This window comes from Coptis chinensis, chromosome 6, assembly GCF_015680905.1.
Source record: "Coptis chinensis isolate HL-2020 chromosome 6, ASM1568090v1, whole genome shotgun sequence".
Classification (NCBI taxonomy): domain Eukaryota; kingdom Viridiplantae; phylum Streptophyta; class Magnoliopsida; order Ranunculales; family Ranunculaceae; genus Coptis; species Coptis chinensis.
The window spans coordinates 22,176,287-22,248,375 of record NC_141461.1 but is presented as its reverse complement, the minus strand read 5'-3'; the positions used below and the strand labels follow the sequence as shown (position 1 = coordinate 22,248,375).

Genomic DNA, 72,089 nt, shown 5'->3' with positions numbered 1-72,089 from the left:
ATAAGAGATGATGATGATTATGATTATGATGTAACTAAAAGCACACACCTGTGGAAAGCAAATCAAAATTCCACCACGAATAGCTTTAGGAGGCATGAAATTAGCCTAGACATAGCATTCACGAAGCTTTTCAAAAAATACACCACATTTTCTTAACCACAAGTGCACTTCAAGAAACTGCTCAAAAGAAGTATAGGGTGCTAACATTTTCTTAACCACAAGTGCACTTCAAGAAACTATTCAAAAGAAGTATAGGGTGCTAGTCACTTAACTACCATAACATTTCCATAGCACAAAGTTTGGAAGTTGTTCTAAAATAGGACCAATTCATAGTGAAAAATGTAATCATTTTGTTGATCTTATTGCAAGTTAGCCAAGAGCTAAAGAAAAATAAAAAGAAAACGTCATTGCTAAACTAACCGAAGCACCCAAATTTTAAAAATAGGAAACGTTGTTATGAGTTATGACAACTTAAGCTTTTAAATGTTGTTACGTGCTAACCAAGTTGGGCATACATGCATATAGCAGCTTGAGATACCAAGAACCAATATTGTATCTACTGACTTTTAATAGCATGAAAAATAAGGTAGACTAACACCACATCACATAAATTTATAAAGGAAGAAAAAGGAAATGTACCTGGCTAGAGTAAGGTCCTCGTGGTTTAATATTTTTCCTCATCCTCAGCAAATCTAATTAAGGTAAAAACATTGAGTTCCTAGCAAGACTTTTGTGTAATTTCTTTCAAGCTCGTGCTTGTTAATTGCTTTTCTATCTTGTTCCATTTAACTGTGCCTTCCTAATCCCAATAGCTCAAGTCTTCAGAACTATCATACATTAGGCAAAATACTAAGCATACTAAGAACACCAATTTCCCTGATAAATTGAATAGACACCACAAAAATAAGATGTTTGTAAGGATTTCTAAATCATAACAAAACAAATTTATCCAAAAAAATAAACATTTGAAATTGCAAACATCAATTTGATTGCATTTTTTTTTACCTAAATCTGCTGGATTGGAAGAGGAACCTTGATGTCAGAAATTGGGATAGAGAGTTTTATACAGGGAGTTGATAGAAGCTAAGTTAGTAACCGATCAGATACCTTACTTAGTCATGCTCTAGTTTAACTCCATTGAGTAATTGCATGGTAGTGGAGCAACGTAAAGTAACACTCACTGGTGCTCTAATGGTTGTACTAATAGTGCCTTGATTAATCCAATCAATTTTTTGGTGAAGAAAAAGGAAACTTCGGAGGTAGTAATTGGGGAGAGGATATACTATTGGATGCAAGTCCACTTGAGTCTATTAGAGACCCAAGCCCATAAACATAACCTTGAATAATGTTTTAATGTGTTAACGCACAAATTTTTAACTCACAACCGATTACATTTAATCAATTAAACCCAATAGTTAAGAATTATTTTCTGTTTTTATTCCAACTTTAATGAATTCAAAATTTGTTAAACCATGAACAGTTCACTTGAATTAATAACTATGCAATCTATTAGGCCAATAAAAAAATATAGGTATGTATGTATATATGGATCTGACGGCATGGACATTTGCAACTTCGAAGTAGCAAGAAATAATAGAAAAGAGGTTTGTTATTGATCTAGTCTAGAAACATATACATACCTGATGACTTGAGCAAAATAGTTCAAGTGTAATTGATCTCAACAGCAACATAGTTCAAACTAGTGTGAAATTTTGTGCATAGTAACATATTTGTCTTTCAAGCTTCCTGATTGAAATCATGGAACTGGTAAAACATAACAAGATGAATTGCATAAGCTACTAAAACCTAACCATTAAGAATAGAAACTTGGAGCAAAACCAATTCAAAACATCTTTGGTAGGAAAATTAATGTAAAACGTTAAATAAGAGCAATATAAAATTTAAACCATTATAGTAAAATCCAACGCAAGAACTGGTAAAATATAACAAGATGAATTGCATAAGCTACTAAAACCTAACCATTAAGAATAGAAACTTGGAGTATAACCAATTCAAAACATCTTTGGTAGGAAAATTAATGTAAAACATTAAATAAGAGCAATATAAAATTTAAACCATTATAGTAAAATCCAACGCAGGAAGTGGAAACCATGTTTAATCCCAAAATTAAATTAGTCGAATACTTGAGATCAAACACAGTACCTACCATCGAAGGTGTGGAGTGAAGTATTAAGATGAATCAAGAAGTCGATTCTATCAATTGTAGGAGATGGTGCATAATTTTTTGAGGTGGGTTTTGATAGGGGTATGCTATCAAGAGAGAGAGAGGGTTTTGATAGTCGTACACTTGGGTTGTCTTCGGGATCAAGCCCACTTTTAAAGCTCAACTATTTAAAATGACAATTAATACAACACACAAAAACCGTTTTTCATTTTCCATAGGGAAGCCAACCCTTCACAACCAAGCTGGTCCACTGGATTGGCATTTATTTTTATTTTTTTGGTAATCCTTGCATTTATTTAACAACGCTTTGGATGCTAAATGGGTTTTCTATTTTAATTTTGGTAACCGAAGCTAAAATGATTTAATGTCTGATTAAATATGGGCTATTAGGAAGGTCATGGGTGGTTTCAAAATTAAATGCATTCATTTATGGCCCCACTTCAAAGTTTTCCTCAAAGCAATCTCCACCGCACATCTGCCCCAATCTAACTTAGATCCCTAGACGATCCCAACCACTCTTTGTCTTGCCATTGTGTTTTATTATAAAAGACTAGGTATCACCCATGCCTACGACACGATTTGTTATGGGGTGCTTATTATGTTGTTTGTGGCATTAATCTTGATACACTCAAGTATTTTTAAATGTGTGGGATGTGTGGGACTTTGTAGACATTTTATTTTGAAGTGGTTGTTTATTTTGTGGATTGCCAATAGGTACTATGGTAGTGTCTCAGACCGAAAAATTGTGCCCTTCGGTAGTTGGAGCCTTAAAGTTTATCTAGTTATACAATTTCACTTTTTTCTAAATGCATCTACTCCTTCACTTTTGGTTATTTAACCAGAATGTGAAATCATCCTCTTCCTTCTCATCCTACAACCAATAGTACTACATACAAAAAGTTATTCACAAAAATTGTTTGAAGTGAATAACTAAGAGAAATTGAGTTGAAAAACAACCTTGTAAATGAAACTTTCAGAGTCTAAACTTTTGATGCAAACTGATAAGTGCTCAAAAAGTATAATTTAACCCTCGATTATGCCTCTTGTTTAGTTATCTTAGTGGACTAATAGTGTTTATAAATTATATTTTATGATTCTACAGGTGAAAGAGAGAGTTTTGTGGAATATTAGAGAAAAAGGGGTAAAACGGAGCAATTCAGAGCATTAAGGATCACATGGGAAGCCCGTGGACAATCATGGAGAAAGCCAAGGAATTAAAGCTATTAAAGATGCGATTTGGACCTATTTTAAAGCCTATTTGGAAGCCCAAGGCTAAAGGATTCGTTGCTTGGACCAAAGCCCGCAAAAGAGGATAGAAGGATAGAGCAGAAGAGACAAAATAGACTTCCATGTCTGGGACGCATGGATCACGCGTCCAGACACATTGCTCGTGGTTCCGGGACGATGGATCGCGGCCCAGACGATTGCTCAGCGTCCTGAGGCGCATGGATCGATGCATCCGGCATTAAACGACAATGTAGCCAATTCCTTCTCAGTTTTGGAGACAAAGTTGGACTCTGAAAGAAGTCTATTTGTATTAGGAAACAAATGGTGGTTTGGAATGCTTCTAGAACTCATTGTAACCCCTATAAATAGAGGGCCTAAGTGCCTCATGTAATTTGCCAATTCACTTATATTCTTGTCTCCAGAACTTTAGGCAGAGAGAGATTAATAATAAAAGATTCGGTTTTAACTAGCCTAGTCTTAATAAATTAGTCTTTTCTAGTCTTATGTTCTTCGACTCTTCTTCTTCTCGTTCTTCATGTTCTTCCTTCTTTATGGAAGGCTAATCTTCTCCTTCAAGAGAGGAGATGAAGCCGATGCTTAAGGTTTAATGATTCTTCTGGTTCATGGTGTTCTTCAATCAGGTTAGTTCTTTATGTTTTTAGTTATTAGTTTCATTGCCTACACCAGGGGATGGAAGTATAGAATAGGGTTTATGTTTTGCAATATTAATATCATGCTAGTGTTCTTTACTTTTCTTCTAGTAGTATAGTTATTTAGAGTTAGGAAAGTATTCTTTGTGTTGCCTTAGAAGGGGTAGCTCAGGGAGTGGCTGCCTAGGGGAAATATTCTTTGTGTTTGCCTTAAGTGGTGATTCATTGAATGGCCGCCCTATTAGGAAGTACTCCTTGATGTTGTTCTCAGTAATACATTGAATGGCTGCCCGAGCTTACATAAAAGAAAAGAAGATATTAATAGCATAAACATAGGAATAACCTTAAGTAGAGTTAATTGTTAACGATGTTTCATCCAAGAGGGCATCGACACTCGCTCGATTGCCTAATTATAGTCTACTTGTAAGAACAACCATGAAGCAAAAGGTCATAGATTAAAAGTATTGGTGGATTCTAATATCTTAAATTCCCTCTCTTATAAATTCCCAATAGTTTAGTTAATTTAGTTTAGTTTAGCATTAGAATCTAAAATCTCTACAATCATAATTTTTAATCCCTTAAACCCCCTTTCCAGTCATGTCCTTCACATAACATACACTTAAAAGTGGAATGATACCCTACTCATCCTTTACTTATTGAGAGATAATTAGGTTTTGATACGCTTCTATTTTATTCAACGACCATCATCCATCTATATCATCTATCTATATCATTCACATCCCATATACCATCTACACACACAAAAAAAGGCAAGGTCACAAACGCTATCACTATTTTCTCTTTTCTATTTCAAATTCAACTGTCTATATTTAGTGCAAACAACAACTTTCAGCATCTTTGTTACTTCGATCAATCACCTAAACACATAAACAATGAATCTTCATTATTCATTATTTACTATTTAGCGAATTTAATAGTAATGATATAAAAAGTTGTACTAATTAGTTCTCCATTTTTCATGTTTTTCACAACTTAGAAATTACAACCTAGATCTCCAATGTCCAATCTTCTAGGTATTACCCGATGGAATGTTCATCAAGTTTCTTTATTTGCATCATGTTAGAAAGATAAAAACAAAAATGATGTAAAGTTCATTTGTTTACTTGTATTTGCTCATTTGCTCATGTTCCCCGATTCAATATTCAGACATGAAATTGAAAGATAGGGTGAAAATTAACACTTCCACAAATGGACACCAAACCAAATTGATACATACATATAACTTTGGCCAATGGCCATACACTTGCGCTTTCAAAGCATAGTCTGTTACACTAATTTGTGGGGTATCCTCAAAACAATACATATCCTAGCGGCATCTATACCTTATTAGTGGTGGTATAGCCCATAAAGCTTAATTACACCACTTTGGAGATACGTCTATAATATTGCACCACAATTAAATATCATATGATGAAAGTGGAGTCTTCTTATGTCCATAGAGCTTGTTGGCCATGGCCATATGCATCCTAAGTCACCGTAACTAATATTCTAAGTCCTGAAATTAGAGCAGCTTCAAAATGAGCCAACACACGACGCAAGGAAATAGTTTGATCTCCAAAGCAAGGTGTGATAGTCCTAGGCCATTATGTGCTAAACATGGTCCAGCCCAAAACCCAATGTGGTGTCCGAAGGCACACGCTCAAGACTTATGTTGCTTGTGCTTGTGCTTGTGCATTGGATAAGAATTGCCAATGCTTGCACATTGCTAAAGTAATAAATTTTGATCCCTGATATCAAAAGGAAAAGTAAGCCTAAAACGCATTATTAGAAACAAAAATTGAAGTATGAAACTACAAAGCTACTAATCACAATTCACACCCATATTGCCGCATTGGATAAGAACTGCTAATGCTTACACATTGCTAAAGTTAGCAATTTTGATCCCTGATATCAAAAGGAAAAGTAAGCAAGCTAAAACACATTATTATAAACAAAAATTGAAGCATGAAACTACAAAGCTACTAATCACAATTCACACCCATATTGCCGCATTGGATAAGAACTACTAATGCTTACACATTGCTAAAGTAAGCAATTTTGATCCCTAATATCAAAAGGAAAAGTAAGCAAGCTAAAACGCATTATTAGAAACAAAAATTGAAGTATGAAGCTACAAAGCTACTATCTTCACAATTCACACCCATATTGCCGCATTGGATAAGAACTGTTAATGTTTACACATTGCTAAAGTAAGCAATTTTGATCCTTGATATCAAAAGGAAAAGTAACCAAGCTAAAGCGAATTATTAGAAACAAATTTTGGAGCATGAAACTACAGAGCTACTAATCACAATTCTCAACCATATTGCTTTGAGCGTGTTATTAGTTCAAAGATATGTACATGCACCCTCAAACAAATGACATTAAAGTAACACACCTTAAGCATATCATCTTTCAAGAAGAATAGCGTACTGACATAGAAAAAAGACAAAGCTTATGCGGTAAGTAGAATAACACCGTTGAAAAAAACATATCAATTAACAAGTGTTAATCTAAAATCTAATTCCACTTAATTACTTTGTTTTAACACGACAATAATTAAAATGTGAACAATAACACTACCATCTCACATTAATACAAAGATGTAGTCGATACAATTAATTGATGTATCTATTTCCATTCAAATGGCCTACTAATTTGTGATGCAAACCATAACCAACCAAACCCAGTGCTTTAAACACATTATGTTCAAACATGGCACTATGGTCTATGGCAGTTTAATACTTGAAAGTTTCTAATTCTACTGGCAATTTTCAAAAAATAGGAAAAAAAAATCAATACCCAAAAAATCAAAAAGATGAACTATATGACTATACTTGAATCGTAATTATTTTGATTCTCATATTTGTAGAAAGAAATAGTTCTTCGATTAGATTTTGGGTTATGCTCGCGGTGATAGTTAGGTGAAAAATGTTTAACTATACTTGAATTATAAGCCAATAAGATTTTATGGGCTGTGACAGAAAGATTTGAAGAGTAAAATGATATAAGCGAAAGTGAATGAAAATGAAGGAAGAGAAGAGGTTTGATGATCAGAAGAGTGAGATGGTGCATTTAGGGAGAGAGAGAGTGATAGAGGGCGTTGTTAAATTAAGAGGGCAGAAGAATACAAGAGTTTCAAATATTTATTGTGACATTGATCACACCCTTTAATTTCAAGTGAAACCCTAAAATCACTAAGTGTGTTAGTAAAAGAACATTTAATTCATTATCTAATTCATTCAAAACGATCCAGAGTGTACACGTGTCACTATTCTAACTCTTGTTGCTGATGCTAACAGGAAACGCGCTTTGTGAGTTGCATACAACCTCACTTAAAAATAGTTAATGTCCTGACATTCCAAAAGAACACTTGAAAGTTAGAGCTAGCCCAGACGAAAAGGGGGTCTAGTACGTAGCCAGGTGGCTCATATGCAACTCAGAAGTGATTGTAATTAAGGACTATAACTTGTGTTCCAACAGAGGTTTGATTTATACATGTACAGTTAATGATCTGCAATAGTTGGCAACCACTAATGAAACCATATATAGCAAATCATGAAATTTACATGAAACTAACAAAATTATGAAAAGCCATTGAGGTGGATAAGAAGTAGGTACTTAAGTATGCATGTAATAAAGCTCATCTCTTCAGGCCCGAATTCGATGCCTGATTTGCGCTTGGCAATTCCACAGTTCAAACACTTGAATTTCAGTCAAGCCCTTGACATTCCTAAACACTAAGAGTAAAACAAATTACAAATACAATTTCTAAGTTTTTCAAGTTTGTAGATAAAATGACTGAAAATGGTTACAATAATGCAATATTTCGAAGTGAGAATTTGTCTGAAGGTGGAGAAGTCGAATGATCAGAAATGTGCCACTCAAATAGTTCAAACATGTAAAAAATGCGTGTCAATAAATCGCCAAATCTCGACATGTAAAGAATCTTAGTTGTAGTTCTTCCAATTGGTTCTACTTTAGCTAATCTCTTAACATAAAACTTAAAGAGATTGCAATATACAATTTACATAAGCAATCAAAAACTGAAAAAAACATAAAAATTAAAAGTAAAAAATCACAAATACCGATTTGTTATCCATCAAGTTTTGCTTCACATCTCTCACCAACATCGGGTAGCCATTTTATTTTCAGATGTACCTTAAAAAGAATAACAACCATGTCAAGGCCATCGTCATCTTACTCAAACATCAAGTACGTCAAAATAATATGCTTACCAGTAGTGCTCATAAACATGTTTTTTAACGTCTTTATTAGGTAACCCATTGCTAGAGAGTTCGAGAGCTTGAGAACCTCCATCCATGCTTTCACAAAACTTTCAGTGGCTCCATCTCGCATAGAATCTATTCTTCCTATATGAATCTTACAGGTAGCCACCCTATCACTTGTTACCTAGAAAAGAAAGAAAACTTCGGATCATTTTGATGGGGGTAATAAAAAATTGTATGGTAGGGATGTAGTAGGCACACCAGTAATGTTTTCAACTTCATACACAAAATGAAAGATCAGTTTAGCGATTATAGCACCTAACCTCACAAACCGCTACCTGTACGTGATTACTTGAGAAGGAGTAGACAGAGTAGAACAACCTGCACTCCAACTAATTTCTACGGAGCTTTTCTGCTTTAATTTGATTGAGAAAGAAAAAAGACAATATAATCAAATTAGGGAAAATTTGAAACATAAGCATAAGAAACATACTATATTTATAATTGCTAGTAAGCTCTATTCATATATATTGACTGACATCAATAGCATAGGCAAAAAAAGGCCTTATCAAAACTAATGGAGCCATTATATAAGACAACTTCTCAAACTCAATATTAAAACTACCCTTGGAGATGTGGTCTGTCAAGTAAAACTACTTGGTCGAGGTTGGTGTTGGACCTATGAGGGAGATGAGCTTCCTAATTGAAGTCATGGACGACTGAAGAGAATTGTGACAAATACTTTGAACAAACACCATGCAAGAACAATTAGTAAAAAAAAAAAGCAAGCAAATAAAATTCCTATGTAGTTCACGAAGAATTAAACTACCAGTTTTCCACAAATAAGGTTGTATAATTCACCATTGACTGGAAAAAAAAATAATTTAAGATGTGGCATGTTAGTTCGTAGCACCTCCTTACGTGACTGCTGAAGCACTTCCCATGAGATGTCTTTTGGTGATAACCCTCTATGTTTTTTTTTCCATTGTACTATGGCACTTGCGTTATTAGGTAAAAAAGAACATGCATTGAACTATTTTGATAAGACCTGAGGACAGACGACCATTGAAACAAAGAAACATATTCAGATAGACATTCAGAAAAGGACTCAATCCACAAAAGTTCTTCAAATGAGTATTTGAGGTTCTTATATATATAAAGTCACTTGGTAGAGTATGAGTATAGAAAATTTTAACAATAAAAACAGAGTAGAAATATTAACGATAAACAAATCATTTATTAAAACGTAACAGATACTTACAGGAAGTAAACCTCGTTGACGATATACAGGAAGTAAACCTCATTGACAATATTGAGCACATGCCGGCAAATCTAAAAAACTCGGCGATTAGGCTTCTGCTTATAGTGAAAGATCAGTTCAAGAAACAATTTAAACACAAAATGCCAATATGGGAAACCATTAAAAATCTATTGCTACCCTTACAGATGAATGAAAATTTTGAACCCATTATGACTACTATGCAAAAAGTCATGATCAAAGAAGTAAGATTATTACTTCATTGATATGCAACAGAGAACAAATGGAATTGAATCTCACCAAATTTGTACCAATGTACCTTGATTGATATTGCTCCCTTCTTAATGAGTGGTTACTGTCAATAAATTTTCCAGCAATAACAAATAATTTGTTGAATTGCACCCGCTTATATCTGAGAGGAAACAAAGTTAAAGACGGTGGAAAAATAAAAACTAATAGGGATAGATGATATATAGGTAGCTAAAACAATTTATACTACATTAACTGACTCTGAAAACAATGAGAGTCTGGGGAAGTGTGGCATATTTTACAGAGAGAGAGAGAGAGTTTATTTTACAAAGAGTTTAATTGCCATGGAACACATTTGAATCAGGTCATCAAAATTTAAAATTTAAAAAGTAAAAAAAAAAAAATAATAATAATAACAAAAATCAATCAATCATAATCCACAATATAATCATATATACAACGCGGCTTGATAATGATGTACAACCCCAACATCATTTTAATAAGGACTCGTACCTTATTTCCGTTTCAGATTGTGAAAGGCCATTAGAATTTGGCAAACAACTTTGTCCTTAAATAAACTAACAAAGGTAATGTCATCTTATGCTTGAAACTGACAATCCAAGGGCAATGAAAATGCCTATATTCGAATTCGTTCAGAGTTTCAAAAAAATAAATGTTCAATGAATGAAAGGAGAAAAAACGAACAATCAAAAGAGAACCTACCTGAGAGAATAGGAGTGGTGCATCATGGCAGTCGCAATCCATCTCAAGGATCATAAATTGTTGGGAGAGGATATGAGAGACTGGAGTCAGAGATGTTGAGTTAAGTTGTTGAGCAGCCAACTTTGTTTTAAGCGGCACTTGATAGTGGAGTTAATTCACGGGTCTATTAGAAGTTCAGAAGTTTGATGTTTTGGTTTCTTCCTTTATGATTTGTTTAGTCTAATAGAAATAAAGCCCAATCCAAAAGCCCACAACTGATTGGGGAGAGAAGCCGTTATAAAAGTTTTGTTAATTGTTATAATAGAAACAAAGTTAAAGTTAGCACATTAAGTTTGTATTAATTAAAATATTAATTAAATTAAAAAGGCATCCAAAGTGTATGAATTGAACACAAATTATGTGGTTCAAATGCTTAGGTTTAGCTTATTAAATTATTATTAATTGAAATATTGATTACATTATGCATCCAATGTACAATCAATTAGCATGCATTGCCAATCAAAAAAAATTAGCATGCATTGAATTTGTATTACAAAACATTTAGTTCATTAAGTAATACCTTTAAATGGCATTGAAAAGGAGTTTCAAAATGCTCTAGATCGTACATCTTTCCCAATCTAACTCAGATCCCCATACGATCCCGACCACCCTTTGTCTTGCCATTGTGTTTTATTATAATAGACTAGATATAACCTGTGCATGTGCCTACGGCACAGTTTGTTATGAGGTGTTTATTATGTTATCTGTGGGCATTAATCTTGGTACACCCTAGTATTTCAAAACTGTGGTCTATATGGAAATTTGTAGACACTTTATTTTGAAGTGGTATTACACATTAGATAACATACTTCCTTGTCGTGGTTTATTTGGTGGATGCCAGTATGGGTTAATGAACTCAATTTTTGAAATAGTGTAGATCTTTACTTATAAGCATATTTATAAAACCCAATTTGAAGTCATGAATTGAAGGCAATTTTATCCATTATACTCTCACCAGTGGATAGCAGTTTATATTTTATCTATTTTTTAATAACAATATAAAGACAATAAGATTAATGTCAATCATTAGTGTGTAACATCACGTTAGTACTTGTCCACAACACCTTTTATTATTGTCTTACTAATTTTTGAAATTCAAATAGTACTTAATCGATGCTTTCTATGCATTGTGAATTGGTAGAAGACTCAAATTGGTTTGGTTGGCCAAAACCACACAAGCATTCTGGTTCTTTTGAGACCTTTTCTTCATTTTTTTTCCCAATCATGACAATGTCTTTAAATTATATATATCTGAGTCCGTTTATCAAAAAAAAAAAAAAGACAGTCATCTTTAAGTGAGCTTTGTAAATGTTGTCTTATAAACATTTCTAAGTCTTTGTGTTCTATTTGCAAAAGTTTAGTATGCATATTGGTCTACCAATGATATGATGTTCCACTGCCTATTACTCTCAAACAAATATTTTTGTAGAACTATTATGGTTCTATACCCATGGCTCCTGACACTGTTTTTCTCAGCTTCTAGACAATTATAACTTATAAGTTTACATTGGATCCTACCCAAAAAATCATATAATCATCCCGTAATTATTGAGCTCACAATGCCTTACAAAACTTTTGATGTTCATACAAATGAGGCAGAGAAGAATTGGTTGTTGTTGACATAAATAACATACTCCCAACCTTGCGTTTAAACATTCTTAAGTATTGACTTTGTCGTACAACCATTACATAGAGCATCTTAAGGTAAATGGCATCACACTCGTGATAGTTCCATTTTGTAATGGCAAATTCAACCGCAACCATAATAGTCAGGAGTCGAGATAGACGTACTAAAAAAGTATGCTTAAGGTTTGTTCCTCACCACTTTCTCCCAAACAAATTCAATGTAGCATGCACTCGTACAAATCCAGAGGTCAGTTAAAGTCTTTTGCAGTGTAGGCTGTATTAGCACTGCATTTGAACTTCCATCCTATGCTTTCAAAGCAAGTGCAAATCAGCAATGCCAATCCAATCAAATATCTGCATAAAATGGAATGCAAAGTCCTGAATAACACAAACATATATTTTTAGAGAAATTTGTGAGAAATTATATTCGTATACAAACTGAAAATTCATACAACCTGTAACTTGAAAGAGTTGACCGTATTTTTCACCATGTGACTGAGGCGATAGTACATTGCAATAAGTGAACACAACCAATCTAAGGGCATCTCCAATGGGGGGTGTAAACCGTAAAGAGTGGAAATTTTACACTTCAAGTATCAAAAAAACTCTTTCCAATGGGAGTGTTATACCGTAGGTAATAGACTATTAGTTGATAGAGGAGGTGGGGTATTTTCCATCTCGCTATTAGTTGATAAATATCTCAGGCGACACTCAAACACATGTCTGAACTTAAGTTCATCTCACACGTCACATTAACTCACGTCTATTTTATTTTTTCTAAGATTTTTTATCGTTTGCAATGGCCAAAGACAGTCATTTATAGGTTGTCTATTTTAATCAACCACAAACGTTACTCGAAGTGACGTACCTTTTATTTTCTTTTTAGTTAAATCTATTTAAGACGGACTTTGACCGTCGTTGTTTACCAGCTTTTTCAATTTTACAAACTCATCCACTTTCCTGCATTGGATACCATTTTGGATGTGGAAACTATTAGTGTGTAATATGGGTCATACAATCCTAATGGCACCTGTTTGGTGCTTATGTGGAGATGTATATTCCACTCTCCATTGGAGATGCCCTAACTAAACATCACAATCATGCCATTACTAATATGCCCCGACAGTGAGGTCATCGCTTCCTTCCTCTCCGGATTTCGATATGTGGATTACCCATCCCTTCTCGATTGATAAAAAAGATTTAGGTTCTAGTTTCCTTGCGACGGTCCGGGATGCGGCAATCTCTCACTTTCTTAACAGGCGGACGATCCGGATCTGTCGCTCCTAACCATGAATTCCTGAGTCAAATAATGTTGTCCATGCTATTGCAAATATAAGCTAAGAAGAGTAAGAAAATCCCAAACATAAAAAGAGTTATTGCCCTACATGACAATTATATGTAAGCAGAAACCCTGAGGTACACAAATCAAGTCTCATGTAATCGGTACTTGTGTGCATCTACTCCTTTAATTGTTTAATCTCATCATTGCTACTTACATGTAACGCGTACGTGTCAATGAAATATACACACACGTTTTAACATCATTTGTTATGGTAAAAACAACAATCTCCAAAACATTCATGACACCGAAAAGATCAAATAACCAATCCCAAGAAAAATCTCCAAACATCTATGACAAGCAAATACCTTGAGTAAAAAATATTACATCAAAATACGGCTAACAGTACGGTACTTAAAAGAAAATAAATAAATATTGTAGTGAATATAAAGAATAGATGTCATTCACACTCAACACATTAATCTACTATCAAGAATTTGTATAAATGGCTTATGTTTCAATTCTTTTCTTTCACCTCTTCCAAACAGCTGAAGAGCTTGGAGTTAGTCCAATCCACCTCTTCCAAAATCCGATCTCCTTTCTTTTTCACCTTAACCTTTTTTTTTTTTTTTTTTTTTTTTTTGCATTGGCCTAAATTTCCCACCACTCCTCAATGGTTAAGCACTATAATATGGATATAGAAAAACAACTTAATTCTTACAATTGGACATGTCATGGACATGAAAGGCAACTCACCAAACTGTTTTGCAAAATTTAGTTGAGCTTTTGCTCTAGCCTGTCTCCAAACACCTGAAAATGCAAAAAACGGAAATAATAATAATAATAATGACTAAAACAATAATTAAATTTAGAATCAAAACATTAACACCCAAACCAGGGATAAAAGCAAAGAAAGTTGTAATAAAAAGAGAGGGATAAGAGCCAAAATGAAGTGGGCTAATACAGTAATACCAAGCTTACCAGAGAATGGCGAGAGTAACGAACCAAGCTAAGAGTAGGAACCTAGTCACTTGAGAGACCCAATGAAATCAACCAACTTTAATAAAAAGTGTATCACTGACCAATAGGCTTGCATGACAACACGCGTTGGCTAAGTTTTGATCGAAATCTACGGCTAAGAAGTGCAAATTCACATTGACCAAAGAGGAGATGAGAAAAGTTAAGTTGGAAATCAAACAATGTCCAATTGAACTAAGAAATAGATTAGTTCTATTGATGTTGTTCGTTGAAAGTTCCCTATGTGGAAGGATGTGTGATGAGAACTTGCAAGTTATAATTTTCATCTATTGGGGAAATATCAAACAAACATGCATTTTCTAGATGAAATGGTGGATAGACCAAAATATGGTGAATATATGCATCCTCTCCATGAATTAGTATATCACAGCCAACCATGCATATATTGGTATTCTTTGAGTATGGGTCAAGCTCTGAGCTGCTCTTTTTTTGGGATACGCCACCTGGTGAAGAAGTTTGTGTCGCATGCAGAGGGAATGTATCTTACCAATTCCACTAACAGTGCAAATAAGATATCAGTCACCAAATCAATAATAATTTCCAGTTTCTAAATAATAATGTCCTAAGTGCCAACAAAGTCGATAGTTAAGATCAAGAAAAGCGTTACAGAAACAAAAAGCATGCAAATACTCATGCCTAACCGTTTCCAATCTACCATAATGAATAACAACGAATGGAGTATTGGAGTTCGACAAGAAATTATGGTTAGTGGATCAAAGCTGCACGGAAAGAAAACAATTTGACACCGATATCAACTATCAAACTCAACGGACAACAAAACAAATGTATACATAAAGCAGATGAAAGAGAAGGGTGGTCTGCGGCCTACTCATCACAACTCAGTTGTGAGCAAAATTACTATTGGTTTTCGCATGAAAAAACCAAAATCTTGAATCTTCATCGACAAAGTTAAAAATTCGGCACCAAAATATTAGTAAGACCAGCTCAACCAAAAACCAATGTCCATACTCTAACACCAAACAATAATCCAACAAATATAGTTATTCTAAAATTAGGAAAAGTTCGTACCTTCTAAAGACCATCCCGAAGATGATTAGAAATCAAGAACAACTGAGTGGAGAGAGAAAGAGAGAGGTATAGCTTAATAATAGGAGAGTTAATAGAGGAGAACAGAAATATTAAATGCTCATTTAGTTGATATAGGCGTTTTAAGCAAGTAAATAAGAAGTAGAAGGTTTAGGGTTTAGAAAGAGAAGGATCGGTTTTCTTTAGCTATTGTATAATATACAATTTAATTATTACAGTGAATTGGAAATTAGAAATGAGAAGCACTGAAACGCAAACGCCAATTAGAAACGGATTTAAGAATTTAAGAGGCAACAAATTATTTATTATCTGAAGTTGGCGAGGCTTGGGGATTAAGCACCAGACAACCTGACAACGTCTGGAGCCCAACTATTTAAACTATTTATTACATCCTTCTGGAAATTAAATTGTATGAAAAGTTTGCAATTAAACCAGCATATAGATTATAGAAACGTCTTTACATTTTCTACTATATTAAAAGTTTTATTATGTTTTATTTAAGAACATAACAATTCTCAATAATGTTGGATCAATTTGTTTAAAATTGCACATGTATAGAGAAAGGGGAGAACGGGATGGGTCATGACTCAAGAAGGCTTAATTATTATTTTTTTGTAACTGATTTTTTTTTAATAAAACCCATTTATGGGAGTAATAATTCATTTACAAAACATTTTAATTCTCTAAGTAAACCTTTTAAATGTCATTGAGAATTAGTCTCAAAGGGGTTTCAAAATGATCACAACCGCACACATGTCCCTCTTCTAACGCAGATCCTAAGAAAATTTGGACCACCCTTTGTCTTTCCATTTTGTTTTATTATAATAGATAGTGGTCACTTTACTTTCATAGTTCTAAGCGGCAAAAGGTAAATAACTCAAGCTTCCAAACATGAAATTCACCATGTCATGTCATGATGCTTTAGCATGGGATTCACTCTATATGCTTTAGCTGCAATGATATAGGCATATTGAATGAACTAATAGCTAGTATAGGTGTGATCTTCAACAAAATTCTAAATGAGCTTTTGTTCACCTGGATTCAACTCCCACTTAACCTCCAAAGTCTTGTAACTTAAGTAATCAATGTAAGTCAAACTTTCGTAAAACTTCCAAAAATAAGAGACAGAAATATGATAATTACATAACTAAAATGCAACATCAAAATTTTGAGAAGATAAATTAGATAAAATAAGCTGATGATTAAGAGCGACTTATTAATTACATGTGCACACATTAGAATCAAACATCTCAAACAGGCAATCTCCATGACACTATGCATTCACTGCTAAAAGTCAACCCATTCTTTCCTTCTATGCACCTATATCAAAACAAACTTAAAAATCAATCAACTAATAAAAAATAAATGAAAATTCAACAAACAAAACAAAGGGAGTGATGTACCCAAAGGAGACATGATAATGACTGCATATAGATGAAATATTCTTTTGATATTCGATAAGATCACTAACTGCGAATAGTGACTATTACCAATCATGGCTCTCCAGGCTTCCTCGAGGCATGCAATCATACACTAACATCCGCCGATCACCTTCAATACAGTAACCGATCAATTTAACCAAATTAGGATGGAGGACCAAATAACAATGGACTACTCAAGTCCTTTGCACCAGGAATGTCGTTATAGCTCTAGTATAAGCCACTTATATTCCAAAAGACCCCACCTTGTTTCCAACCAAAGGGAAGTGTTTAGTGTGAAAAATCTTACATGTTCACAGTGTTATCAACACCATCTCCTTCTTGTGGCAAGCGAAAGAGCTGAAATAAAAAAAAGTAGAGAAAGTTGTTTAGACACTTTTAATCTAGAACTATTCAGTCATATATATAGTAACAATATAAACGAAACCAACCTCCTGCGCATCAATGCATCATGACTTCATGTGTATTCCTATTTTAAAGATTTTCACACTTTATCTTCACAAACTTTGCCCTCCTAGGCTTTACAAAGTTTTTTTGGTCAGAATTACATCTATTTATTGCAGCTGGCAATAGAAGAAAATCATCATCACTTATCTAGCTCAACCACATAATTCTAATTCTATACATAATTTTTAACATGACACTTTTGCTAAAACTCAAATCTAATGCAAAACTCATAATTTTAATTCTATGCTTAATTTTAAAATTTGACTCATCTTACCATGTACTTTAGCTTCTTTTCATCAACATGACCGACTGCAAATGGGAAAGCCAATGATCAAGACCAACCAATCACAAGCAAAGAGGAAGCAGTAGAAAATAAGTTGATCACATGAAAAAATAAACAATTCAAGTAAATTGAGTAGGTAGGACAGTTGAATTGGATATTGGCGCTGAATAGCATTACTTGTCTTTTTCGAATGGCTTCCATGAAAGGTTCGGGAGCCTTTTTGTCACAGCCCGAATTTCTAAACAATAAAAAAAAATGAATATTTGAAATATAAATATATCAAACATCACTATATTCAATTGTCTAAAAACCCAGGCTATGACGGGGTGGATACAACACGTGTCAAAACCTAAAACCCACATCATAAAAAAATCTTAACAACACAAATCTCCAAAATTCCTCAACCATCACTTTATTAAAAGACTTTCTTCCATCCCAATAAAATATCAAACCACTCTAAGAATAACATGTCTTCAACATTGGATTCTCATGTCATATGAAAAAAAAACTACGTTATTACATAGTTCCAAAAGATCAGACCTAATAAACTAAACTCCCAGACTGCTCCAGGCAGGATCCAAATCACATGCCGCGGTTCCACTGCCTTCCACCTGTGTTCCCAAGAACACACCCACGTTGCCAAAACAAAGCAAACATGGGTCAGCAAAATGGAATTTGCTGGTATGAGTAGACTAACCATATATAAATATTATCATACTTTAATTATTCAAACAATCACTTTATATTATCCCATAACTTAATCATTCACAGCTTGGAAGACAGGTAGTTCCATCATTTTAACCGGCATAATTTCTTCCCAAACAAGACTTCCATTATATAACTCATTATAATAACTCGTTTTAATATCTAAACCATTGAATTAAAACTTACCAATATCCACTGTTGTATAAGGGTAGGACCGCGTCCCTGCACAAAATGTTATTAAGTCCTACCCTCCTGCAAAAGAAAGTTAGAACTTCTATATAACCTTTGTAGATATTATATTAGGCATTCAAAAGTAAACCCAAACACTCGCATAATCAAAGAATACAACTAACCCGCAAGGCGAATACCTTAGTTCCTCTCTAGGGTAGTCCAAACAATCTGGTCATTCATGACACATTCAATGGATACCCGGGTCATTCATGGCACATTCATTGAATACCCATATATAACGCTAACGGGCCATTTATGGCACATTCAATAAATGCCCACCTAACCTATGACATCAACAGTCATAAAATTCAATTCCAAAACTTGAGACGTGAAAAGTTCTAAAAGAGTGCGGTAAATTTGTTTACGCATTATTGAACTTTATTTCATATATTATTTCAGAGAACAAAAGAGTATCTTGATTCATGTATTTTTGGTTTACGCGTTATTAATTTCATGGATGTATAAGTGTCATAACGTTGCATATCATAAAAGATTGAAATATCACATAATAGTTAATACACGCATTACACGATATATATACGTGTCTTAGCCTAAAGTCAAGCACCTATCCCAATAGACTTAATCATAGCCAAGTCAAAGGTCTTTATGGCTATGTCTCTTAAAATATAAATCTTGTCACGTGTCTAAAATACGCCATATCAACGTCAAAGTCAACATATCATGGTCAAAGTCAAACTGTCATTTCCATGTTCGACAGGTTCAGGGTCATAGCCATGGTTCATGGCTAAGGTCAATGTGCATGGCTCATGGGCTCATGACCAAGGTAATGGTTTGGACCCAACTGGCCAAGCCCAAACCTTAGAACCCGAAAGTCTAAAACCAACTTATTTATTATACCCAATTGGGATCTATATTAAGTCCTATGGACTGGCCCTAAGCAATATTAGAAATTGGCCCAAAACCTTTAAACTGAACTGGCCCAAAACACAACTGAGTTCGGCCCGAAAATTTTACCTAAACCGCCCAATCAAAACAAATGAAATGGGCCCATAGACTAATATTAGAACTGGCCCATACAAAACAAACAAAATCGGGCCCAAAACTAAAACAAAAGAAATATAAAATGGCCCAAAGAACTTAAACATTTCGGCCCAGCCCAACAGCCATCTAAGCCCAAACCCTAGGCCCAAGAGATGGAACAGTGCCATCTTCTCCAACAGATCCTCCACCACCAGCCACCAAAACGCCGGCCACCACTAATCCCTTCTCCCTCATATCGGTTTGACTCATATGCACAAAACCATACAACTTTAATAAAGACAATAACTCTAATATCAGTGATTCAATACTCTTCTTCAACTAGATCTAAGGTTTCGACCTCCATTAAAGCTTGTTTCAAGCTCCACTTGACAACCCTCATCACTCAACCAATACCCCAACACTCAATCCTAAACAGTTCAAACACGAAAATAACTACAAATCTCAAAACCTTCAGTAACACAGTAATGGCAGTAACGCCATTAACGATTTCTCCAAGCTCCCGCAGCACCTTCAAGTGTTAACCACCTCGCCCAAACAACAACATCCTAACCATCCCAACAACAAGTTCCAAGCAAACCATGGGGGCGTTTTCTCTGTTTCGTTTTGGCGACGCCATTAGCGTCTGTCGAAAACTTCGACAGAGCTTCGAAAGCCTGACATCAACCAACGACCCCAAACAAGATTTAATGTATCAACAAGTGTTAAAACTACAAACACCGAACAATCATTGGTTGTGGCTCACCGCCATTAACGAGCTCGGTTCCAAATAGTTCAAATAAAACTTGGTAATTAAGAACAACAACCAATATACAACGTGGTTTTAACAATACTCCCAGCTTTTAACCCTACGGCAAATACGCATAATAACAACCGGAATGAGAAGGAAACAAGAGCGGAAATCTTAGACCATACAGTTATCTCTGTATAGACGTAAAATAATAGAAAAGCTAAACTACTCACCTTTAGTGCGCTCCGACTATCAACCAGCTACCAGGAAAAACTTCCTTTCCTTCCTTCAGTAAAACTCCCATTTTTTTTCTAAAACCCTCGCTGTGTTTTTTTTCCCAAAAACTCTACGTGAGAAAACTCCCGAAAAACAAGGACAACCCTTATCTATTACTTACAGGCTTTTATCCGTAAGCTGATAGTTATCCTATATTATTTTATCTATTATCTATTATTATTATCTTTATTATTATTATTATTATTAGGAAAATATAAGAAATAAAACACGGGGTGTTATACTTTTAGCGGCTCCCCTATAAAACCAATGAAATCAAGGAATACTGATTTAACTTATCATAGGTGTAAATGTGATTTTTCAATGAATATCATAGGTGTAAATATGACTTTGGTAGAAATAAAAATCTTATGATGAATATTTGATTTGTCGAAAGCGCGTGCATCCACCAGGGAATGTATCACCAACTACAACCCACTGAGGTAGTGCTCCAAAGCTAGGATGAAGAAGAACCTTTCCTAAATCTAAAACATGGAACAACAAAAATTACTAGCATAAACAAAACAGCCAATAAAATCGTTTAAAATTAGTATTATGCAATATCCTACATTATGAATGTAGAATAGGTGATGCACATACTATGCATGGATAATGTAGGGGAGTGATATCCTCATAAAATTATCAGGCACGCGTGGAGCATAAGCGAATTCAGGACATCGACCTCCAAGACCGACCTGTGAGCAGCTCTTTTGTGAACACACATGCGCGCAGCATAAGCGAACTCAAGACATCGACCTATAAAACCGATCTATGAGCAGCTCCTTTCAGGTAGGTGGTACGAACAAAGATGTCACGGTACGAACGTATGACCAGAGACAGAACGCCTCGGATAGGATCACCACCTGGGGTAATCATTACCAAAATCTTACTTGTACTTCCCACCACCGGGAAATAGGGGCAACCGCGCTAACCCCCAATCAGCACATGACTAATAATATAACCAGCCCAACACTCATTCACGATCTCCACCTTACACGTGCGTAAGAGACACACGTGTCCCCCGGATTGACATTTCCTTAAGCCTATAAATACCACCTATTTGAACTACATCGGACCTGATTCCTCTCTCCCGGAAAGGAGAAAATACCAAAAAAGATGATATGTAGGCAGCTCGCTCACAAGCGAACTCGGTCCACCCAGAAAATCTCAACCCTCTTCCCTCTCCCATCGCAAACACTAAGGAAAACCAAAACGCTCCTTTACATTGGCGTCATCTGTGGTTTCGATTACTTGAGAAATCACGTTACCCTAACTACAAATTCTCCAATTCTCAACCCACAAAGCATGGTCAGCCTCGAAGCTCAGGTTCAACACCTTGCAGAACAACTGGGTGTCACAAATGAAAGCATTTCCTTGCTCAGGCAAGAAAATGCTACTTTAAGGGCCCAAGTCGACGCTTATCAACAGCAACCAGTCGGTAATGTTGCTGAAAATGGCATCAACGAGGTTAATCAGCAGATTAACAAATTGTCACATAGGATAGGTCAAAGTGTAGTCAGAAAAGACGCAACCCAAATTGTTCAAAAAATGCTCAAGACATACCGCTGGCCTCGCTTCATCGCCGACGTTCTCGAAAAATCATCTCCTCAAGATTTTATCCAGCCACGTTTCCCCATGTATGATGGCAGCACCTATCCCGGTCAACACGTGGCTCGATACATTCAGAGTTTGGCCCTCTACAGTTCTTCTGAGTATGATTATCTTCACCGCCGATTATTTCCGCCCGGTCTCAAGATGGCGACTTGATTGGTTTTTCTCTCGAACCCGATTCTATTAAAACTTTTGAGCAGCTTACTGACCTATTTGCTAGCCAATACGTGCATAACAGACGTAAGAAGGCAGATCTCAATTAGCTGTTCCAGTTATCATTCGAAGATGAAACCATTCGCCAATTCTTAGGACGGTTCAAGGTCAATCTTGTTGGTATGGAAAGCGGATCGAAAGAGTCTTTTGCCACTCGCATTTTCTAATGCTTGTCAAGTGCGTAATACCGACCTCTCCAGATCGCTCATGAAGGAACGCCCGGAAACGCTATCCGAACTGTACGCCCGTGTTGACAAGTATATCAAGTTGCAAGAAACTTTGAAGTCCAGTGGTTTAGCCGAGAACCAGGAGGTAGCAGCGATCTCTAATCATACTACAGACTAAAACAAATGACCAGTGTCAGCTGGCACCTAAGGCGGGGACCCGCCAAGATAACAACAGAGAATTTGCTGTCTTGACTCGCTCTCCTAGTTACATCCTTGACAAGATCTGACGAACCTCGTGACCAGCCCGACGCGGAAGCGACCGGCCAGATCGACCTGACAAACCATATTGCGCCTTCCACAGAGCCAAATGTCATGACACGAATGCGTGCTGGGGGCTTAAGCACTATCTTCAAGACCTTGTCGAAGCTGGTCACATTAAATAGTACACCAACATTCCTGACGGTGATTTGCGTCATAAGCTCATGGCTCGCCGTGTGCACAGCCGATCTCCACCTCGCCGAGTGCGCAGTCGCTCTCCCCCTTCCCGTCATCATCAAGACTTCCAAGTTTGTCCCCACCGTAGAGGACGTCCCCAAGAGCGTTCTCGTCACGAGCGCAGACAACACTCCTCAGATTGGGACAATACTCGCACAATTAACATGATTACTTTCCCTGATGATTCAGTTACCTCATCAAGAGAGAAAAGACGTCATGTTGGCGCTCTTCACGAAGTATATCACTTTACTTCCCAAGCAGAACATGCTCCGTGTCGCTCAGGCCGCCATTCAGGAGATATCATTTTTACAGAGGCCGACCTCAACAAGGTCTGCCTTCCTCACAATGATGCACTAGTCGTCCACGTCAAGATTAGCAACTGGACAGTGAAGCGTGTCTTGATCGACCCGGGGAGTTCCTGCGATATTTTATTTTATCACACTCTTCAAGAAATGAGGTTACCCAAGTCAGTTCTGATAGACCCGATTGCCCCTCTTTATGGTTTCAATGGTTCCAGAGCCGACCCAGTCGGTGATATCATCATTCCAGTCTCAGTGGGTTCTAAAGAGGACAAAGTTAGCTGCAATACGCGCTTCAGCGTCCTGGACATCCAATCGCCCTATAATGCCATATTAGGACAACGATGGATCCACCAAATGCAAGCTGTACCTTCGACGTTGCATCAAGTTCTCCGTTTCCCGGGCCCCAGAGGATTGATGGAGCTGAGAAGCAATCAACTAGAAGCATATCATTGTAACCAAATCTTGTCAGCCGGAAAGACCGACAGTACACCAGTCCACACAAGTAGCGAACCCATCAATTATACCATGGCCAAAGACCTGGTTGCAGAGGTCAGAGTCAACATATCCAAGCAGCACGCTCGGGGCTCCAGTAAGAAGAGGAAGTCGTCCACTTACACTCCAGAAGTCAATTCAGCCGTTGCCGCTCCAATGGATTCACAGACACGTATTACACCTCAAGTCTTCCTGCCGACAGTTACTCCAGCTCCTCTTAGTATGCCCACAGAAGCCATTCCAGTTCCTGTTCTCGTCACCACAGTTGCCGATCCAGTCCAGGTGAATATATGCACTCCCCCTCAAGACGTTGCGGTGACTCCACGAGAAGAAGCGTCGCCACCCAGGCCAGCACCCCAACAGGTCGACAGAGAGCGGGTCAACTTAGGAACTGATAATGACCCTAAGTTTGTATATGTAGGGGCTAACCTTGACCCTACACTCAAGGCCCAACTTGTAAACTTTCTGGCTATGAATAAAGATGTTTTCGCCTGGTCGTATATCGATGTGCCTGGTATAGACCCTAGTGTAGCCTGTCATCGATTAAATGTGAACCCTAATGCTAAGCCAGTTCGCCAGCGATCTCGCCGGTTATCTCTGCGCTTTCAGAAATCCATTAATGACGAAGTCGACAAACTCAAGCAAGTCGGTTTCATCAGAAAGGTGGAATACCCCGATTGGGTCGCTAACATCGTGGCGGTCCCCAAAAAGAATGGCACAGATCGTCTCTGCGTCGATTTCATGAATGTCAATCATGAAACACCGAAAGATAGTTTTCCCCTGCCACGCATTTACCGACTTGTCGACCAGACTTGTGGCCATGAACTTCTTTCCTTTATGGATGCGTACAGCGGATACAATCAAATCCTACTCGCGGAGGAAGATCAAGAGAAGACCTCGTTCATTACTGAACAAGGAATTTATTGTTATAACATCCTCCCGTTTGGCCTTAAAAATGCCGGAGCGACATATCAGCGTCTCGTAACTGACATGTTCCAGGACATGTTAGGAGAGACCATGGAGGTTTACATCGACGACATGGTCGTCAAGAGCAGAAAAGCAGTCGACCATATTACTCACCTTGAGCAAGCGTTCTCCGGTTAAGCGCGACTTTCGAATGAAGTTGAACCCGAGAAATGCCTCTTTGGAGTGTCCTCTGGTAAATTCCTCGGATATCAGGTGTCACAGCGTGGGATCGGAGCGAATCCAGACCAAATCAGAGCGTTCTTAGACATGCCCCACCCACGCAAAGAAGCGGTCTGAATACGTTGTCGTATGGTAGTTGCACTTAATCAATTCATATCCAGGGCGTCAGACAAGTGTAGTCCGTTCCTACAACTCCTCAAGAAAGGCGAGCAGTTCTCATGGAACGATCAATGCCATCACGCATTCGTCACTCTCAAAGAATACCTCACCACGCCTCCCGTTTTAGCCACACCCGGTAGATGGAGAGACACCGGGCTCTACCCGCAAGATCGATTTCGCAATCAGCTCCGTTCTCTTCAAACAGGAGAACAACTCAGAAAAGCCGATCTACTTCACAAGTAAGACGGTCACGCCAGCTGAGAAGAATTATTCTTTCCTTGAACGAGCCGTACTTGCTTTGGTGTATTCGGCAAGGAAATTTCGGCCGTACTTTCAAGCCCATCCGATCAACGTACTGACCGACCTTCCACTGAAGAAACTCCTCCACAAAGAAAACAAAACTACTCGTATGGCCATATGAGCCGAGGAGCTCGGTGAACACCACATGGAGTTTGTACCTCGCATCTCTCAGAAAGGTCAAGTCGTCGCCGATTTCCTCGCCGATTTTCCTGTTAAGGACCCACACTGGGAAGCCGACATGGAGCTTGCTGTTGTCAAAGAGCATGTCAAATCAATCTGGTCTCTCTTTGTAGATGGCTCTAGCAACCCCGGAGGGAGTGGCATCGGGGTCGTCTTAGTGTCTCCCGAAGGAGTTATGGTTGAAAAATCAGTTCGACTCGACTTCGCATCTTCCAACAACGAGGCAGAATACGAAGCGATGATCATGGGCCTTCGTATGGCACTACAACTCAGTGTGCAAGAGCTCCAAGTCTTTAGTGACTCGCAACTGGTCGTTCGCCAGATTGCTAAGGAGTACACTACCCAGGAAGGTAACCTTTCGAAGTATCTTCAGGTCGTTCATCATTTGTTGCCTTCTTTTAAGAAAGCTACCATACACCATTTTTTGCGAGATGAGAACCGTCACGCAGACAGCCTAGCTTACCTAGCCACTCAAACACCGAGTTATGCTCCACGACAACTCCTAATTGAGGTAGTCGATCGACCTGCATACCAGGTCGAACATACCCTAGTTATAGCCGATATGTTCCCTCTCTCCGCCGATCAGATGCGCCAGACTTGGATGCAACCCCTCATGGACTACATCCAACAGGGAATGCTCCCTGTAGAGCGTGCCAGAGCCAGGCAAATCCAATATCAAGTGCGTCGTTATTACGTGTTACATGATAAGTTGTTTAGAAAATCTGCTGGTGGACCGCACTTGCGATGTATTACTCCAGAGCAGGGACAATTGATATTTGCCGAAATCCATGAGGGAGAATGTGGAAACCATGCCGGAGGTCGTTCTTTAGCCCACAAGGCAATTTCCCAAGGCTACTTCTTGCCTCAGATGCAGACCCGATGCCAAAGCATAATGCTTCTCGCGTACTTAAAATGTCAAACATTCGCCATTAACATCATTCAGCTCAGACGCTGAAATGATCAATATAGCAAGCCCATGGCCATTTCACATGTGGGGCATGGACATTATGGGACCATTCGTCCCCCAGAAAAGCACTGGTTTTCGGTTCGTCTTAGCGGCAACTGACTATTTCACCAAGTGGGTCGAGGCCATTCCTTTAGCACATGACAAAGAATCGCATGTCCGCAATTTCATCTGGACTTATATCATCACCAGATTTGGGTTGCCACATACACTCATCATGGACAATGGACCCCAATTTAAAGGCTGAACCGTTAAAGAATTTCTCGCAAAATGGAAGATAGTTCATGCATTTTCTACTCCACAGTACGCTCAGAGTAATGGTCAAGCGGAAGCCAGCAACAAGGCCATCTTAGAAAATTTTAAGAAAAAGATTGAAAAGAACAAGAGTCAATGGCCGAACCAGTTGGAGAACATCTTGTGGGCTCATCGCACCACAACCGGGTCCAAGATCGCTAATCTCCATTCTCCTTGTGTTATGGCACAGAAGCTGTCATTCCCACCGAGCTGACAGTCACTACGACTCGGTCCGAGCTCGTGGAAACCGGACACAATGATTCTGTCCTAGCACGAGAGGTCGATTTGCTCGAAGAACGGCGTGACTTAGCTACCATCAGAGTCGCCTCTTATCAACAAACCCTGAAGAACTCCTACAATAAATGAGTGCATCCTCGATCATTCCAGCCTGGCGATCTGGTGCTCAAGAAGACGCAAGACGATTCCAAACTAGCCCCTAATTGGGAAGGTCCGTACATCGTAGAACGTGTTGTGGGCAACGGAGCGTACTGGATAAAGACTCAAGAAGGAAAATCGTTACCTCGCCCATGGAATACTTATCTGCTAAAACGTTTTTATCAATAAACCCTGTGTTGTTGTCTATTCTATTTTTTTTTTTAAAAAGCATTATAAGTTTCAGCTTAATTTTTATGTCACCTAAGTATAAGCTATTCCATTTACTGGCATCCAAATGTCCTCCAGCTCGCATCCGACCCACGACCAATCTCCTTCCCTCGCTCTCATACGCTTAACGCGTCATACGCTTTCAGACACCGAAACACTTCTCCGTAGCGCGCATGCCTCTCGGAGCTCACATGCTACATAGCCTCTCCAACTCTTGTCACGTCGAGGACCTATATTTCTAGGATCGACTACACGAGAACGCTTCTCCGAAAGCGCATCACGCCGCTCTGGAGCTCACAGGCTACATAGCCTCTCCAACTCTTGTCACGTCGAGGACCTATATTTCTAGGATTGACTACACGAGAATGCTCTCCGCGAGCAGACAGTTCTCTGGAGCTCACAGGCTACATAACCTCTCCAACTCTTGTCACGTCGAGGACCTATATTTCTAGGATCGACTACACGAGAACGCTTCCCGCGCGCATACAGCTCTCTGGAGCTCACAGGCTACATAGCCTCTCCAACTCTTGTCACGTCGAGGACCTATATTTCTAGGATCGACTACACGAGAACGCTCTCCCCGAAAGCGCATGACTCTCGAGAGCTCACAGGCTACATAGCCTCTCCAACTCTTGTCACGTCGAGGACCTATATTTCTAGGATCGACTACACGAGAATGCTTTCCGCGAGCAGACAGCTCTCTGGAGCTCACAGGCTACATAGCCTCTCCAACTCTTGTCACGTCGAGGACCTATATTTCTAGGATCGACTACACGAGAACGCTCTCCGCGAGCAGACAGCTCTCTGGAGCTCACAGGCTACATAGCCTCTCCAACTCTTGTCACGTCGAGGACCTATATTTCTAGGATCGACTACACGAGAACGCTCCGCGAAAGCGCATGACTCTCTCGAGCTCACAGGTACATATAGCCTCTCCAACTCTTGTCACGTCGAGGACCTATATTTCTAGGATCGACTACATGAGAATGCTCTCCGCAGCAGACAGCTCTCTGGAGCTCACAGGCTACATAGCCTCTCCAACTCTTGTCACGTTGAGGACCTATATTTCTAGGATCGACTATACGAGAACGCTCTCCGCTAGCAGACCGCTCTCTGGAGCTCACAGGCTACATAGCCTCTCCAACTCTTGTCACGTCGAGGACCTATATTTCTAGGATCGACTACACGAGAACGCTCTCCGCGAGCAGACAGCTCTCTGGAGCTCACAGGCTACATAGCCTCTCCAACTCTTGTCACGTCGAAGACCTATATTCCTAGGATCGACTAAACGAGAACGCTCTCTGGAGCTCACAGGCTACATAGCCTCTTCCATTCCTGTCACGTCGAGGACCTATGTTACTAAGGTCGACTAAACGGCAGGATGCATGTTTCTAGAATCATAAGCAGAACGCTAGTTACACACAAGTTCACGGCAACATGCATGCAGAATATAACCAATAACATTATATGACCACTCGTCACAACAACTACATACACGACCTGCTGGGATTACCCAGAAAATCCAAGTCGGTGTTCATTAAAAAAATTAACAAACTATCGAACTGCCACTTTCGTGGAAACCAGTTCTCTGAATAAAAAAGGCGAACTGCTCAGGCAAGCCTGAAGACATAGCTCTATTGTTAACTCTCATATAAGAGAGGAAAATGTAAACAGCACTTACAATTTCTGGCTAACAGAGACCAAAGTAGATCGCATCATCAAATCTCAGTGACGACATGCTTATCTTCCGGTGTTTGCTACCGGTCGGGCGGTATGCGGGCGATCTCAAAGATCACACGCGCATTCCCCCCCTTGTTCATCGCCTATAGTAGCTTTCTTCAAGGCGTCATACTTCTCATCCGTGAGCAACGTAGTTTATACAGCTTCGTGTACGACTTCTTGGCTTTATGCGGCCACACTTCCGCATTTCTTAGCATAAGCAAATACCACAAACTAATTCCCTTTCTAGTTCACGTCATCCGTCAACAACAACACGTTCTCAGCCATAACGTTCTGGTACTTGGTAGTCATCCCTTCCAGCTTTCTCTTGTCAGCCCCCCACGCAACTCGCATACACCCTAGCTCGACGTGAGGGTTATCATCAGTCTCGGTGTTTTGAACAACTTCTTTCAACTTATCATATCCTGCAAGAAACTGCACGACCAAACTCAAAGAGTCAGTTTACCTGGGTAACCGACATAACAATCTAGTGTGTCTTGAACTTACCAAACAAGCGGCCATATCCATTGTCCCCAGCAACGTCTCCATGTCCTCATCTTTCACCTCTGCCTTATCACCATCCAATACGATCCCTTCAGAACGCCGTCGCTATGGGCTATGAAAGTGGAAGCTACAACCGATCGGCGTTTCACCATACGCTTCTTCCCCGTCTTCCCCATGAAGTAGAATTCGCTCCCCACATCACCACAAATACGGGGGCTAACTCACTACCGGATCGGGCGACCTTTGCCTCAGTCGCTACACTCCGCAATGGACGATCGATTCGCTGTCGCCACCACCGTGGCGACCTAAAACACAATGCCGCCCGGTTGGATCGTCCAAATTTTCCTAGGTCGTTTATGACCCTTAGCCTCTACAGCAGTAGCTTTCCTCTTCCCTTGATCACCATGCACGTGAGGTTCAAATTCCATCCTCTCCATTATCAGAGGAGACCTTTCTCTTCTGCTTTCTTCTCCCCTCATGAATGGACAACACCTTGCCATAATAAAACCTAGCAAACAAAGGTACTGTCACATGAGCTACAGTTTATTCCAAACTCTTCTCGATGAAATAACACTCTCCGAGGAGAATGAACGTACCTGAACGAGCAGCAACGATGGTGATGCACAGCAAAAGAGCAAAGCGAGAAGACAGACTTAAGCTTCGGCAAGAAGACGAGCAAATACTTTGTCGGTATTCGATGAGCAGTTTTATGCAATAGGAAACGTCTTTTCCTAAGTGCCTCATAATTACCTTGAGACGCCAAACGCCATCTACCCGCCATCATTATGTTCCTAGAACCGCTCGTCTCCCTCCACGTGTCACGCACGCGAGGGAACATTGGCGTTAGCGGCACTAAACACAACACGATTCGACCTCTTTCACGAACCAAGGTCCAGCGACTTGGTGACCTCGTTACGAACAACACCTTACAGCTGCAAGCCATTTAACAACAAGACGCTCATGCTTTACCAGTCATGGGCAGGGAAGTGGTCACTGCAATGCACTTGCTATGCTTTGTTATACACAGACACAACAATGGTCAAGCAAGCGATTCACACATAATACGGGAACAAACAACAAGCATGACATACACGCGAAACAACGACCTGTACTAGCACGTTGGAACCATAGTACGATAGCCGGGTTGCTGAGACTACTCAGGAAATCCAACCCGACTAAACAATATTCGTCTTCACAGGAATGCCCCAAAACAGAACGGGGTACCAGATCACTCACAGTGCTGGCACATACAAATGAAAAAACGAACTGCCCAGGTTACCCCAGGAAACCAGCTCTATTGTATCACAACTTATAAGCTGACAGCATTACACAACAAATTTACAACTCACTATCTCTTGGCTCGATAATTAGTTCTCCAAGCATGAGCGACTCATCAATCTCAGCATCTCTCCCAATCACCATCACAGATACTCCATCCAAGTCTAAACTCATCAACCGCATCGACGCAAAGAACATCGGTTCATGCGGTAGTGCAATCTCGGCATGACCTGCGAAAGCGGCGGAGCCACTAATTGCTCCCGACACCTGTTCTACCCCGATGAAAGATGTACAGCGTGCATGATCTGTCTTCAAAGCGTTGTAGTCCGCCTATAATTCAACAAAGTCTGCATCCAGCACATCATAGGCTTTGGTAGCATCCTAAGCAACCTTCTTGCAGTGCAAGGTATAATCATTCAGCCTACCAATTTCCACGGTCGCTGCCGAGATGTTCTCTTCAGCTCCCTGTAGTTTTTGCCTCAGCTCTTCCGCTTCAATGTCTTTCAACATCTTGGCTAGACTCAGCGCCTGATGAGCTTTCTTCAGATCTTCCAGTTCCTCGCGTTCCATCTTCGAGACCTCCTGGACATTTTTCAGCTCATCAGACAACTTCACCACCGCTTCTCTATCTGCCTCCGCGAACTGTGCAATCTCCTTCAATTTCTGAAACCCACTTACCAGCTGCAAAACACAAACATGGTTCATAGCCTTATTAACAGTGTGTATACGTAAACAGTTACATCAAACGAAGACAAACACGCATACCAAGCATTGTGCAATTTCCATTCGTCTCAAATTATCAACCAGCCCTTTCTCATCCAGCTCCTTGTGGTTGCCATCCAGCGCTATCTGTTCTAACAGGCAACCCGATATCCTACTCGATCTGAAGCTACAATCACTTCGCTTCACAAATCGTTGCTCCCCATGCTCGTCCAGATACACAAATTGTCCCTCTAGGTCGTCAGCAACAACCTTTCCACTTGCTTTACGCGGAGCTTTTGTTTTCGCCAGCGGATTGGGTTCACGCCCCCGTCGAGGAGCACTAGACCCCGCTCCAAACGTGGCCAAGTCCATGACTTGCTCAAGTCGCGCCCCACTCCGGCGAGAAACCATAGCCCCACCCTGGCCACCATCAGCACCGCCCCCTGCGCTTGAGCTCTCCCCAAGCGGCGTGTCGCGCCACTTTCGTAACTCGGACAACGTCTTGCTCAGAGGCCTCGCGCGGCCTCTTCTCCGACCTGCTCCTTGCACGAGGGTTGAAAAGCACCGTTTCCAACTCCACTGGCGCATCGATCGAACCCCCTTCAAGGTGGAAGCTCGATCCTCCAGCTCCTGAGGCACCACCTCTAGCAGGTCGCCTCGCGCCGCCATGCGCCCGTTGCCTCTCTTCTCGTGTTATTAAGTCACTCATTTGCATCTCCATCACTTCTTCCCTTGTCTGACCTCGAGCTCGATCTTTTTGCACCTTCCTTTTTTCCAGGATCGCAGGCCCACCCTTCTCCACAAAGAAGTGTGCAACTTCAGGCAACTTCGCTTGCTTTTCTGCACGAGTTAGCCACGCGAACCTCTCTATCTCCCCATGATCAGTTCGCTTCTTCACAGAAAACTCTGCAGCCAAAGCCATACAAAGGCCAGTTAGAACAACTGTCAATCGTTAAGTAAAGCAACAACAGAAAAATATTCCTACCCACCGGATATGTTACAAATCCTAATTTGCAATCTACACCCATTCACACAGTAGTTGCCAACTAGCAGCAATGGCCTCTTTGTCCAGGCCTCATTGCTTACACCATCGATCACAGCAGAATGCGTCGTCATGGTTTGCAAACTAAAGTTCAAATTTCCAGATCGCCTTACCACATAGTGCTCCACTATGTCGGATACCCCTATGTCGTATGCCCCACTCGCGTTCAACAGGTCAAACACCTTCAACAGTCGCCAGGTGTTACCAACAAACTGACAAGGAGACTTCCAACAATGGGCCAAGAAGTCACATACCAGTTTCGAGAACGGTATTTGCATATGCGCTCTCAGTTGGCCCTCGCAGATTATTATTCCACCATTCGGCGGGTTGTAATCCTCACTACGAACATTTTCCACTCAACCGTGGTTCGTATATCTCCAGGTCCGGGACATTAATCCCATACGCTGCCCTTAGTTCGGGGAATGAGTCTGCAGCACGACGATTTACACTTCTAAGAGGCACATCACTTGATGACGACATCTCCCCTCGACCTGACGTACTGGCCACGCCACCTTCTGACCTAGATCGAGTATTTCCCTCATCTACCCTTAGCTTCCTCATCCAACTCAACCTCAACGCCAACACTTACTGCTTCTTCGTCCTCATACTCTCCGCAACTTAATGATATCTCCCGAACTTCCTCTGATCGAGTATCATCAGAATCAGACATTCTAACAAGTTTTTTTTATCGAATACTCAAGCTTAAACCCTACAACCTTACAATGACCTACGTATTTACCGAATCGCACTTGAAAGAGAGGAATGCAAAGTGAAAATCGAAAGATAAAGCAGCAGAAGCACTCACCTGAGGAACCCTAGCTTACATTTTTGCGGAAGCAGCAAACACAAAATACCTTTTTTGAATCTCCCAAATTTGATTTTGTCTAAACCGCCCGTTCAGTTACCAAGAAGTTATGATTATAGCCTATGCTCTAGCCCGCACACGTGTTCCAAGATACTGTCTTTTCAGCAGCTTCAGATAACGCTACCGACACGCTTCTTCCTCAATCGCTCTGATTACATCGCGTGCAAGTCACACCACGACTTCCCTTTCCCGCCAAATTGTCAGGCCACATGATTCAAAAGTTGCGCCATCCCAGTCGGATTGTCCACCACAGATCGCTCATGTTCCACACGCTTTTTCTATTTTTTCTCTCAGCAGAACGTTTCCCGTGACACAAACACTCTGCTGAGAGGGGGCTGTGTAAGGGGAGTGATATCCTCATAAAGTTATCAGGCACGCGTGGAGCATAAGCGAATTCAGGACATCGACCTCCAAGACCGACCTGTGAGCAACTCTCTTGTGAACACACATGCGCGCCGCATAAGCGAACTCAAGACATCGACCTACAAAACTGATCTATGAGCAGCTCCTTTCAGGTAGGTGGTACGAACAAAGATGTCACGGTACGAACGCATGACCAGAGACAGAACGCCTCGAATAGGATCACCACCTGGGGTAATCATTACCAAAATCTTACTTGTACTTCCCACCACCGGAAAATAAGGGCAACCACGCTAACCCCCAATCAGCACATGACTAATAATATAACCAGCCCAACACTCATTCACGATCTCCACCTTACACGTGCGTAAGAGACACACGTGTCCCCCGGATTGACATTTCCTTAAGCCTATAAATACCACCTATTTGAACTACGTCGGACCTGATTCCTCTCTCCCGGAAAGGAGAAAATACCAAAAAAGATGATACGTAGGCAGCTCGCTCACAAGCGAACTCGGTCCACCCAGAAAATCTCAACCCTCTTCCCTCTCCCATCGTAAACACTAAGGAAAACCAAAACGCTCCTTTACAGACAAGGCCAGTAAAATGCAACCAATCTTCATCTGGATAGTCTTTCCTGATAGCTTCAGATTTTTTGTAACAAATGTTCAATTTGAGGTTCGTTCAAATCAGGATCACTTTCATCCACAAACTCATTGAGAAGTTCACATCATCCACATATGTTCATTTCGCTTCTATTCAATTTGCCATACTCTTTTGTCATTTTTAACGAAATCATAAGACTAATTATGTGTTGGGTCCGATAAAATTCTTCGACGCACTCTTTTCTTTCGCTATCAGCATCATAATCCCTGTAGTCAAATAAATTACATGTCAACGTCGTCAAAATATTGTACCACAATGAAAACTTAATGATTGGAACAATTCTTAAAAAAATTATAGAGATCTGAATGTTTGGCCAAATGCTTTGGTATCGTCAGGCACTTCAAAACCTTCATCTAATTCCAATTTGTTGGGATCCTTAGGGATATTTTTTGTGTATACTTCATTTCCTGCGTAATTTAACAATTAAAGGTGGTGAACTATTGACGTGCTAGTATGCCGGGATCAGATGTAGTTTCTGATGTAACTATCTTTTCTTTTGACTACTTTTAAGTTTTAACAGATCTGCTAGGGGAGTTAGACTTTTCTTATGAAGTGATAAGCCCATCCTGGCGTGTCAAATAATCATTAAGAGTAGGTTAATGTGGAAATAGTTTTTGTCCAGGCACAGATAAACTGAATCCAAACCACGTTTAAAACATCATAGTGTGATACAAAGACAATCTAAAAAATCTAAAGATTGTTAGTTATACCCCAAAAAATCATACCTGACTTGCAAGTGGAGGCGATTGATGAAGGGATTGCTAGAGCACAGAGGATCTTAAAGAGATATGGAGAATGCAAAAACCCTTTTTGGGGATTGCTATAGCACACTCACAAAGGATCTAAAAGAGAATATGAAACCCATTTTGGGTTTGGTCTTTTACGTAACAATATGAAAAAATACTACCGTGGAAAGTAAAAGTGTTAATTATATTTTTTTTCAGCAACTTGAGTGTAATTATAAAAGACCAAGTTAATATGTAACTCACCTCAAGGAAAAGAAAGCTAGGTTCATTTCCATTGCTTTGAAATGTACTAACCTACCAAGAATGACTTAGTATCGACTACCTAAAAACCACATTATGATAGAAAATCATAAGAAACATTAAATTAAAAATTTATTCCACCCATAAAAAACTTAAAAACTACTAAAAATAAACCATACTTGCATGCTAGTTGAAACTTTTTTAGTGGGTCCTATCCTTCCGCCAATAATTTTCGCTTATAACTTTTGCCAATTATTTTCGCTAATTATTTCCGCTAATAAACTTCCGCCAATAATTTTCACTATGACTTTCGCCAATGTGGGGGTCTACACACCGCTCTCTCTTTGGTGGATGGGGACTACACCCAATAACTAGTCTATTTATGAATATATCCAGGTTCATTATTATAAAAAAATAAGGATAAAAGTTCAAAGAGATAAGAATTGACACAAACAAACACAGTCCTTTTAGGACTCAACCTCTTCATTCATATAAAAACCATTTTTTCACGTTGAAACTTGATCCCTAGATAGTAGATCTTGGATACTTAGGCAGTCATTATCTTGGTTATTATCTCCCCAACATTTTCATCTCCCCAACATCATCATTTGCTCTCGTTGTGTTGAAGCGAGTTTATCAAAAATTCTTTTATAAAAACGCTCAAGATTTCGCTCTCTTGTGTATAAAAAGAGAAAAGAACTACAAAAACTTATTACCTAAAGGGACTTATGTAGTCAACTCTTCTCCAAAAGAAAAGTACAACCATTTTCTATATCAAACCCGATCTCATTCCAAAAGCAAGATACCTTAAACCATGGACCAAAAATGACAGCTCTATATATCTATAAAAGATTTCCGACAAAAAGAACTACAAAAATATATGAATGATTCAGGTCTACCTTTCCGATATAATCGAGGGACTTTTTTGACCATTTTAAAATATAAATCCGATATTTCCAATATATTTCCGTCATATCCGATCTTTCTCCAAAAGAAATTTTAAATAGTTTGGACAACCATTTTCTATATCAAATCCCGATCTCATTTTTGGGTACCAATATTCATCGATATCGATATTTTGGGCCTTGTAACAGACATCCTGACATTTGACAATAAGTGATTCATATAGCTAGAACCGTGTCAGGCTGGCAGCACGAAGTTTCAAACAATTAAATCCCACTATCTTGAGCTGCTATCAGACACAAAAGAGAAATTGCACAACTCAAGTGTGCACGAGTTACTCAGTCAAGAATAACACGAATTGTCCCTCCACAAGGTCCACAAGGATCCATAGGTGGCACTGAAATACAATGGCATTTCCGCAAAGGAGAAATTACTAATTCTATCTTGCCACTGGACATCGGGTTCCACCATGTCCTTCCATGAATCCATGTATTGGGCTTGATCAGAAAGTAATCTTGAAACAACAAAAAAGAAAATATGTTGTCTGATTAATTATGTTGGGGAATGCTTGCCACTGCACAGGACCACGATCAATACATGTGGTCAAGTCAATGCTACACCTAGGTGATGACATTTTAGTGTCATTATTTTATTTTTTTTGATAAAGGTGTCCTTATTAATTCGAATTATGTTAAGTTCGCCACAATAGGAGGTACAAGATCAAAGTCCTTTATCCTTTAGGCTTTAGTGTATTGTCTAACAGTTCATTATGCATTTATCTGTCGGCCCAAAGTATACGGCAATGGGGACACGGGGACCAAAATTGGGTTACATAACATTATGCATTTATCTGTCGGCCCAAAGTATTGAAGGCAATGACAAGCATTGGGGACCAAAACCAAAATGGAGTTACATAAATTGGAATTGGAGTTAACCTACATGTCTTCATTTCCAAAGGCTGAAGCAAACCAACCAGGCAGGAAAATATGAAATACATCCTCATATAGTCATGAATCATGACTGTTTTTTATTCGATAATTATGTAGTCATGACTCTTGTACGTTATGTGTTCGTCACCATAAATTGAAGCTCTATGTATGGAAATTGGGCCTGTAATATCTGATGTTTCATTAACAATGGTTGTGGAAAACTTGTGCATTGCCGTATTGGCTAATTGGTAGGATTTTGCTCACAATGCTCATAGGGACACGCTCAAATTACTAAATGCAACACAAAATGAACAACCGCCTAATCAGTCTCATTTAGTTCCACCACACACAAAAGCCTAGAAGTATCCACTGTCCTACCAAAAAAAATAAAAAAAAAAAGTATCCACTGGGCACTGTGGGCAAAAGCAGTTATTTGATTCACGTTTCAATTTCACACTGATTTTTTTTTTGGTCATGAAGTAAAAAGACCGAGGGAGACTGGGACCACACACTACTGCTGTACGGTATAGTAGGGTGTAAGAACCAGTACAATATCGAGCAAATCACAACTGTCACAGCCAGAAAATGATTCCACGTCTTTTGCACAGAGAATCTTACTTCACAGCTCAAACCAATAAAATCATTCCAGTCTAACTATTTCTACCACATCACAAAAGCAGACGCCATTAAAATGTAAACAAGCATCAAACAAGTTCATCGATCATTAAAATGTAATTAACCAAGCATAACGAAATAAACCAAACTTAAAAAGTAACAACGTAACATCAGTTTCAAAATTAAACTAATAACAAAACAAGTAAACAACCAACCAGTCCACATTCGGATTCACAATCAGCAACATTTGAGAACGATATCCAAATACTCCATTCCAACTTGATGAAAAACCCAAGCATCAACAGTCAAATCCATAGCATGTTTACTAGTAATCCCAGCATCCCTGTCTTCAAATCTATCCCAAACGCTATTAAACTCAACTTCATTCCTCATCAAAATCCTCTTCTCTCTCCCCAACAATATCTCACTCAGTTCATCAACATTCTTCCCCTGCAACAACCCTCTCATTCCAAGAACAAAACTCCTGCCCAAGTCTTCAACCCCCACCACCTTGACCTTTTTATTCCTCTTCAGATCAAATTCCTTCTCAATAATCTTCCTCAAATAACCTCCCCCACTAGTAATAACCTTCTTAGCCAAAGCTCTAATCTCTACTTTTTTACTCATCTTCAAATCATGATCTTCTTCTAGCTTCTCAGACACAACATTAATACTCATACCAACAAATATCACATTAGTATCAGTGAAAAGATCTTTCAAAACTTGAGGAAGTTTAGAGCCAGAATAGCCACGACTAGTTCGGTAACGAAGATCAGGTAGTTCGTAAATGAGACACTGGGAGCCGATACAGAGTGTTAAGTATTCATAAGGGTTGTTTTCGACACCTTTCTTAGTGTAGTTGAGTTCACGAGAAACTTGAACACCAACGATAAGTGGTTGGGTTTTCTTCTTTTTGTTACGGTAGGCTTTTTGGACTTGGGTTATCCATTTTTTGGCAGTGGTTTCGTTGTCCGAGAAGATTGTTAAGATACGGTTTGGACCGATGGTTACAGTGAATGATTCGTGATCGTCTGTGAAGTATGTTTCGGTTCCGTTTGAGCCTATTTTCTTCATTCTTTTCACTTCGGTTTCCATTTGTTTAATTAAAACTTGAGGAAGAAGAAAAAGAGTTTTTGGCAGAGAGGTGGGAGCTGGAAATGACGTTTTATAAGCCGAGCTGTGTTTTTTGTTTAATGGGAATTTGAAGTCCGCGGGGTAAAATGGTAAGAGTTTCTGAATTGGTTCGTTTCCAGAAAGATCTCTTTGCCTAGCTTGTGAGTTGTGGTACGTATGATTCCTACAGAAAGTTAGATCACAGGACCAGGGTGGATAGACTTGTTTCTTACGTGATATACGTATGTTACTGTTGAGAGCACTGGAAGACTGCTGAAACTGGACATGAGACATGAGCAATTTTAGCCCGTCACATAGGTACCAAAGTGCCAAAATACCATTTCGACATTTAGCACATATGTTTGACAATGCAACAATAGAAATCAAAGACCGTTAATACTGAGTAGTTGAGAATGCTCCTAGGAACCCACGTCAACTCTCTTTTTTTCTCTAAGGTTGACACCTCAGCTTTTAGAGTAATTCGAGAGAAAAAAAGGAATTCTATTCACACTTTTCCCAATTTCAATTATTCGTAACCCAAATAAAAAAACAAAACCCAGTGAATAAGAGGAAAGAAAAAAGAAAACATATCCTTTCCAGCAAAACCTCCGAGTTCTCTTCCATTCTTCCTCATTCTCCTCCATTCTTCCTCATCAATATCTCTTAATTTAAGACCCGAAATAAAACTAACTTCCTTTTAAATTATTTTTCAGTCTAATTTTTATTTTTATTTTCTTTGGCCCCAAAATGATTTCCCTCACAAAACCCATAACAATTCCAACACATTCAAAACTGAAATCCTTAATTCATTATTACTCACATCCAAGGAGATTTAATATTGTTAGAGCAGAAGTTGTTGATTATCCAGGTGGAATGGGTGTTCATACAGGAAGGGATCCGAATGTGAAGAAGCTGGCATGGTTACGGCAGAAAGCACCTCAAGGGGAGAGGTTTTTAGAGGTTAAGGAGTCTTTGTCTAAGTTGAAACTTAATACTGTTTGTGAAGAAGCTCAGTGTCCCAACATTGGAGAGGTTCTTCTTCTTTATTTTATTTTATTTTTGTTGATGTATAAACACAAGTTCTAGCCTATAGTGTCCTATGTCCTAATCCTCTCACTCCTCTCTCCTTTCTCTTTTCCTTTTGTTTTTTTTTTTTTTTTCTTCTACTCATACTGTTCCTACTTATATCCCTCCTCCTCTTTTCTCATCCGTTGATCGCCCTTATCCTCTGGTCCACACTGAGGCACCCTTCGTCTTAGGGTTCCGCGGCCTTGCTGCTGTACCCCCGTCTCTTCTCTACTAAATTGCCTCCTCTTTGACTCTGAATGTCCTTTTCCTTCTGCTCCTGTACGGCCTGTCCCCCTTTAGGGTGCCGCGGACATGATCTGGTGTTTCACGCCTCCGCTCCCTTATCTTACTTTTGGCCCGCGAGCATGCCACCTCGGTCGTCCTAAAATAGGCTAATACAGATGCCCCCTCTCGGCCCTTGGATCCGCTTGGGTCCATGGGCCGAGACTCACCAGCTAACTACTTGAGGTGTTGTCCCATCCAAGGTCCTGTCGCTCACCTCTGAGGAATCATTGCATCTGACATCCCTGCTTCCACGCTTTCTTCGAACCATGTGTCACCGAACACGTGTCTCATAGCATGTGCCTCTCCTTGCACGCGCCACCGCCTTTGGTCCCTCGAGCTTCGTGCGAACACGCGTCTCACCCGGTGTGGTTCCCTTTTTTCCCTGTTTTTTCTTTTCCACTTCTACCCATGCCTCTTCGAATCCCGCCTAAAACAAAACTCTTTGCTCCCCCTTTGATCTTCCTCACTTCCCATCTTTTCCTTTCCACTCCTTGCGACTGCCTCACCTGTTCTCTAGCCCCTACGCCATCCACCTCCCTCTTTCCTTCTCTTCCGGCGAGCTGTACATCCTTCTTGCTCTTGTTTCACCGTATAACATCATCATGTTCAGCTTCTCCTTCATCAGGTTTGTGTTTTCACTTTCTCTCTTTTCGTTCGTAAGTGCTCTCTTTCTTTTTTCGTTTACTACACGCGTTTATTTTCCTCCTCTGTTCACTTCCTTCACCCTTGTGCATTCTTTGTGATCCCAAACCCAACTCACCATTACCCACTGGTCACCGCCATGTTGGACTCTCATTCTGGGGGTTCCTCCGCTACCAGATCTAGCAGCTCTAGGGATTCTCCCTCCAAATCCGCTGACTCCCCCACCCAATCTGAACTGTCTGTGTCCACCGCGAACCAGTCGGAATCCCCTACTCTCTCCTCCATAGCCCCCTCTACCTCGGGGAGACCCTCAACACTACCTCCCCCGCCTTCTCATTATCGGAGGCCTAACTTGGCCACCGTCCAAGCCGCACATGGCATCCCGGGAGACGTGGTGTTAGAGCATGTACCAGGCGTCACCCACTTTCCCCACCTTGTTCCGCCGCGGCCTGGATGCTTAGTGGCCACTGTGGGGCAAATCGCCGCCGGGCTCCGCTTCCCCTTATCCTTACTGGACGTTGAAGTTTGCAATCACTTCAACATCCCACCGTGCCAAGGCATTGGCAACTTCTGGCGCATCATGTACGCCGCCAACTATTACAACAGGACGAATACTCCGCGGATTGGCGTGCATGATATCACGGCTCATTACTTTATAAAAAAGAGCACTAAATAGGGGAGTGTAGGATATCAATCATTCTGCATGCGCTGCAGAAGAAGTCCTTTGTTATCTAGGTCACCACCTCGGACAAGGTGTGGCACCACTACCCCCTGTATGTGTCTGGGAATTTCCTTTCCGCAGATCTCTCTCTCGAGCTGTCCCTTAGACACTCCCATTTCATTGATCACGGTGAGTTTAGTTAGCTACTGAGTTTGCCCTTAATGTGATACCCTTCTTACCCAGTTTGTTTCTATGTGTTTCAGGTTGGTCCCCGGACTCACAATCCCACGTGTACGCTGGCGTTAACTCCGAAGTTCTCAACAGACTCCGTGGCTTAGGCGAGGCCCAGTGTAATGTCCTCGGCATCGAGCCAGACAAGGGCAGCCCGCTTCTGCTAGATCCTTCCCTTAAAGATATCGAGAAATACCGCGGTCCTTTGTACCTTCTTCCGCCGCCCAAGGAGAGGAGACCCAAACTCTCTCCCCCTAAAAGCCGGCTACGCAAGCGCCCGGTCCATCGGTCTTTTGGGTTCACCACCAAAATCTCCCACAGTCAAGCCCTTGCCCAAAAGGCCGCGGCTGCCAAGACTCGGAAGGCCCCTGCTGGTTCCTCAGTGCCCATTTCTGCCCCGGTTCCCCGCTCCTACTCTTCCATAGCCGATTGGGAGGACGACTTTGCTCCTACTGCCAACATGGATGTCTCCAAACTGAAGCTCTGGGAGAGTGACTCCGAGGGCGAGGCTCCCTCTAACACCATGGCCAAAGGTCCTCCCGCTAAGAAGGCCAAGACAGCCGCTTCCACCTTGAAGCCTGCTACTTCTCGGTCTGAGCCCCCGCGGCCAGTAGCTCCCCTCCGCCATCCTGGGAAAGAGGCTAATCCCATCGGTCTCTTGCCTCCGGGGCCAATCGAACTCTGGCACCCTCAATTCAAGGCTAGGGACCGCGACATCACAACAAGGGACTCTGCGCTAGATAATCCTGCGGTAGCCGCCTCTCTATTCTTCAGCTCCCATCTCCCACGGGACCAGGCTTACGGGGACTCCAGCTCCTTTGCCTCCCACCGAGCTGCAATTTATACTAGCTGGGAGAGGCTATACCTCCCCCCCCCTTTTCTCCTTTATTATTCTCTACTACTTAAGCTCTTCCTAATTTCGTCCCCTTTTTCATATGAGCCTTGATGTGGGCTATGTTATCCCCGGTCTTACCAACACCTTGGATGCCCTTGAGATGGTGAAGGCGGAAATCCACGAGCCCGAAGGATGAAAGGCCAAATATGCTAAAATGGAAGCCGAGAGAGATGATGCCCGCCTTTCAGCCCTCAAACACCACAAGGAGCTCCAGCATGCAGAACAGGCGCATCAAGACTATGCGGCCGGCATCACTTCCCAGTTGGAGCGGCAGAGGGAGTCGGATAGGGCCGCGGCTAAGAGGGACCTGGAACAATCATTGAAGGATGCCGCCGAACATTTCAAAACCTTGGCCTCCAAAGATCTCCAGGGAGCTGAGGCAGCGTAGAAGCCCTCACACCGGCTGGCGTCTCGCTTCTTCCGACCAACCACTGCTCGCCCCCCGAATCCGGGTCGCCTCTCCCGCTCGGACCACGGGCGCTATCCAGCCTGGCGTGTCATCCTCCCCTATAGATGTGGATGAAGTCACTAAGGCCGCGGAGGAGGATCGACTGTCGGTGGATGCCTCGGAGGACCCTAAGTGATGCTTGCCTGTTTTCAGCTTTTAAATGTTTGTTTGTCTGGTCATGTACTTCTATGAACTCGATTTCTTTTTTGTTGCAACTTGCGGGCTTGGATTTCTGGGTAGTCCCAGCAAGCCACGGATGAATGCGCCTCTAGCACAACAATTTGCCCCCACTTAACTGGGTGATATACATGTCTCTTTTTGCGTACTGAACGCCTTTATTTCCGCACTTGTTGACTCATTTGCATTGTATTGCAGCTTGCCTGACCTAGCCTTTTATCCAACGCTCCCCCTAGGCGTTAGAGCCGCTGAGTGTGCCTAGTCCACTCGGAGTGCCCCCAAATTGAGCTTAGAGATGTTGAGGGCCGCTGAGTATGCCCGGGCCACTCAGCGTGCCCCCAAGGTGATCATGGAGATGTTGGGGGCCGCTGAGTACGCCCGAGCCACTCAACGTGCCCTCACGCTAACTTTGGGGACGTTGAGGGTCACTGAGTATGCCCGGGCCACTCAGCGTGCCCCCAATTTGTCTTTGGAGAGGTTGAGGACCGCTGAGTATGCCCGGGCCACTCAGCATGCCCCCTAGTTGACTTTGGAGATGTTGAGGGCCGCCGAGTATGCCCGGGCCACTCAGCGTGCCCCCAAGTTGGCTTCAAAGATGTTGAGGGCCATTGAATATGCCCGGGCAAATCAGCGTACCCCCAAGTTGACTTCGGGGATGTGGAGGACCGCTGAGTATGCCCGGGCCACTCAGCGCGCCGCCAAGTTGACCGTGGAGAGGTTGAGGGCCACTGAGCATGCCCGAGCCACTCAGTAGGCCATCAGTTTGCTTTTAACTTGGAGCCCCCTGTCCGCTGCCTTTGGCCTAAATCAGGAATGAATTTACATACATTAGATGGATGAATATTGCTACTGGTTTCATTGATATATTAGCTGATTCAAAATATCATTACAAAACGCGCATGTTTTTTTCTTAAACTTGAACAAGACAAAGACAAACTAGTGACAAAATCACTCATGGAATTTCTTCAACATCTGGATATTCCACCACCGCTTGATGTCCTCCCCTAGTGCTGTCTGCAGTCTGTAGGTTCCGGATGTTTCGGCCTCCACCACGGTATAAGGTCCTTCCTAGTTGGGACCCAGCTTCCCGTCGGTCTCCTCCTTGGTGGATGGGGTCACCCTCCGAAGTACTCGGTCACCAACCATGAACCTCCATGGTTTCACACGTTTGTTGTACTATCTCTGCAGCCTCCTGTGGTACTCTTCCAGTCTGATGCGAGCGGTGTCCCTTCTCTCCTCCGTGAGGTTCAGCTCTTCGGCCAACAATTTCTCATTAACCCCCGTCTCCACTGCCTTGGTCCTAGTCGTTGGAGCCATCATTTCCACCGGGATCACTGCCTCCACTCCATAGGCCATCGCGAACGGGGATTCTCATGTACATGTCCACGGCGTAGTGCGATATGCCCACAGTACATGGTTCAACTCATCCGCCCAGCACCCTTTGCGCTCCTCCAGCTTCTTCTTTAAATTATCCATGATTATTTGTTGGAGGACTCTGCCTAACCATTCCCCTCTGGGTTATTAGGGGCAGAAAAACCTTCCTTCACTTTGAAGGCTTAGAGAAAGACTCTCACCTTTCCCCCCGTGAATTGAGTTCCGTTGTCCGCGATGATGGTATGCGGCAACCCAAATCTGCATATTATATTCTCCCACAAGAATTTTCTCACTTGTTCCTCTTTCACCTGCTGCAGAGCCACCCCCTTAACCCATTTCGTAAAGTAATCGGTCGTGGCTAGCAAAAATCTCCTTTTCCCGCTGGCCATAGGCAAAGGTCCGACGACATCCAGCCCACATAGCAAACGGCCATAGGCTGAGAACTTTGTGCAGAGGTTCTGCAGGAGCGTGTATCAATGGCGCAAAGATCTGGCATTTCTGGCATCTCTTGGCATACTTAGTAGCGTCCCTCTTCATGTGAGGCCAAAAGTACCCCTGTGATAGTTGCCGATGAGCAGTTGTCCTTCCCACCGAGTGGCTCCCACAATCTCCTTCGTGAACCTCACCCAATACCTCTTACACTTTCCACAGTCCCAAGCATTTCAAGAGTGGTCCACTGACACTCCGCCGATATAATTCACCATCTAGCAGAATGTATCTTCGCGACCTCTGTTCCATTTTCTTTCTTTCCCCCTTGTCCTCTATTTCTATCCCCGTGAGATAATTTTTTATGGACTCCACCCATCCGGGCTCTTGCTCCGTGGCTAACCACACCCCCTGGTTTTCTGCAATGCTTGGTTTGCTTAGTACCCGGACTTCAATGGATCTACCCTCTGTTCCTGATAGCACCGCGACAATATATGCCGTATACCGGCATGCACTCTTCTCCCCGACTCAGATGAATGAAACTGATTTTCTCAAAATGGTCAGCTCTTCGCTGCAACACCTCTAAGTACTTATCCATTCTAGGACATCGAGCCACGAACCCCCCATTGACCTGACTTACCACCAAGTTCAAATCGGAATATACTTTCAGCTCCCGCACGCCCAAGTCTCTGGCCAAGTCCAACCCTGCAATCACTGCCTCATATTCTGACTCATTGTTTGAGGTAGCGAACCCCAGCTTCATTGACAGTTCCAGGCGAGTATTCTCGGGGGTGACCAGCACCACCCTAATCCCATTACTAGTGTAAGTAGCAGACCCATCTGCGAAGACCCTCCATCCGTTTCGCATGTCCCATGGGTCCATGGGGTCTTGGTTCGGGGTTGCCTCCTGTTCCATGACCATCTCCTCCTCCCATGTAGGGTCCTCGGCCGAGAAATCGGCCGGAAACTCTGCCATTGTCTGGGCCTTCTCTGCGGTTCTGATTTGATACTCAATGTCATACGAGCTCAGTAGCACAGCCCATTTCAACATTCTCCCCGACTTCTCTGCCTTCAATGCCTGCTTGAGTGGCAGGTTGGTCACCACTACCACTAAATGAGCATCAAAATAGGGTTTCAGCTTGAGTGCCGAGAAGACCAGAGCCAAGGCATACTTCTCAATCTTAATATATCTCGTTTCGGCGTCCAACATCGTTTTGCTTTGGAAGTACACCGGTCTTTCTGCCTTGTTCACTATCCTGATCAACACTAAACTCACTGCACCCTCTGACACCCCTAGGTATAAGTACAACTTCTCCCCCTGCCCTGTCCGCGACAGGATCGGGGCCCTCCCCAAATATTCTTTCAATTCCTGGAAAGCCTTTTCACATGCCTCCGTCCACTGAAAGTTGGTTGTCCTTCTCAATAACAAGTACAAGGGTCGGCACTTATCTGAGGACTTAGAAATGAACCTATTGAGTGCCGCGACCCTGCCGGCCAACCGTTGAACCTCCTTTACGTTCTGCGGAGAGGGCATTTCCAACAATGCCCTTATTTTGTCTGGGTTGGCTTCTATTCCGTGGTACTTGACTATATACCCTAGGAATTTCCCAGATGTCACCCCAAACGTGCACTTTTCTGGATTCAACATCACAGTTTGTGCCTTCGTAATATAGAAAATGTTTCCTTCAGCCCCGCCAAATGTTCGTCCTCGGTCATACTCTTCTCCACCATGTCGTCTATATAACTTTCCATCCGCTTTCTGATCTTACTCTCGAACATCTTCTCCCCTACTCTTTGGACTGTTGCCCCCGCATTCTTCAAACCGAAGGGCATCTTGGTGTAATAGTAAGTTCCTCCTTCCACTATGAATGATGTCTTCTCTTGATCCGGGCCATGCATCATCACTTGGTTGTAGCCCATCGACGCGTCTATGAATGAGAAGAACTTATACTCTACAGTACGATCCACCAATTCATCTATCCGCGGCATCGGATAACAATCCTTCGGACATTCCTTGTTGACGTCTGTGAAATCCACGCACATTCTTACTTCCCATTCTTTTTAGGCACCACTATCACATTCGACAGCCATTCAGTAAACTTGCATTCGCGGATGATACCCGCATCATTAAGCTTCTTTACCTCCTCTAGAACACCTTGTGCATACTGTGGTTTCATACCCCTCATTTTCTACTGGACTAGGTGGGCCCCTTCCCGCATATGCAACCTGTGACACACGAACTCCAGGTCCAAACCCACCAGATCCTCGATCGTCCATGCGAATACATCGCTGTTTTCAGCCAACAAGGCAATCAGTCTTGCTTTCCAATCTTCTAACAAGCTTGCCCCCACATTCACAAACTTCTCCTCCTCGGCCACTCCGATGTTCACAACCTCAATCTCATCCATTGTCTTGTCCCCAACGAGCGACCTCTTTTCTTCGGCCGCGGTTTGTAATTGCTATGCTCATTTGTCCCCTGTCTCTGGTGCCTTGCCACCAGGTACGCGAACAAGATCCCTCGCGGTTACTTGGTGGAGGTTCTGAGCCGCGACCTGATCACCCCTTATCTCGTACATTCCCCCATTCGTCGGAAAACGGATCACCTAGTAATAAGTAGAGGGGATTGCCTTCATCTCATGAATCCACTTTCTCCCCAGGATTGTTGTATTGCGAGTTAGTGTCCACTATCATGAACTTGGTGAAAACGGTCGCCGCCCCGCGATCATTGGCAGTACTAGTTCTCCTAATGGCTCAGTCATACTGCCGTTGAACCTAAACAAGTTAGTCCGCGAAGGCTTCATCTACTCCCTTTCTATGCCCATTTCTTCCATCGCTACGAAACAAAGAAATCCACAAAATCCACCAACTTCACCATGTAATTCCCCATCGCTATGGTAATTACCAGCGCATCTTCGTGTGGCGAACTCACTGACTCCAGACCCTTTGGAGTGAACTCTATCATGGCATTGCCTTTGCTACCCCCTGGGACTGGCCGCGGGCTACTCACCACTTCGTTTATCTGTCGTACAGACTAGCTCTCTTCCTCACCTTATCCCTGTGGGCGTTCCTTCCCAGTGTTTCTCTGCTGAATATGACATTTATAGTGCCCAAGATTCTGGCCGCAATCGAAACCCTTTCGATTGGCTAAACTTCCTTAACATGTTCCTTAAGCAATCCTCTCCCAATCATCCTCTCTACCAACCACTGTAAAGCAAAGCGCTCATTGGTAGCATGGTTTCTGACCTGGTGGTACGCACAAAATGGCTTTCCCTCTATCTCCTTGGGTGAACTCCGCAGTTCCTCTTCATGCCGCTGTCCCTTGATCAGTGGCAGGATTTCCTCCAACGGCTTGTTCAACGGAGTTACATCCACTTCGCGGTAAGGCTTTCTCTCCCTGTATTCCCTTCGGATTTGTTCCCTGCCCCTTTCTGCTCTCTGTGCCTCCCCTCTATAATTTCCTCTCTCTCTAGCCGCGACCCTGTCCTTGTCTTTCTGTACCTTCGCGACCACTACATGTACTAACCTTTCAGGTTTCTTGTGTTCCTTACTGTTTCTCCGCAAAATGTCCTCATATATGATGTATCTTTCTACCTCCAAGTACAAAGCATGTAGGGTGGTAACCTCAATTTTAGACACTGACTCATGCTCTCGGGTCCCTTATTTCAGCCCATGCTGGAATGCTATGACCGCGGTGCGCTCATCCAAACTCTCCACCCTTAGCGTCTCCTCCTTGAATCGGCATAGGAAATCTCTAAGTGTCTCTGTGGACTTCTGCTTAACATTAAAGAGATCCACTACGTCCACTACCCTCTTCTTCTGATGGATGAAGTGACCCATGAAAGCTTGCTCTAACTCCTTGAACCTTTGAATGCTCTGCGATGCCAACCGATAGTACCAGTCAGATGCTCCCCCTTTCAGACTGGTAGGAAACACCATGCAACGGAGGCCATCATACTTCGCCTCTTGCCACAGCGGCATCTACTGCCGGAAGTGATGCAAATGGTCCATCGGATCTCCTTTTCCGCCATACCTTTTGAACCGTGGCTGTGTAAACCTCTTGGGTACCTCTGAATTCCAAACTGAGTCAGCAAAGGGATTCTGATTCAGGCTGTCCACCACCTTCTTGGCCGCCCCGTGTTTCTCCTTTTCCATAGCGCGGTTAGCCTCTCTGTCTTTTTGATCATCGCCTGCACCATTTCCATAGTAATACCCCCTGCATGGTTCCCTCCGGTTTCCTGACAAAGGTCCTCACTCTGCTCTCCCATTTCACTACCCGCAGGTACGGTAGTTTCCGCCTCTTCCTGAGTGCCTTCCCTTTCTCTCCTCAACTTCTCATTTTCTTCTCTAAGTCTACCTACTTCCTCCTGGAGCAACCTAGTTGTCTCAGCCACTGAATCTTCGACTTCCTCTTCCCCCACCTCTATGTTTTACACACTAGTTGTCTCGTTTTGTACGGCCTCCTCCCTCACCAGCCTTCCTCTCCCTCGTCCTCTACCTCTTCCTCGACCTCTTCCTCTCTTAGCTGGGGCCATGCTTTAAAACTTCCCAAATCGTGGACCTACTTCGTCCCCACAGACAGCGCCAAATGTATGAACACAAGTTCTAGCATATATTATCCTATGTCCTAATCCTCTCACTCCTCTCTCCTTTCTCTTTTCCTTTTGTTTTTTTTTTCTCTACTTCTACTCATACTGTTCCTACTTATATCCCTCCTCCTCTTTTCTCATCCGTTGATCGCCCCTTATCCTCTGGTCCACACTGAGGCACCTGTCCTCTTAGTCCACGACCTTGCTACTGTACCCCTGTCTCTTCTCTACTAAGTTACCTCCTCTTTGACTCTGACCGTCCTTTTCCTTCTGCTCTTATACGGCCTGTCCCCCTTTAGGGTGTCGCAGACATGATCTGGTGTTTCGTGCCTCCACTCCCTTATCTTACTTTCGGCCCGCGAGCATGCCACCTCGATCGTCCTAAAATAGGCTAATACAGTTGATTTATTATTGTTTAATATCCCTTTGGTTTATTTGTTAATCGTTTTTTGAAAGTTTAAACAATTTTTTTTTCTCACGAGTCCTGACCTAAGCTAACAGCTTGCCGCACACACCCCTTCCTCTCTCCCGTCTATGGCGATCGTCAGTAAGTATATGATTTTGCAAAGTTAATTAATTTGTAAGCCATCTGGGGTGAGAATATATGATTTCGCTTGGTCATCAGAGAAATAGTAACAAACGTTGGCACTTTTTTTTTTTTTTTTATTGGATAAAAATCTTTAAATTCTTAATTTGATTGTCGCCTTGAGTTACTCTTGCATTGCCAATTTTTTCTCACTATTCTCACTAACTTCTCAGTTTGCTAATATTTTTTTTTTTATGTGCGGTAGAAGGTGTTAAAACCCAATTCTCTCTTTTAATTCTTAAATTGTTATTTTGGACATTTGTAGTTCAATATCTACCTTCAGAAAAATGACGAAAAAGGTGTCATTAGTCAGTTGCAGTCTATGAAATCTTGCCATGACATCACATCAGACTTCCTCACTTTGTCGGCCCATGAATCCATTGCCTCAAAGGCCCTTACGGTTGCCATTGCTTCTCTATCCAATCTGCTAAGCTTATATTCTCCAGGAAAACCAATGCCTACACCAGAAGTAGTAGTAATCCGCACTCGGTCACAATCATCTCACGGGGGCCAAGCAATGAACGTGAAGTCCTCAAGTTCACAAAGCGGGCCCGAAAGCACGTATGGTTGAGGTCAGCCCCGAAAGCAGTTCTTTGGGAAGGGGGAGGTCGAGACGGAAAGAAATTGGTTTGTAGTAAACTCATGGAACACCGGGACAAGAGCCGGGTAGAGAAGCCGGCATGAAATATGTACTGAATTTCTAGAGTTGGCATCTGAATTCTATGGTGTAGCAATCAGTGGTGAAGAGGAAGAAAATAACATTATGGTTTGCAAGTCGTTGATCTTAAGTGTATCTGCTATGGTCGTACTAGAAAAGCAAGATAGTTATGCTACATTAATGGATTCTGATGTGAAACGAGCACTCAAGCTGCTTGACAAGGCTGGGAAGGTATGGAAAATAGAAAATTGTTTCCAGCAAAACAAAACGATGGATTGTTGCCTTTCCATCATAGTACTGACTACTGAGCATCGACATTGATCTCCCAACCTTGAAATCAGTTGCGTTTCACCTTCAATTAACTACTGTTCAAGTACACAATGTTTAACAAATGTATTTTGGCTTTTAATTATCAATGTTTGATCATCAGTTGGTTTTTATAAATTTAGTTACCAAGTATCGACATTGATCTCTATTCAGACTATGCATGTATGTGATCAATGGCTACCTAAGCTATATTTGCTTTGGTGTTGCTCTAGCTCAATGGTTTTATCCATAAAAAAAATATGATTGTTCAAGCTGAATAATCCAACACGTTTTAAGCCCGTCCTCTTCCCCTGCCCCCTAAATTTTCGGCCATATCTAGCTTGGTTCTCAGCTTGATTCTCTGCTAATCTTAAGAGATAAATTTCATGCAATGGGGTTGCGCCATTAATGTTTTTCCCCCTTTTTTATGTAAGGTGGACACCTCAGCTTTTACGCATAAAAAACGAAAAAACAAAAAACTTAAGAAACACAACGCCCATGAATAAGAAGAAAGAAAAAAGAAAGCATATCCTAATCTCCTTCCGTCACATCTTTTTTTCGGCAATTTCTTCCTTCCTCCACATATGGACAAAGGAAGTAACCCAATTTTCATTTTCCTTGATAATGAGTTTTTTTTTTATCACAAATTTGAAAATGGGTCTAATCTTTAAGAACATCATGCTTCTTGATAAAAACTCACCCCGTCATCTCAATATTCACGAATATTATCAGGTTCCATTATCTAGATCTTAATATCTTTTCGTTCACCTAGCTTCAAAAAACCTTTTCTCATATACCCAAAACTTGAAAAAAAAAATATCGATCCCCCTCTCTCTCTTAAAGCACAAATTATAATCAGCATACGAGATTTTTCGATCATCGATGAGGTTCAGATAATCACATTGGTCTAGCATCAAGGTATTCTCTTTGTCCTCTTTAATTCACTAGAATTTATTTGGCAATAACAATTTTTTCCCCTATTTGTATATACCCAAGGATTTCGATATATAAAACCTTCAAAATTGTATTCGATTGTTTGGCAGAATTTGCATGAGAGTGTTGAATAGTTTTTAATTTGATCAATCATATGCTAGACCATTGTAATAAAAAAAAAATGCACGATAATTGGTTTATGTGCTGAAATATTTGGAGATAAGTTTATGTTCGGCAATACATCTTCATCGCTGTGTGTAGGTATATTTAACTCATATAATATACTATTTGATTTTATACAGTGAATAATTTTTTATTTTATATATTTTTTTTTTGTCTGCTTGAAGAGAATTATTCGGAAATGGTACGTATTTAGTCTTTCAATAAATAGTGCTCTCAATAAAACTAAAAGCTCATATGTAAAAACATATTGTAACATGTACACTAACACCCGACTTATATACCATTGTTCAATAGGTAATTTAAACAAACAACGGCAAGCGAAATAAGTTTACATCACTACACCATAACAGGCTATTTGCAATAGCAAAAACCGTTGCTAATCATTTTCGCAATGGCGTTGGTAAAGTGTTGGAAATTTTTGCAACGGTTAATAAGCGTTGCAAATATTATTTGTAACGCTTGTTTATGCCTATTTTGTACAAAATTTTAGCAACGTTTATAAATTTGTAACGGTTATGAACCGTTACTGATAGGTTGCAAATAAAAAAAAAATCTCATATTTTGTAGCAACCAGCTAAACCTGCCCCATTTTATCAGGACGCACTTAACCTGCAAAAATAACACTACTTGTTCTATATTGAAACAAACATCTCAAAATATACACTCCATTCATTCTTCAAAACACCAAAATATTCTAGAATATAACTTTAACATTGAGTTTTTCCTACACTTCGTATGATCTTCAAGTGTACAAAATATCCAAAAGAAAATTGGCTACACATAAAAGTTAACCAACCTTTATCAAATCGGCTCAACAAAAGTCTTGGACCATTTGATTGTATTGCAGATTGAAACATCGCCAAGTGTTCTTTCCCCAATATACAACTCGGTAGTATAATCAAAGATGTCGTCAACTGTGATACTATATGAATCTGCGGAAGTAAAATCACTAGACACACTCCCAAGTGCAACAGATTTTCTCTTGAAGTTCTTCAATAGACATCGTCCGAATGGCATAACATCTGATTCTTCATCAACAACGGGTGAACGACATCTTGCCTAAAACATATAAGAGTATTCATGAATGCACGTACTTCACAATTCACATAAGCTATATATTTCATAACAATGCTCTATCTATTTAAACCAATATAGTATATGAGTACTATATCGGGGAGATGATATGTGTAGCATGCGACCATGGAACTCCAAACGGGAGTGTATCTGATGTATGTGTTCGAGTAACACAGCTCATGTCGGTTATAGAAACCCAGAGTAGTTTAGTAGGACTGGACCTGCACAAGTAAGCTTGATTAACTACTACCACTTCAGAGTAGTTATGATTATATTTATACAGAATTTAGTTGTCAATGTAGATATGATCTTAAATACTTGCATTTGCCATTGGCAGACACAGTGATCTATCTTTTGGTCCCGGAGAAGTCAGATATGTGGATGCCAATGACATTCCTACATCCAAGCAACCTATCTCGGGTAATTACCAGTGTTTGAACCCACCAAGCTGCACCTAAAAATTTAGACTGCATTCTATGGGTCATGTGCGTCCTTTCGACCTGCAAGGGCAAAAGATGCATTGGCAATGCCATTTACACTTAAATATGTATACAACATTTATATATTGTTACCAACAAAGAGTAATGTAATATAGCTTTGTACATGACTTTCATGGCATAATTGTTTATATGTTTTCTTTATTAAAAACAAAAAGCAAGTTGAAGGATATTTCTCTTGATCCTTGTTGCTCTAGAATATCCATGTATCTTTTGTTAATCAAGGTTTCTAATTCATGCCCTAGTATATAATCGGGAAGTGTTTGGTAAAGATCCAAGAGCAATTTTGATAACAACAGATAGACAAGCTAGCAAAAAGGCAAGCTCTTCATGTCAAAATGTTTGATCCAAATTCAAACTCCAACTCATGCACATGGACATATTTCTTGAACTTGAAGTGAAGAGCTAGACATGAAAAGGATGCAAAATGGTGCCATTAAAATCAGAAATTGTTTCTTGGATTTTGTAGTTACTCCTTATTAGATAGCCTAAATTGTTTGGATTGATGGACTCTAACACCAAACTAAGTGAAATTTCATTCCCAGGCCCTCAATGTGTGTTCACAATGATCAAACTTCAACTACTTAGAAGTGTAGAAACTTATCCTATAACTCTACATCAAGGTTACAAAAACTGTGTTCAATGTTCAAATGGTTAGAATACATTCAGGGACTTCTGCATACACTTAATTCAACCGTTTAGACATAAATTTAGTAACAATTAGAAATGTCATTTCAATATAAGCACCTAGAATTGAGATAGAGATGGACATTAACCAAAAGGAAGAAAGAAATAAGAACACTAATAGCAGGTTACCAAGGGCACCAAGGATAAAACTAGTAAGACTATACTCGAAGGAACTTGCAAAAACAACACAAAAATAACTCATGTAGGCTGGTATATAGTAATATATATAAAGAGGTGTCTTATTGTCAACTATAAGTACCTGCGAAATATTTTCAAACTCTGGTGGGTCACGTGCGTAAACCTCCAACTTTTCCTCCAGAATCTTACGCGCCCTCGACTCTTCATCAAGTCGTTGCATCACTAGTCTGAAGTTTCCATCTGTTGTTTCACACTTTCTCTTTTCTTCTTCAATAATTCGATTGTAAGGAGCTGCGGCATGTACAACTGCCTTTGAAACACCAGTTCCTAATCCTCAAACTCGGCCCTTGCCATCACGACCTAAAACCTAACCAAAGAGGAAATAAATGAACAAATTCAGACAAGAATTACCCTAACAATACTGCATATAAGATATTGTGCAGTTTAATTAAGCGTGAATCAGTAACATATTTGTCTTTTGATGTTTCGAATCTCGATTATAAGGTCCAGTACCAATCCAGTACCAATTTCTCTTGGGAATAGAAGTGGGAATTTGCCCAAGTTCAATCCAACTTCATTTCATTGGTGTAGTAGCTTATAGCTATTATGCGCCGATTAAGCAGTGCTTAAACTGCATAGATAAGATACATATACCATGTGATGGGAAAATGAATCTATACAAACAACAAGCATCATAGAAATTGAACACATAGACCTAGTGTGCAGCAAGTAGGTCCCATATGAAAGAAACCAAACAGTGAACTCATTTAAACATTCAAAGCCAGACCACATGCATTTACATGTACCACTACTTATGCAAGGGAAAACTAAAGGTTTAAAAGGATATACCTTTGCCACAGGGTCATTATCTAAATCTTTATTTCCCAAGAAAGGGTCAAGACTCACAAGCCGCTTGATTTCATCCTATAAACAAAAATTATAATCATATACAATAATCTAAATGCAAATGACTTCAAATTAAAAAGTAAAACAGAAAAAGAACCTTCCGGTAAAACATGAAAACAGATAAAGAACAATATATAAGGTAAACCTTACCAGACTAAGCTTCACTGCTGGAAAACAGGAACCATCCTTGCTTGTATGTGAGCGACAAATATCTGCGTCCTTGTGACCTTACCATCCGGACTTTCCTTAATCTAAAACGAATAAACAAACCCATAAGCATATAACATTACTGCAATAAGTCTAGAAGATATTAGTAAATAATAAACAGTACCAGATCATCTTCAATCCTAGCACATCCATGTCTACCAGATGTGTGTGGCAACCTCATATTTTCCCTAGAAGACTTGCCTTTTTCTCGCTTAATTTGCTCTTCATCCATCGAGCAAATTTCTATAAATCTTTCCCAATCTTCTTTCTTTATACGCTTTGGTATATTTTCTATACGCTCGGCATTAGTTGAATATGCATCATATACCTTCCGAAGTCTGTATTTCCATCCTTTCCAAGCTATGTTGGTTTTTAGTAAAACCCCTGCTTCGCGATCAGTGTAAGATCATACTCATCCTTAAATATGATACATGAAAAGAGAAAAATTTCATTAAACTTTATAAGAAAAAAAGACTGGAATTTAGAAATAAAGTATTGAACTTACTGAGACGTTTTCCCAAAGGTGTTTTTTTATTTCTTTCGTCATAGTGGGCCAATCAGCATAAGTAGGTGGACAATCCCGTCTAGCCATTTTACCTATAAAACTAACATATTGTGCAGAACCAGGACCAACAGGTTGCCCACTACCGTTGAATCGAACTTGCTTTTTTGGACCTAAAGATTTAGATATATCCATGGGAGTTCAGAAATTTAAATTACCAAACAATGACAACATGTGAAACAAATGAATATTATATGGTTACCTTTGGGTTGTGACTCACATTCTCCAAGTTGTGAGTCGGTTTCCTCAAAGTCACTAGGATGACTAGATCCGCTTTGCGACATGATTGATTCCAAACTAAATAATCAAGTCACCAAGTAACAGACATTACCAAATATAAGTTTAGACATTACCAAATAATCAAGTCACGAAGAAAGAAAAACAGCATACCATTCAAGATTAACTATATATTCAAATAAGTTAGACTTACATGAAACCAAGTAACAGACATTACCAAAACATGATCTTTGCATTTGTACCTCCTAGTAGCAAAAAAGGAGAAAATTGATACAAAAATAGAAAAACAAAACCAACAAACAGACAAAAAAAAAAGCGAAGTACTGAATTTGCTCCCTAATATGATTTCGGTTTGACTATCTATGAAATTTCATCGTCTTCCATAATAACAAGAAGTGTTAATCCAGCATAAACAACTTTGCAAAAACATAAAACACAAACCCTACAATTAAAAAAAAATACATTTTTCATATATAAACATCAAAAGTATGCAAAGATTGAAAAGAAGAATTGGGATTTAGCAAAGACCAGAAGACGTAGGAGCTAAGGTACAAGTATGCAAATCCCACAACTACTTGCGTGCACTATATTTCAACTTGAAAGAAATATAGCGTTGTTAAAGTCTCAAAATTTGATACCCTTTCATTTTGAATGAGCGAAACGCACAAATTAAACTAAGAGTTCCAAAACAACATAAAGTTTTAACATTTTAATTCCAAGACCATGTGAATCTGTTGAATTCCATGAGAGAGAGAGAGAGAGGACTTGTTCATGGCGATAACAGAGAGAGAATTGAAGTTGTGCAAGATGTCTTCGATCAGCTGAAATAACCGTCAAATAGAGAGAGATATGGAAAGATAGAGAGAGAGAGAGATGAGTTGGGGAAATGGAAAGATTGGGGGGAAGGATTCGCGCTCAAAGTTGATTTTTTGGGGAAAAATAGTTGACCGGTATAAACTGACGATTTAGTTTTCCACAGTCATGGACCGTCAATTACCGAAAAGCCCGTCATATTTTTTTTAACAGTTAGTACCCGTCAAATATTGCCCGGCCTTACAGTCAAAAAAATTATGTTTTGACATAGTGTACCTTTAATAAAACAAAGTATATTACAACTTGATCTATTAAGTTTAGACATTCACTGACCTGAGTTTCCTAATGATAGTCGTCAGTGTTAGCAAGCTGCGGTTAATATGAGAACCTTCCATGAGCCTAATACCAACCACCTTCGTTTGCAAGGCACGTTCACTTCCTGCAAGGTCCACTAGATTCTGCAAAAACGTGGATAGTTGATGAGACATAATCAACTCCAGAGAAAAAACAAAGAAAGGGTTACTTCAAGTCTTTAACCCCAAAACAAAGACAAACACGTATGAGGAGAAGAAGAAGAGGGAATACCGGACCGCTATATAAGATTTCCACAGAGCCTCGAGTATTCATGAGTCCGCTCTCTGCAATCTGAAATCAAAGGGGAAAGCAGCATGTTAAAAAGTGTTAACCTCAGGTTGGCTTACTCAAACTATATATGTATATGGTGATGTTAAGGTGTCAAGGTTTACTAGACTACTAGAGGCATACACCAAAATATGATTTCAAATGAAGCATGAGGCAGCAGACCTCATCTATAGATTTTATTAATATAACTCACCAGCTTAATTATCTGATGCGACCTTGAGCTTTTATGATTTTGTGCAGTTTCCCCCACTTGCCTTTGAGCTGGAAATTGAAAAACAAAATGCGAGTAGATACTTATTAAAGGACATCAGCTAAATAACACACACACACAAGCGGAGCGCAATTGTGTATTTGTCATGCAATGTAGCAAAAAATCCAAAATACATGACCATCGATCATCAATGGAATGAGTATACTACTTTAAAATAATGACAACATTTGATGCAATTAAATGGTCTCACTAATCTAATACAGCATTCCACTTTCGTCCAAAAACCATGACCATCGATCATCAATGGAATGAGTCTACTACTATACGATAACAACAACATTTGATCCAATTAAATGGTCTTTCTAATCTAATACGACATTCCACTTTCAATTAAAAGACAATAATTTGTCTATTTTGTATTTTTTACTTGGACAAAAAAAATGTATCAAAGAATGGTTGATAAGTGTAGAGAGTCCTACGGATGTGCCGGGTAAAGTCACGTAGATGATAGAAGTGAGCAGCTCTTGATAAAATTACCTACAAAAACATGGTCACCTTCACAAATTGCAATTAAGTTCCTCAAATTTTGAAAGTCTTTAGCTACTTCTTAAATTTGTTTTTCTCCCCCCTTTCTCGTGATTCAAAAATGAACTTCAAACTCAGACGACTTATACAAAAAACACTCGTTAAAACTACGTATTAGTAAAATCATCTTCCAAAATACCTCAGGATCATCCAAAAGCCGAAGAGGGCCAGAATCTCGATTCAACAATTCTATGACAGTTTCATTGCAAATCTCCAAAGCAGAAAATTTAAGTATGTAATCCCTCTCTGGAGTCTTTGTTGAATCGATAAGAACCAGCAAGGATAACCCTAACCTAGCGGCTGTGAGAAAGAAAGAGAGGTTTTCTATATACCGAGCGCGATTTCTTTTTTGTTTCCCTCTTTGTTGTTTTGGTTTTTAAGATTTGTAACACTTCTCAAACGATTATCAAGCGTTAGTAAAATTCACCAAAATAAAGTAACACTTTACAACATTGCTAAAGCTTATATAGCGTTGACAAATTACTAACGGTAAATAACCGTTGCAAAGCAAAAAAGTGCGTGTTGCAAATATCATATTGTGGTGTAGTGCATTGTAAGTAGGAGTGTAAAAAAAAACCATTGACCCATCATTCGGTAGGGTACCCGGTCTTCACCCGCCACCAAGAACCATTGCACCAACCCATAAAATAGACCCGGGCCGCCCAAGCGCCGTTTTGCGGTTTATTGGGCTATGGGTGTAGGTTCTATGTTCAAACCCGACTATTCCAAGCCTAACATTTTTGATTAGCCAAGGTGAAAAGCCGTTGACCCAACCCCGTTGACCGCACAATTTCAAGACTCTAACTCTAATATTTTTTGTATTTTGTTTATAATTTCTTTTAACTTTTGTAGAAATTTGAGAGATATAAATACAAACTTATGAGTTCAATATCAATTTCACATATTCAAGTTTGAACATTGGGAAAATATCGAAAATTCAAATTCAACTTTTTGAATTTTGGAGAAGATAAATCATTCATCATTGTATTCATTTTGAATTATTTTAGTTTATATTTTATTGTTTTGTACCATAGATCCTCATCACATAGTAGTCCCATCTTCATTTTATCATGCTATGGAAAATAATCAATTTACAAATGGTAAATCAATAAATAAGTTTCAAATTTACAAATATGGTTTTGGATTCAAATTCAAGTTTTTTTATTTATTTTTATTTTTTATTGATTGATTCTATTTTTCTCTATGCTTTGAATTCAAATATATTACTTGCAGAATTAAAAAAGTTTTTTTTAGTGAAATTGGGTTAAAATGATAATTTTCAAAGACAACCCGTCCCCTTTGACCCCTATTCATTGATGGTACTAAGACATGACACTTCAACCCTGACCGGGGACCACTGATTTGTATCCCCTAACCCGCCCATACTAATATCCAGTCATCACTATTTGATCCGCTGTTGACCCCATCCCCGCCCGTATTACACCCCTAATTGTGTGAATTTTCTATTGTATGTGAAAATAAAAATGACCTAGATCTCTTCTTTCCAGTTCAAGGTAGCATTTCCTCCTGGTATCCTATCAAGGTTCTATATGGCATATGTTAAGATTGATGAGCCATTGTGAGAATTCATCAAAAGCATAAAGACACACTTTGTCCTGCATTGACCACTGCGGACGCAAGAAACGGTACGTCTCTACTTTTCATTTATAATCCATGTTTATTGTTTTAGAAATAATGTCTTGCTTTAAATTTGTGAGGCATTATGGATATATATAGTTAGACTATTCCAGGAGAATTGGATATTTACTATACATTTCTGATTAGCCAAGGCAAGACATTTGTGGATGGGATACTATACATCTATGCACTGTCAAAAATATTCTTATTAATAAGAGTCAGAAAGAAGTTGTCTTATAGAGGACCTACTATGGTTACTAACACACTTCATGTCTCCAAAATTAGATTGATAATGAGAGAGATATGTTCTTATTTTTGAGATATACACAATTATACAAATAGGTTTTCTGAACAAGGTGAAAATGAGAATTCAATTAAAGTTGGGCATGTATACATGGAGACCAAGTACTTAGGAATTGTAAGCAAGTACTTTTCCCTTAAGCCTATGATGAATTCATTTTAAAAGTTGCTTTAAATTGTGGACTGTGAAAGCCTGCATCATATGAGATGAGTTTTAGCAGGGAATTGGTTTGGTATATATATATGTTAAAATTCTCATAAATTGTATGTACTGATGACATCACATAGTAGTCCAAGAACTTATGTACGTTCTAATGTAGTTGAAACATTATACCCACATATCATATTCACCCACCAGACTACCAAATTTAACTTTTGCAATTCCAAGTAATATATCACACTCAAAATCGATATGTATAAGCATATAGCTTAGGTTTTTGTATATACTTTTGAATTGGTGTGGTATATTGAGCTTCTTTTGGAATTGCAGGACAAATGGGTATTTGGTGCATCTTCCAAGTGAAATGGCACCAAGTATTGGTTGTACTCTCAACAACATCATCTATAATCTGTGATGTTTTTTTTTTTTTTTTTGCTTCGGTGAGATTTGAATGTATCTGTAACGTGGAGATGTATGCATGTTAGTTGCACTGTATAAGTCGTGTATTAGGATTTTTGGGATGTGTGTATATATATAGTTTTCTTTTTATTCGAGGATTGGTTACTTGACTTAACTGACATTAGTCGAGATGGTTAAGTAGCTGGTTCTACGAATCCGTATATCTTTTAGTAGTTGAATTTACGACTGAGGTATGAGGTTTTATATTTGGTTTGGATGTATTCTTATTAAATTTCCAGGTTATGACAGTTTTATATTTATGAAATGTCGAATATACAAAGGAGACTCTGTCGAAATTTTACTAGAAAAGCCACGTATCTTAGGTATGTAATTGCATGAGATTTGGGGAGTTACAAAGTGGTATCATTATACTAATATTGCATATACATTCCTGTTGAATTGAAATATTCTCCAACTACCTATGTCGATCACTTTGTTCTCTTTTAGCTTTTGATACCTTCCCCTCCTAAAAAAGAAATTCGTAAATCCATGTTGTTCCCTAGACTCTGTAATAAACTTAATTACTTATTGCATAATCGTGTGTGTTAAGATTTATACCAATTTGGTCAATATTTTTGTTTGGCTTTCAGTTATGTAAGTGAGGTAGACATTGATTACACTTGAGGTATTATACCTTTCTGTAATCCCTTTAAAATTTATACGCGCTTAACGGATTGTACCCTCATTTTAGGCCACTTAGGTGAATATGATTTCATTGCCAATTGCAGAACTTTGAAGTCACATCTCTTTCATTTGGGTCAACTGTGCCAAGGCAATATCCTTTTCATGCTATTAACGCTCCAGTGCCTTTCTTTTAACTTTGCACTTTGTTTATCTTAACCTTGCATTTTGTTTCTTCATCTTTGTTTTTAGACTGTAATAGTTTTACATTGTAGGTTTATTATCTGTTTTTGTTTCTTTCATTTAGTTACATCCGATTGTGTAACTTCTTTAGTTATCATACATTGTACTCGGCATTTACTAAGAGGTTCAGTTGACATAAACAAAACAAACATGTTTACAACATTCAAAGCTTTGCATTCAAAGGCTTTCGGAGGTAGGAGAGGGTGGCACATTCAGAAGCTAAAAAAACCAAACTGGCCCCTAACTCTAAATTTCAGACATGCCCACAGATAAATGAGAAGCACATTGCATTCAGAGGCTAAAAAACCAAACGGCCTCTAACTCTAATTTTCTGACACGCCCACAGATAAATGAGACGGTATTCACAACAACATACCATTCCAAGTGACTAGAGAATAATATCACAACTTCAATTACATTCAGATGGCAAACATTTGTGTGGTGCAAATGTGACTTATCTTAGCCCAACCCGGTCTCGAAAATAACTGCCTCAAGGACAAGCTCTTAAAGTTGCATCTACTTTGTAAGACTAGAATTCAGCTGTCATGTATAACAGTTTCCTGAAGTAGTCTTAAGTACAAGGAATTGATGGAGCAAATGTCAATCTCCAAAGCAGGTAACCTGAATGATCAAATTGACTTGGGAATCTAAATAAATTACATTTTTGTTGTGATAACTATTATTTGTCTCAATACTTCAATATTGCAAATGGTGCAATATGATGTACAAACAAACATTCATTGTCACCTATATCATGATATTCATCTAGATTTGAAATTGACATCGATTTGTCTTTTCAAGCTCATCTAATGCATCGACCCTTAAAAATTTAATGCATTACACTTACCAGATCAAGGTTTGAGAGCTTGCAATCTCTTAAAAAAAATAGAAAAACATAAACCCTTCAAACAAAGTATGCAATGAATCATTAGCTATTAATATACATATATAATTTATTCAAGTGGACTTTAGGCTTTTGAGTCATTAGCTATCTATGTAGCAAGTCCGGCCATAGGCCGGGCCAAATGGCTAGTTGAAGGACCAATTTGCCAATGTAATTCTATTTTATCGGCATTGCTAATTGACTTTATGGGATCAATCCACAAAGTCCACACCCTAAAGCCTGATATGAAAGAAACCCCAACTTGAAATACATCCAGATGTCATGGCACCATTATGTCTACAGTCTTTTGTAAAAGAGAAAAATGCTAGAGAAATTTTGTTTTATTGGAATTTTGTCATGAAAACGTCCCCTATGTGAAAAAAAAGCTACAAATTGGGGAAGCCATGAGCGCATATGTGCTGTAAATTATCGTTATGCTACTTTTCCCGAAATGAATTCTAATTAATGTTCTAAACTTCTACCAATGGAATTTTTAGGCCCAACCTACATTCCCCAATCCCCATCAAAATGCTTCAACCCATTATGTTTACAATTACAATTTTTCTATAGCAACACAAAAAATGAACTGAAACTTGTGAACACACTGATGTGGCACTTGAGTTCACGTGCCCTTTAGTCTTTACTCTTTTACTATCTCTTTTCCTTATTTTTTTTTTTTTTTTTCTTTTTTTTGTGTTTCTTTCCTTAAAATAAAACGTGCGTTTCTTTTTTTTTTTTTTGTGTTTCTTTCCTTTCCAAAAGAGAACCCGGCCAAGGACCGAAAGAGGAATCACTCTCAATTTCGCTCTCTCCAACAATCAGTCATCATATCACCAATTCTTCTCTATTGTTGCTGCCCTTGCTATCCCCTTGTTACTTCCCATTGATATGTAGTTCAGGTACAATTAATCCACAATTAATTTGGTTTATTTTGTGATTTATTTCGATCTTTGGCTTGTAGTTGAGGTAAATTTGAATTTGTAAGTTTGGAATTGATAATTGAAAGTTGATGGGGTTTCTTTTATTGTATTAATTAATTGTTTGTGTCGGTTGTAGATCAATGTGAGTTGAGATGAGAGGAGCTAATGGTACCTCGCCTAGTCCAATGAAGGCTAGCCGCTAGGCGATTATCTAATTTAATGTGAGTTTTTGTTTGACTGATTTCCTCCTATCCTCTCTTCTTTGTAGATTATTTGATTGTCATTGTAGGCTATTTGTATACAAACCAAAACTTTGAAAGCCTAGAAAAATGCATGCCCAGTTCAGATGTGATATGATTGTGTCGCGGTGCCTAAGTACACGATCTAAGAGATCATTGTATCGAGTAGTTGGATCATAGTCTCTTACCATAAAAATGGCTGCATCAGCACCAACTATGAGAAATCCACCGATCCACATGTGATGCGTGAACAACGAAAGTTATGTACCATAGTCAGTAGCTAGATATGGATAAAGGGGCATGGAATACATATGGTGAGTGACAACAATGGCTCAAGAGCCTAATGCATATCTCGCCGCAGCAGCCTTCCATTACAAGTCTTTCATCTCTGTTGATGAGGCATTATACTTTTCTAATAACAACTTCTTGCAGCCCAGTCATGATGATGATCTTCTCATGTACGCTCGGGAGGCTAAACGCCCCTTTCAGCTCTTCGCCCATCTAATTGGAGTTACCTCTCCAAATTTGAAGGTTATTATGCCCATCTTGATGTATTTTACATATGCTCTTTAAGTTCTTACTTTTATATTTGTTAGTGTTGAGAGTTAACAATGCTGCTCATAGAGTATCTTGTTAAGCTACTGCTACTTGAATTTCCTTTATACTAATTGTGCATAATTTTAAAAACTTGTTCATTTTATCATTCCAAGGAATAAGTGGAAAATGTTGTTACTAGTTCTTCTAAAGTTCTTTGAAAAGCTTGTTGATGGCAGTCCTTATGTGTATGTTTCTACTTGAGACAATTTACACTGATATTCTTGGAATTGAACATGTGATTTAAACAATGATTGCTAAATGGATCTTTAGCTTAACAGGCAAAGCGCTTGGGATCAATATGCGGCACACACAAATACATATCCCAAGAGATGGTGGTTCAAATCCACTAAGATCGTTGGAGTTGAAACAAATGCCAAATTAGTATTGATGGCATGTATTTGGTTTCTTGTGTCTTGTCCTTGAAGTCGAGTTAATTCTCTTTACAATTAGTTAACTCTTTTGAATTTTCCCTCACTTGAATATTCTTAGTGTTCAAGTTTAGAGCTATTTGCAGCAGGTGCTCTGAACTATGGCAGGAGCCCTTCGCAGTGAGCAATTACAGATAGCCTTGTTTCAATATTTCCTGACTAAGTCACCAGTAAGTCGGTATGTTTTGTGATTTTTAATTTTTGACATATATGTAAAAAAGGTTAATTGATATATACCACCAACACTTAAATGGTTACCACTCGTTTTTTGATTGACTCCAAACCCACCCTTTTTTTTTTACCAACATTTGTGTTGTGCCCCCCACATGATCAGCCTTTACCCATCTAACAAGAAACATACATCTAACAAGAAAGTTAATTTTAAAATTAGTTAAAACCAAACTAACACCATCAATCATCTCTACTCTTTCTACCAGTAAGAGCAAAATACCCAATCACAACACAAATAGCTACAACAATATTACCCTCTTTAATAACAATCTTGATCACAAACCCAACAATATCTTTAGTAATTTTCCTTCCTTCAAGAACAAGTGCTCTTCTAGGCTTACCAGCAAAAGCAAGTAGTACTAAAACAGTGATCCAAGTTACAACAGTAGCAGGTATAGCAATAGCAAGAGCAGCAGCCATAGAAAAAAAAACCAAAAATAGCACCAAATAAAACAGAAGCATAAAGAGCTGGCCACCCAAAAGAAGTAGTAGTACTAGTACTAGTACAAACACACCCATATTCTTCTTTTGCTCAATATTCTTTTTAACAGTGATGGTGTTGGGTTTGGTTCAAAATACTCATCAATTCATAAGTTTGGATCATTATTCATCTCATTCAAAAACCCCTTCCAAAATGTGTAATCATGAGCCTACAACATTGTGAGAATGACATTGCTTGTTACTAAATAAAATTGATTAAATGAAGTACACAAAACAAAACAATCATATTAGTAACAAATGATACCTCGACATAATTTTGATTGATCATAGATGATGGCATTGGAAAATTATTATGCGAAACAGCAAACTGGCTAGGTATCCCTCTGGAAGCATCAAATTGGATAGATAACTTATCGTGATTTGCATCGAGACAACTAGATACATCTTGTGAACAATGAGGGATATGAGATTCGATTTCTTTCTCTTGGAAGATTAATAAATACAAAAACATCACTTAAAAACAAACTTACTTTAATTTTTTTAATAATTGAATTTACATAGAACTAAAGTGATCAAATTCACATGCAAAGAACTGAAAATGGCTAGAAATGCCTTCTGAACCTACCATGAGGGAGTTGAGATGCATTTTCATCATCCTACGGTTTTAGTAATTATAAATAAAATGAACTAATAAGAAGCATAGCTCATAATATACAAAATTAATACATAGAACAAAAGTATAACATAATTGACTAGTTTACGCACCTTTTTACTGTTTTGTTTCTTATGTTGTTGCTGCACATATTTCTCCGTTCTTCCTACAATCCTATTGCTGCATGGTCAACCTTTACGATGAACCGAGAGCGGATCAAGAAGGGTAGCACTTCCTTTGCTATTACAATCAATAGCTCTCCTAGTTGATGAAGTTAGTTGACTATTTGCATTTTTTCCATAATTGTTCTTCAACTCATTAATAAATGATTCAATCCAACCCATTGCCATTTGAGTAGTATCTTCACTTTCTATAGCCAACTCTACCCTCTTATAAAATGCATTACACAATCTATCACGATGCTCACTCTCAGGATTCATAGTCCAATCTGAGTAAATAATTTTAATCTTTGTGTGACATCTATCCACATCTTTTCTCCATCGGCGAATGATATATTTTTCTGGCACAATTTCAAACTTTTTGTAAATTAGGACTGTTAAACAATGCCAGCATAAGATCCCTCGAAATTCAAATAAGCAACAAATGCACTTAACGTCACAATCAACAAGGTTAAACATAACAGTAAAAGTGACATCTTGCTGTTTTACTCCAACCAAGTTCTCTTTAACTTCATACCTCTCAATGTCTCCATTTTCCTCAATGCGTGACAAAATACAATAAAGCTTACCCTTCATCTCATCTTGAACCTCCAAAAATTTCTCATTGGTGTAACATTTTTGGAATTGTTCCTCAATCTTGTTCTTAGTTATACAAAGAATAGAAGCTCTAAAAGTATCTGAGTCAGCTTTCTTCTCCTTTTCCACCTTTGTTCGCAAAGCATTCTCGTACTATTCGACAAACTACTTTAAAGTAGTCTTTGAGTTAACATACCCATTGAAGAACACATTCATGCTCTTACTTCTTTGAGTGGTAGACATCCCCGCCCAAAATGTATCCTTTACAAAAACAGGAACCCAATGATGTCGCTCAGTAAATAAACCACTCAATCACTCATTTTTCTCAAGGCTGAATTTCTCAACGAACTTAATCCAACTCGTTTTCAAACCCAGCAGTAGTTAAAGATTCATAAACAACAGACTTCATACTTCATACAACTCTTAATTGACTGATATTCCTTATACCCCTTCAACTTCTCAGGAATTTTTTTCATAATGTGCCACAAACGCCATCTATGTCTTGTTGTCTTCGGAAAGACAATTTCAATAGCATTCTTCATGGCTCTATCTTGATTAGTTATTATTGCATTTGGGGAACGACTTTTCATACATGAAAGCCACTTGGAAAATTACCAAGTAAAAGTCTTTGTATCCTCATTTGAAATCAAGCCACATCCAAACAATATTGAATGACCATGGTGATTCACCCCAACAAAAAGGGCAAAAGGCATGTCATACTTGTTTGTCAAATATGTTGTGTCAAACGTTATAGCATCACCAAACTCCTCATATGCCGCCCTGCTCCTTGCATCTGCCCAGAATAAATTTCTCAATCTACCATCATCACCAAAATCCATCAAAGAGAAGAAATTACTATTGTTTTCATGCATTTTGATAAAGTAATTTTGGATAGCTTCGGCATCCCCATACCCAAGTCTCAAGTGTCTTTCTTTTTTAACAATATTGAATAATAACTTTTACTTGTTTGAATACCTGATTGATCATGTAACACAAGCTGCCTTTTTGCCGATGGAGGTACTTCTCTCTTTTACTTAAAATATCGTGCTTTTTCCGGGCTCACCACATGATTGTGATCAAGAAAAACGGTATTAAGTTTCCATTTTCTATCAGGACACAGAACGTACAACACAGATTTTAGCATTGCAGTTAGTATTGCATATGGGTTGCGTTTTGAACACATTCTGACCTTTACTCCTTGCTTTGCCCTCTAGACAACACGTCAAAGTAATATATCTTGTTACACCATTATCATATTTTCTTGAACTCCTAATCTTCACGGGAAATCCTTTTTCATTGCCGTATTTTTGGTAGTACTCCAATATATCAACAATGTCAAATGTCGTTCCCACTTCTGGTTTATTCAAGGTCTCTTGAGTAACTTCATCATTTTCATCTCTTTCATTTTCCCTCCGAAATTCTACATTTTCCATTGCATCTCCTTCAACATCATCATGATATCTATTCAAGTCAAAGCAAAGAGGTTCATTATCCATTTCTTATCGATCATAGAAAAGCAAGAAGGAATGGGTTCGACAACTAACGACATTGATGGTGAGAACTAGCTAGAGAGAGAGAAGACATTTTGCTCTCATGTACTGGAGAGTGGAGAGAAGAGAAGTTGAACATTTTTCATAAACTAAGTGACTTAAATGTCTAAAACAAATAAAGATAAAAAAAAAAAAAAAAAAAAAGACTATATTAAGGCACGTGAGTTTCCCTTGCCACGTCATTGTGTTTGCCCATTCGGCTCATAATGTGTGTTGCCGTAGAAAAACTCTTACAATTATCTCTGCAAGTAGACTGCGCACCTCAGGCTTCATTCTGGTCATCACCTAAGTTTCAAGTGTCAATACATCATTTATACATAAAAATCCCATTCCTCACATCTGTGCTTTTTCATTATTCATTGTTGGATGCAAAAACCTTATACATTTAATTAAGTGGGAGAATTTTGCTCACAGTGCGCAATTGGCGATCAAGTAAGCTAGTGCAATGCCAAGCAAACTGTCATCCCTCATCAAAAGCCACAAACGCCTAATTCAATGTCCTTTAGGTCCAAGTAACAAGTGCTTATAATAATTTGAGTTCTGAAATTCTTTCTAATCCCTTGCGAGGTTCTATTTAATTTTCTCATCCAGTAGATCAATTCAAGCAATGTGAAAGTGGGGATTGTGTTAGCTTGAAATTTTGAAATACACACCACGAGTCCACGTCTCCATGATATGATCAACTGATCAAAGAGAACCAGACTTAGAGTCCATGGACCACAGAATATGGTGCCAGAACCAGTGTACTGCAGTTTCCTTGGCACCTTGGGCAGCAAGAAAAGTGGTGCGGACTGTGTGTGCTGTTCATTTGCAGGTTACAGAGAATCCTACTTTACACGTCATCAAACCAATGAAATTACACCACCTGCTACCATTTCCAACCATCAAATCGATTCATCATCATTCCAGATCAACATAACCTACCATACTAACTAACATAACCAAGACAATACCATGCACCTTGATAATGAGATTCAGATACTCCATTCCAACCTCATGATAAACCCAAGCATCAACAGTCAAATCCATAGCTTCCTCACTAGTAATCCCAAAGTTATTCTCATCTTGCCATTTCTCAAGCTCATTCTTAAACACAGCCTCATTTCTCATCAGAATACCATTCTCCTTCCCCAACAACATCCTACTCAGCTCATCCCCACTCTTCTTCACATAATCTATCCCTCTCCCATTAACTCTCTCAGCCAAATCCTTAACCTCAACAGCTCTTGGTCCTTTTCAATCTTCTTGGCCACAACATCAATACCCATTCAGTGTTATCAACAGGGGCTGAGCCCCCAAACTTCTCCCAAAAAAAAAATAGTAGTAGGAATACTAGCCGCCTAGCCATAGGCCCACAAGTGACAAACACACACAATTCCAGGTTTGACCGTCTGTTTGTTTGTTTTGAACTCCCACTTCCCAACTTTCTATTAGCGAAAACAAAGAAAAAAAAAAAATCACAACTCATAATAGAGGCCCACCGCCCATCACTATCTGTCTATTCCAGTTTCTCACAATTTACAATAAGAGATTCTCCAAAAGTAAAACCGAACAAAAGAAACCGAAAGGTCAACCAAAAAAAAAAAAATTCCTTCGCTTTTTGTGTCCAATTGTTCTTTCGTCAGATCCGGTACTATTCACAAAAGAAAATTTTGTTCTATATTATTATCTTCTTCCAAATGATCGGAGTTCCAATTCATCCTAATCTATTTATCATTTTATTTCATATTCGCTATTCATTAGCTAAGGACTAAGGTAAATTGTTTTGTATTATGCCTATATTTTTATTTAGTTATTGTTTTTCAATTTTCAAATACTAATGTGTTCTCTATTTGACTTATTGCCTTGTTAACTTATAGTTTATATTGGAGTATTAGATTGTCATTTAATTTTTGTCTTATTTAATTAGTTGAATATTATTGTAGTTATTATTGTGATATTTTTTTTTTGTTTTAGTATAGAGCAAACTATTGATTATGAAATTATTATGATTTATCTTAGGTAAGAATGTCAAACATCAAGTTAAGTAAGAAAAATGAAAACCATGTTTTCCTTCTTTAAACCCAAAGATGTCACCCGAAAATGATGTAACTTCTACATCATCTAGTCTTGATATTTCAAGACTTGATAGAGATGGCCAACCTCCTTCACAAGTTCAAGTTGTTGAAATTGAGCAAAGTTGAACCTTCTCCTCAAGCCCAAAGAGTTAGTGTTGAAGAAGTTGACTCCACATCTTTATTTGAACGTGATCCCACAAACGCGTGCTCAATATATAATTACCGGTTAATCAACAAGATGATGTTCGACGAGGCTTTTCTTGGAAAGGGGCGTTGGTTACTTGAACTTCGGTGAAAAGAGTATCCATCCACCATATTCGAAAGCAAACTTCGCCCGGTTCAACTCCTCTTGGTTCACACTATTTCCTTGGCTAGAGTACTCACTCCATAATGATAGAGCTTATTGTTTTCCATGTTTTATATTTGAAACAAATCCGCAAGCGTCCCGCATTCACTTTTTGAAGGTTTTAAATGTTGGAAGAAGATTAATAATGGAAAGAAGTGTTCCTTTTGCAACATGAAGGAAGTCCATGCTCACCTCATAGGTCGTGATGATAGCTTGTGAAAATTTCATGAATCCTTCCGACATATAGATAATATGTTAAATACATTATCTAAAGAAGAGGTTGTTA

General features: G+C 39.6%; 2 protein-coding genes, 1 long non-coding RNA gene and 2 pseudogenes across 3 annotated transcripts; all 5 read right to left on the bottom strand.

The window, feature by feature from the left end:
• Positions 1-19,783: 19,783 nt before the first annotated feature.
• Positions 19,784-35,740, bottom strand: LOC147492113 (inositol oxygenase 1-like; annotated as a pseudogene).
• A 10,192-nt stretch (positions 35,741-45,932) lies between these two features.
• On the bottom strand, positions 45,933-47,006 carry LOC147492112 (uncharacterized). The gene has a single exon (XM_086567407.1). The coding sequence runs from the start codon at positions 47,004-47,006 to the stop codon at positions 45,933-45,935; it is 1,074 nt and encodes a 357-aa protein (XP_086423533.1).
• A 1,610-nt stretch (positions 47,007-48,616) lies between these two features.
• Positions 48,617-49,450, bottom strand: LOC147492111 (uncharacterized). Its single transcript, XM_086567406.1, has 2 exons — positions 49,180-49,450; positions 48,617-49,059 (listed from the first exon to the last, which is right to left on the bottom strand). The coding sequence occupies exons 1-2, from the start codon at positions 49,448-49,450 to the stop codon at positions 48,617-48,619; spliced, it is 714 nt and encodes a 237-aa protein (XP_086423532.1).
• A 5,796-nt stretch (positions 49,451-55,246) lies between these two features.
• On the bottom strand, positions 55,247-56,259 carry LOC147492110 (uncharacterized). The gene is made up of 3 exons (XR_015198091.1): positions 56,177-56,259; positions 55,970-56,044; positions 55,247-55,487 (listed from the first exon to the last, which is right to left on the bottom strand). It is a non-coding gene; the product is annotated as an uncharacterized LOC147492110 (long non-coding RNA).
• A 9,876-nt stretch (positions 56,260-66,135) lies between these two features.
• On the bottom strand, positions 66,136-67,246 carry LOC147492109 (uncharacterized; annotated as a pseudogene).
• Positions 67,247-72,089: the final 4,843 nt, after the last annotated feature.

Coding starts and splice junctions, on each gene's coding strand:
- LOC147492112 (XM_086567407.1), bottom strand. CDS start 47,006: ATGCCCTCTCCGCAGAACGTAAAGGAGGTTCAACGGTTGGCCGGCAGG.
- LOC147492111 (XM_086567406.1), bottom strand. CDS start 49,450: ATGCCGCTGTGGCAAGAGGCGAAGTATGATGGCCTCCGTTGCATGGTG. Junction 49,060..49,179: donor GGAGACGCTAAGGGTGGAGA/GTTTGGATGAGC, acceptor ACTTGGAGGTAG/AAAGATACATCATATATGAG.